The sequence below is a fragment of the Nicotiana sylvestris genome, chromosome 2 (genome assembly GCF_000393655.2).
Source record: "Nicotiana sylvestris chromosome 2, ASM39365v2, whole genome shotgun sequence".
NCBI classification, from domain to species: domain Eukaryota; kingdom Viridiplantae; phylum Streptophyta; class Magnoliopsida; order Solanales; family Solanaceae; genus Nicotiana; species Nicotiana sylvestris.
Genome location: NC_091058.1, coordinates 72,508,225 through 72,580,313, shown reverse-complemented (window position 1 = coordinate 72,580,313; position 72,089 = coordinate 72,508,225). Strand labels below are relative to the sequence as shown.

At 38.3% G+C, this 72,089-nt stretch overlaps 6 protein-coding genes across 8 annotated transcripts; 3 read left to right on the top strand and 3 right to left on the bottom strand.

Annotated features, from left to right (window-relative positions):
• Positions 1–19,719: 19,719 nt before the first annotated feature.
• Positions 19,720–20,565, top strand: LOC104231981 (uncharacterized). The gene has a single exon (XM_009785072.1). It carries the CDS (start codon positions 19,720–19,722, stop codon positions 20,563–20,565), a length of 846 nt encoding a protein of 281 aa, XP_009783374.1.
• A 4,357-nt stretch (positions 20,566–24,922) lies between these two features.
• LOC104231982 (uncharacterized) lies at positions 24,923–26,098 on the top strand. The gene is made up of 2 exons (XM_009785073.1): positions 24,923–24,935; positions 25,236–26,098. The coding sequence occupies exons 1-2, from the start codon at positions 24,923–24,925 to the stop codon at positions 26,096–26,098; spliced, it is 876 nt and encodes a 291-aa protein (XP_009783375.1).
• A 16,933-nt stretch (positions 26,099–43,031) lies between these two features.
• LOC138868183 (uncharacterized) lies at positions 43,032–43,663 on the bottom strand. Its single transcript, XM_070165963.1, has 2 exons — positions 43,288–43,663; positions 43,032–43,216 (listed from the first exon to the last, which is right to left on the bottom strand). Exons 1-2 carry the CDS (start codon positions 43,661–43,663, stop codon positions 43,032–43,034), a joined length of 561 nt encoding a protein of 186 aa, XP_070022064.1.
• Positions 43,664–43,836: 173 nt separating this feature from the next.
• On the bottom strand, positions 43,837–44,298 carry LOC104225281 (uncharacterized). Its single transcript, XM_070165961.1, has 2 exons — positions 44,210–44,298; positions 43,837–44,116 (listed from the first exon to the last, which is right to left on the bottom strand). The coding sequence occupies exons 1-2, from the start codon at positions 44,296–44,298 to the stop codon at positions 43,837–43,839; spliced, it is 369 nt and encodes a 122-aa protein (XP_070022062.1).
• Positions 44,299–50,546: 6,248 nt separating this feature from the next.
• On the bottom strand, positions 50,547–51,401 carry LOC138885069 (uncharacterized). Its single transcript, XM_070165960.1, has one exon. The coding sequence runs from the start codon at positions 51,399–51,401 to the stop codon at positions 50,547–50,549; it is 855 nt and encodes a 284-aa protein (XP_070022061.1).
• A 6,193-nt stretch (positions 51,402–57,594) lies between these two features.
• Positions 57,595–63,343, top strand: LOC104225280 (uncharacterized). Of its 3 annotated transcripts, none has more exons than XM_070167422.1 (6): positions 57,595–57,671; positions 57,994–58,096; positions 60,792–61,181; positions 61,281–61,397; positions 61,499–61,911; positions 63,257–63,343. In XM_070167422.1, the coding sequence occupies exons 5-6, from the start codon at positions 61,549–61,551 to the stop codon at positions 63,272–63,274; spliced, it is 381 nt and encodes a 126-aa protein (XP_070023523.1). In that variant the 5' UTR covers positions 57,595–57,671; positions 57,994–58,096; positions 60,792–61,181; positions 61,281–61,397; positions 61,499–61,548; the 3' UTR covers positions 63,275–63,343. The 3 variants fall into 3 exon arrangements, with proteins under 3 accessions (XP_070023523.1, XP_070023525.1, XP_070023524.1); XM_070167424.1 differs by having other exon boundaries at positions 63,260–63,318; XM_070167423.1 differs by lacking the exon at positions 60,792–61,181.
• The last annotated feature ends 8,746 nt before the right edge of the window (positions 63,344–72,089 follow it).

Below are 72,089 nucleotides of genomic sequence, written 5' to 3'. Positions count from 1 at the left end.
TGCTAGCATTGGATCTTTCCAAATCTTCCTGGCCTTCCGCAACCTGATTCCTTAACCCTGCTATCAACCTTTTATCAGCCCGGCTTCTCAGCTGGTTATCGGCATCCCTTTTCATCTTCCGGATCTGAGCTTTGAGGATCTCGCTTTCTCTGGCTAATCTGTTCTTTTCTCCCTTGTTGGCAGCAAACTGCACTTTGCTTTCAAACTTCATATCCTGAATCTGTTGTTTCAGTTTGCCTACTTCGGCAAGATATTCCCGCTCTTTGGCCAACCAGTCCCAATGCTCTTGTGAGGATCTGGCAAATTCTTGAAGGTGAGGTCTTTTAGCCGGCCTTCCAGATGACATTTCCCCTTTGTACCAAGCCTGATATCCGGGCGAAACTTCCCCTTTTGCCCGGTTCAATACACAAGTATTTGCCTCTAAGTATTGACATTGGCTCCAAATCTGGCGGACCCTTGCTTCAGGAAACTGGCCATCGGAACTGATCTCAATCACCTGGGTGCTTAGATCCTCGTCTTTTGGCACTATCTGACACCTCCCAAGTTTCCTTAAAACCCGATGCGGCGCATAAGGTTGAATGCTCTTAAGTCCCATCAAGAGAAAATGGGGCCTGGCTGCTGGCATGTATATGACTTCGTCGATCGGTAACCACCCCAGCGTCCATTGTATTTGACTGGCGTTGAGGGTCCGGAAATATGAGGTCCATGCCGAGACTCCTTCAGGTAGGTAGGCCTCATTAATTCTGGTATAGAACTCCTCTATGCATGTCTTTTCAGAAGATCCATGGCTCAGAAACTGGGCTCGGCGACATAGGTGTTCAGTCATCCACATTTGCAACAACAAGTTGCAACCTTCGAAAAAGTTTCCTCCGGTTTTGCAGGCCGTGAGAGCTCGGAACATATCAGATACAATCATGGGCGCCAGCGTGCTATCTTTCTGCGTGAGCAAAGTACTGATGACCCCCACTATCTTTATGTCGATATTCCCGTCTTTTCTTGAGAATACTAAGAGCCCTAAGAAAGTTATCATGAAAGCAACCCGTCTATGTTCATCCCACTTTCGACGGTTACTTTTGCTGCACAACTTGTTTTCTAGCTTGTCGAATCCTCCTATGTGACCATATCTTTGGTATATGAAACTCATAATGCAAAAACCTTTTGCCAAGTCAGGGTTATGAATTGTTCTGACTATCTTTAATGAGTCCAAAAACCGGTGGACCGCCACGGCTCTTGGAGCAACCAGGTATTTATGCCTCAATGGAGCCTCCGCACTGCCGATGTACCCTGCTATTTCCTCTAAAGTTGGGGAAAGTTCAAAGTCCGAGAAGTGGAAGACATTGTGCGCTGGGTCCCAGTGAGGGACCAGTACCCTTATAATATCTCCCCGGGCCTGATATCCAACAAACTCGTGAGACCTTTCAGATGTTTCTTGATTTCGTCATGCCCTTCTTTACCTAAATCATTCCACCAGAGCCGCAATTGGAGGGGAATTTTATTCATGATTGAAAAGGGTTCATTTTGAGTCGTGCTCATTCTGCACATTTATTAATAAGATTTTAACAAACGAAATTTATTTGACAAAACAAAAAAAAACATATGATCATTTTTCTTAAAAAGGATTTCTGAACATGACCTCTCAGCACTTCAGGGATGAAGATTTTAAGGTTGTGCGATTTAACCAAAAATAAATACTAAGAAGTGGCCGTTTATACAAAGGCAGCCTTCCGGAGTTCCTTTTGGGAACATTTGGCTATTTTTTATATAAACGGCATCACCCGACTCTATGACAGAAAAAATACAACTTTTGACATTTTTATTACTTATTAATTTTTTACAAAATGGGAGGTTGGACCTGACGAGGGTTGCCTACGTATCTCACACCCTATGAGAATCAAACCGGCGTAGTTCGCCCAACACAAACTAAACTTGTAAACAAGGTTTTTTTTTCTTTTTTTTTTCAAACTAAAAAAAAAACATTTTCATTTTTTCCAAAATTTCGGTAGGGTTTTGATACTACTCGGACATTGGTTTTATTTTTCTAAAAGTAGTTATCTCCCTACACTGCTATTTTTCTCCTCTTTATTTTTCAGAAATTCTTGATTTCAGAAACCGGTCAGCATGCAGATCTGAAGCAAATAAATGCGTACAACACATAGGATGCAGCAGGATAGTCTTTTTCCATTTCAGGTTGCTAGTCCTAGACGAACCCAACCCCTGTGTTGAGTCCCCTAAGTCAAATGCAACATGATGCAAATAAGTGTTCCTACTAGGGATCCGGCATGAAGTCACGTTATTCTATGTTCAAAACCTGGGTCTTTGTTCTCGACAGTGTACCCGAGCGGACAACTCGAGCTGAGGAAGGAGCTCCTTTTCGGGAACCAAAAGGCCAGCCGGCTTAGAAACTTTCCGAGCCTCTTTTATTCAGGGTATAAAACTAACAGAATAGGGAGTCTTAACCAGTAAGCACATCCCCGGGGGTGAGAAGAGAAGGTTTCAGCACAGTTTATATGTACAGTTCAAATAATATCAAAGCAGTAAAAAGCATTATTTTGCACATTTAGGCCAAAACATGTAATAGGATCAGATAACAAACAAAGCCAAATATAACAATTCATCTAAGCTCGAATTTCTAACCCTGAACCAGCGGTTCTGGGTTTGGTTGTCCCCAACAGAGTCGCCAGAGCTGTCACACCTCCTTTTTCCGCCACCGCGAGGGGCGTAGGAGTTTTTTCCAATTAAAGGACAATCGAAACAGGATTTATTTATTTATTTCAGAGTCGCCACTTGGAAGATTTAGGGTGTCCCAAGTCACCAATTTAATCCCGAATCGAGGAAAGGAATGACTCCATATTACAGTCTGCGCACCAGAAATCCGGATAAGGAATTCTGTTAACCCGGGAGAAGGTGTTAGGCATTCCCGAGTTCCGTGGTTCTAGCACGGTCGCTCAACTGTCATATTTGGCTTGATTATTTGATTTAATACATGTTGAACCTATGTGCAAAATTTAACTTTTAACCGCTTTTATCATTTACTATTATTTTATCAAGAATTGCAACATTGTGAAAATGTATCTCAAACCGTGTCACAATCAATGTACCCGCGGTTAGAGCTACATTTCAACTCTGTTGAGATTGGGATTTGGGTCACATAAATGTGCACCTGAGTTTAAGAAGATAACATTATTAAATACGCGCCTAAAGTGACTAGCGTATCATTTACTTTGGGTAGGGACGTGGAATTTTGCTAAACGGTCCATCCCGAAGTCTAAGCAATTTTTAAGCCAATATTTACTGAGGGCCCCGCAATTTTGTATTTTTGTTCGGCGAGGCTCATCTCATTCTTATTTTATTATTTTTTTTAAAGGAATTTGCAACGTCATGGACACGCATCTCGAACCACGTCACAATCAATGTACCCGTGATTAGAGACACATTTCAACTCCGCTGAGATTTGGATTTGGGTCACATAAATGTGCACCCGAGTTTAGGAAAAGTAATTTAATTAAATCGCGTCTAGAGAGGCTAACGCATTATTATCTTTGAGGAAGGCAGTGAAATTCACTAAACAGTCCATCCCAAATTCTAAGTATTTATTATGACCCATTATTGAGGGCCCCACAATTTGTATTTTTTATTGGGCGAGACTCGTCTCATTATTATTATTTTTTAAGGATAATCTAAAGCAGCTATATGTATATTTTTTCGTCCGTCTCTAAATGGAAGAAGAAAAGGTCCTACTTTATTTACATGCTTGACAAGACCATCATTTATTTCTCGGATTCAAGCAAACGCAGCTAGAAAATTGCAATCAAACTTTGCGCGAAAGGAAGTTGTTTCATGCCTCATTCTATAAGCCGATACTACTGAAGCTGAAATTATAACCAAATACGGAATTGACAGGCAATACGCATTCGAAAGGGACAACGTATCTTATAACTAATTTTTGAATCCACATTGTTAGACGAAATGAACCGTTGGGACTAATTGTTTTCAATTACTTGAAGCTAAGCCAACCTTAATTACTAATGGTTACGAAAGTTACTTAACTTGCTTGTTAACTTGAACAAACTATTGGGTTAAGGTTCTTAGCCTTTCTACATTTCTTGAATCGCGCCACAAGTATGTCAAGCCTACGAATTCTACAAATTTAAGGGCGTGAATTCATACAAGGTTCCTATCTGATTATATGACACTCGAAACCAACTGTTAATGACTTTGTCAACTAACTATTGCACCACTAAAGCTATGGAGACATGCTTTCAACTTGAAACTGAAATCAACATGAGATCTTCATTATTTCGGATTTTTGCCTTTTAGACTAAATGCTGAGTCAAACGAATTCTAATTATATTGAAAGCTAGGGCCAGACAATTACCCATTGAAACAAAATCCAAACAAGCCTAGACATGATTCTAATGGAATACATGAACTATTATACACAGCTTAACATTCAATATACAACTAAAGCAAATTCGAAAGAGGCACTTCAACTCTTCATTTCTTTACTCAGGTTTCAATTTTCAACCTACATTGACAGTGTATCAGTTGTGTACCTGAGATTGGAAATAAGAACAAAAAGAGGAAGAAGTTCAGCAACAGCAGCTGGGCAGCAGTAAGGCAGTAATAACAACAGCAACAAGCAAACAGACAACAGTATCACAGCAGTAACAGAACAATAACAGCAGTTCCACAATAACAGTAGCTCAACGAACAACCAATAACAACTTTAATAGCAATAAAAACCAGAAGCAGTCCAGCAGCCACATAAACCCAGAATACAGTAGCAACCCAACAGGGAAACCAGAATACCCCACTGAAATAGTAACAACCCAACTAAACAACAGACTTGACAGAAAATAACTTGACAATCAAACAATCGGACTTAGCAAAACAGCTTGAACAAAAACCAACTGTACCAAACCAAACAGCTGATCAGCCCCCCCTTTTTTTGCCTTTTAGGATTATCAGATTTTTCTCTCAATTGACAACCCCATATTAGTAAAAAATGAGCTCATTTATAGGCCCAAAGGACCTTCACATGACTGCCTCGTATACAGACTTCCTCCCCATACCCTTCAACTTCCCACGCCTAAGTATCTTCTTGATGCAAGTCATTTGGTTCCCCACTATAGCATGCTTGTCATATTGATTCATTCAAGAGTCATGGGCTTTTATTAGATTATTTTGACCCATGTTCCTGTGTTGTGCACCCCACTAATACTAGATTAATTGTATTTTTCATTAACCAATTGACAGCCCATTAATCCTAAGCATTTGTCAGTCTTTGACACCCCAAATTATCCCTCAAGCCACTGATTGTTACTGCCTTACCCCACCCCCTTCACATCGCTGAGTCTGTCAACTATAACCATTTTAATCCTAATTCGAACCTCACTAACTAACAAACTACAACCTATAATTAGTTTACCACTGGATTTAGACAGCCATTTAATCAGAATCAGACAGTATGAATCAAGTCGTTGCCTTCCAAGACTGTAAAACACAAACGACAATATGTATCGAATCGACTTTGCGAGTTACAATGTATACTAATCAGTCGACAACAAAAGCAGGCTAAAACAGAGCACACAGGTGATTCATGTGTTTTTGGACGAAACATGGAACTTATGAAACTTAATTATTCGACGACGTTACTCAAATCGACTATACAAACTATTACATGTAACAAACAATCGACAAACAACATAGACTAAACAGGCCACCAAATTATTTCAATATTCGTGACATTTAGCAGGGAGTTTACGAAACTCAACTATTCGACGACATTAGTCGAAGAGAATAGATATCTCATAACATACACTTAACACTGAATAGAAGAGAAATCGACCACATAAAAGGGTCTTTGAAGATGGAGAGGATTGACAGAAAAATAATCAAAAATCAAAAGCAAATCTACTGACATACGAATAACACATAAACAGAAGGAAAGAAAAGAAAATTACCTTGGAAGCTTACATCAAAAACGAACTAGGCCTGAACCGGACTCGACTTCTTTGAGGTCGAATGGACTTTAATCGAAGTGTTCCCGGTTGAGAACACCTCGATTAAGGTCTATTAGACCCCAATCTGTTGTTGATTTGGACGGACCCTTATGGATTCGATTCTTAGGGTTCTTGAGCTCAGATTTGGGGTTCGAAGAGTTCTACCTAGATTCGAACGAAACCAACGTTGATTAGGGTATAAGGGATGTTAGGGGAGTGGCTGGTATGAATTTGGGACTCATTAGGTGATTTAGGGTTTTGGCTCGAATCTTTGATCGAAGATTCGAGAACCCTGGACATGATTCAAAGTTAAGTGACCAGGGATTCGTGTTCAGGGTGGTTTGTAGGTTCAGTGGTGTAGCTATGGTGACCGGTGGCGTTGTTGCTGCCGGGTTTACATTGAAGGGGAGCTATGGCGGCTGCTAGGGTTTGGGGGTGTTTGGGATCGTCTCTGAGAGACAATGAAACCAGGGGGTGTTTGGATAGGGCGCGGGGTAACAGGGTTGGGCTTATATATGACTTAGGGGTTTAGATCCTGGCCGTTGGATCAGGTGAGATCGATGGCCAGGATCTATTCACTAAAGGGGGACGACGTTGTTTGGGCGTAGTGGTGGGTGAGACCGGATATGGGAATGGGTCGGGTCAGGCTTTTGGATATGGGTATTGATTGCATCCGTTGGATGAGGGCTAGATGGACGGCTGGGATCAACTGTCATCGAAGCGACGTAGTTCTGGTATCAAACTACGTCATTTGATGGCGTGGGAGACGGGTCTTCTGGGTTGACTGACTTGGGCCGATTTTTGGTGCTATTTGGGCCTGATTTTCAGCTTTTGGCTCAAATCCGGGTATTCTTTACTATTTTCAACTCTTTTCTTTTTTCTACTTTAATTAACAATCAACAAAATTCTAAAATAATTTTGTAAAACCAAAATTAGCCTACAACAATGTTACACCTTAATAACAATTAACACACAAGGTCAAACATTTAATTAAAAAAAAAATTACACCACAGCACACATAAATGACAAAAACACAACAAAAATGCATATTTTGTGATTTTCTTTCTTTTAAAATAAAACATGGTTTAATCGACTCCACAATGCGCAATTAAATCTTGAATGTGCATGCAACATGTATTTATACACGTATATATATATATATATATATATATATATATATCAATCACAACAACGGCAAGCATTTACGGACCAAATAATTACCAAAATGTCACGTAAATTCTAAAAATCGTACACAGATGGATTTTTTTTTTGATTTCTTTTGGAGTAATTTCCGTGAAGCAAAAATCACGTGCTCACACACGGGTTACTGATAATCAAAAGAATGTATATAAAGAAGTAATTTAGGTAGCAAGAGAGTAATCAAGAGAAAAACAAGTAAACCAAAGTTTATTCCAATAGTGTTTTGTGTCCTTACAATTGATTAGATATCTCCCTTTTATAGATATCTTAGAGATATACGTTTTGCCCAAATCATAATGAGGCTATTATGAGTAATTAAAGACATTGAATGCTACGTTACATAATCATTACATTCAATACAAATTCTCTAACATATTCCACATTTAATGTCTATTAAATGCCGTATCTGCACACTTTTCTATTGTCAGATTCATTCCTTTTGATTCTCGGACATAAATGACTTAGATAGGTATGGGCGCTGAGTTATTTAAATAACTGTTTGTGCCTCTTCCTCTGCCATTTGTTCGTATATGTTGCAACTCGTGCCTCTTGGCTAGTTGTAATTCTTTGACCATTTGACCAGTCTACGTGTCTCGACACGTCACCTTTATATTTAAATACAATTTTTTCCAATACAGATAGTTCCCCCACTTTCCATTTATTCATCAGTTGAATATTTGGAAAGTGGATTTCATTAAAAGAGAATTTTTGTCACCATTAATGCTATGACAAAATTGACGCTTCAATTGTCGCTTCCATTTAATGCTCCGTACACATGTCATTTTTCCATTGGTTTTGCAGTTCATATGCTCCCTTTCCTGCAATATCATGAACTCTATAGGGTCCTTCCCATGTTGGACTTAATTTACCCGTATTAGCCGCCTTTGTAGATTGAAAAACATTTTTAAGCACGAAGTCCCCCACTTTGAAGAATCTGAGGCGTGCTTTTCAGTTGTAATATCGTTCTATGACTTGCTTTTGTGCTGTCATTCTTATTAATGCAACTTCTCTCCTCCCCTCGAGTAAATCTAGATTGACCCGCATCTCCTCGTCATTTGATTCTTGTGTCGCCTATGTGAACCATGTACTTGGTTCCCCTATCTCAACTGGAATTAAAGCCTCAACTCCATAAACCAATGAAAACGTTGTTTCTCCTGTACTTGTTTTTGCAGTTGTGCGATATGCCCGTAAAACTCCAGGTAAGGTCTTGACTACTTTGATACATACTCTCCAGTTACAAGAATTACGTCCATACGGATATTAGTAGCATTAGTTGCAGTGTATGATCTTGAAATTCATCAAATGGACGTTAAGATGGCCTTCTGGAATGGAGATTTGGAGGAAGAAATCTACATGGAACAACCTGAAGGGTTTGTTGTTCCAGGTAAAGAAAAGAAGGTCTGTAGACTTGTTAAGTCCTTTTACGGACTAAAACAAGCGCCCAAATAATGGCATGCGAGATTTGACCAAACAATGTTGTCAAATGGTTTTAAGATAAATGAATGTGATAAATGTGTGTACATTAAAAATGTTCCAAATCACATAGTCATTGTTTGATTATATGTGGACGATATGCTGATAATGAGTAATGACATTGCCAACATAAATGCTACTAAGCGCATGCTAACTAGCAAGTTTGATATGAATGACTTGAGAGTTGCTGATTTAATTCTGGGGATTAAGATCCATAAGACTCCTCAAGGTCTGGTATTGTCACAATCTCATTATATTAAGGCAGTACTTGAAAAATTCAAGCACTTAGGGTTTAAAGTTGCAAAGACTCCAATTGATGTGAATCTTGCATTAGCAAAGAATAAAGACCAAAGCATATCACAATTGGATTATGCTTGTGTGTTGGGATGCCTAATGTATATCATGAATTGTACACGATCAGATATAGCTTGTGCTATAAGTAAATTGAGTCGATACACGAACAATCCAGGTCAATCTCATTGGATGGCAATGAAACGAGTTTTGGGATATTTAGAACATACCCGTTGGCACCAATATGCATACATTATGATAGTCAACAACAATTAGAAGGGCTGGAAGTATTATGTATAATGGTAAATCTCGTCAAATACGGCGATGAAATAAAACAGTTAGGAAATTACTCTCTAGATGAATTATCACGATTGACTATGTAAAGTCAAGTGATAATGTGTCAAATCCACTTACAAAAGGTCTAACTAGAGAGGTAGTTGATAAATCATCAAGGGGAATGGGACTAAGGTCGAGAACAAGTCATAGTGGCGGTAACTCTACCTAGAAGACTGGAGATCCCAAGATCTAGGTTCAAGGAGATAAAAAAAAGTCATTAATGACGGTTCAACATTGTCAACTAAAATTTTGGTCCTTTCTCGTGATGAGACAATGTTCAGTACCAAGGATAAAGCATTAAGGCATTTTAATGATTTCTAAATTTGATACGGGGTATATCAAATAGTGTATCTAAGGGATGACATGTTTAGGAATCACTTATGTAAGTGTGAAGTGTTAGCCGCTTCAAGGAGAATTTTGCAAGGTCAGTTCTCTATGCACTTATGAAACCAAGCGGTGTTAATTGCTAAAACGAACACAACAATGAGAACCAAAGACGGTTAAGGGTTGGTTGTGTGACTTATGGTTGTCTATGTATACACCAAAGTTCGACGGTTCACAAATATCAAATCTACCGATTGACCGAGTATATCCAACATAGTTCACTACGAAAAGTTCAAAGGGAAATTTACTTATCCAGATGCAATTAATCCTTGCTTGCGAATCACACAGTTCTTCATGTATATTTTCGTGATATAGTCATTCCCCATTCATGTAGGGGATTCTTGGGTTTTTAAGTATATTAATGCTTAAAAGAGGGTGAATGGGAAATGGAGGGAAAATGAAATATTTGAGTTTTATTTGAGATTCCCTCCTTGATGAAGGGACATTGTCCCATATTGGAAGAAGAAGAGGAAGGGGAAGATGTTTTTAATGGGTATATAATAAATTGCTCTTCTTCTAGCTCTTAAAGAGTTGAGAAGAAGGCAAGCCTCGCATCGTCGTCGCCCGCTCGCTCCCTCGGCTTCGGCTTCGGCTTCGGATTTGGATTTGGATTTGGATTTGGTCAAATGATTGATTGATTAATTTTTTGGACCAAATTTGTTTGTTAATAGTAAATATTAACAGAAATATTATTAAATATGCGTTTTAATAACAAAATATTAATATTAAATCCAAGAATATTAATATTAAAATCTGACCGTTTCCAATTTTCTGTTTTCTGTTCTTGTAAAAGAAAATTAACTACCCTCTTCAGTTTTCCTTCTTTATTGTTGAGGAAATAACCATTTATGTTATGGTTTGCTATGGCCGTTTTGCATAAACAATCATTCTGAAAAGTTGCACCTCTTCAGATTTCAGCCCAACATTGGCTATAAATACAAGTTCATTCTCTTAGAATTTCCATACGATTTTCTGAGTTTCTCCTCCTTCTTCTGCATTGTTTTAATTTCAAAGAAAGCAACAGTAAGTAAGTGTAATTTGCTACCGAACTTTGTGTTCGCTGAAACACTGGGGTTTGAAGTACTACTACACCAGTGTGTAATTCGTTCTATCCTGGGAGGAAATAATCCATAACCTTGGGTATTAGGGGATTAAATTTCTTAAAAAAACATTGTAAATTCAGTGGGCTCAACTTCTGTTTCGTTTATATTTCTGTTTATGTTGTTTTACCTTTTCCAGAATTAGTTTACAAATACAGTTTACAAACACAATCAAACAAAAATATGAATATCAACTTAGATATACTTTGGTTAAATCCACTGGAATTAAGAATCGATCCAAACAGATGAAAACCCCTAATTAAGTGGCTTTGGTCTCATATATTTTGAAAGAATACTGAGGGAAAATGTTAGAAACAAGATAGAACCTAAAATTATCCTTTTGCGTGAAAATTTGTCCCAATTCGATAGGATTCGGATATTGGATTACATAAAACGAAAGACAAACTTTTGCATTAGGATTTGCAAACTAAAAGGATTAAGAAATTAGCTGGATTAAGCAATAATTTAATCACCTTCAACGAGGATTCTCTTGGTAGAAAACATGGAGGAAACATCAAGGCAACAAGCCACTCGTGCACACCTAGCAATCATATTCGTTTCTATCTTCTAATTACCACCGTATATTTTTATTTTTTTTAGTGAAATGAAATCTCGAGATTCTTGATGTTATTAGATTTCGAATCCTTGACAGCTAGCTGCTTAGCCAAGAATCCATGAGAAAATGGGATCTAAATGAAGTGTAAATTTGGAACTAAATCTTTTATTATAGTTCACAAAACTGCTCTAATATACCTTTAAACAATAGCTAGACCTAGTTAAAAACAACATCTTACTGCCTTTAACTTGTTGATTTACCACGATGAGACAAAGTTCATAAAGACTAAAGAGGGTTCTATTCTCCAGATTAGATCCCTAAATTCTATGGATTGATGAGGTAATTATCACAGTCACACAAATTAAATTAGCCCATCCATTCGTGCACTATTAAAAAATTAGCTTCATTATCATATGATTTATTATATTATCGTATTGGTGCTGTCTCCTGATTCTGAGAAATTCTAGTCCTCTACTGCTAAGACAACCTTAGAAAACCGTATAATTGCAGACAAATATATTAGAAAAGGATATAAAGAAGGCACCTAATATAATGGAGGAAAGTGGTTGTATTGGCGCAATGCCCGGAAGGAGGAATCCTAGAATTTACCCGTGAATATGAAATAATTTTTCGTCCATCATCAGCTTGAGTGTCCTTGTCTCGTCAAGAAGGAAAATATTACTAGTAAGATGCAAATTAAACAAAGGTAAAATGCATAAGTACTCACGAATCTATATTCGGATTTCCAACTACACATTTTTTCTTTGCGGGAATTCTATTATTCCCTAAACTTATTTTAAATGGAATTATTTGCACCCTTAACGCTGATGTGACAGAGTGTGTGTTGCGAAAGCCAAATGTATATAGTGTGAATAAGTCACAACTACTATACCAAAAATTATGACAGCCACCAAATAATAAATAAAACAATAAAGCAACAATAAAGGGAACGCCAGAATTTACGAGGTTCGGCTAATTTTGCCTACTCCTCGGACACAACCAATATTTTATTTCACTCCAAAAATACAAGTGAAATAATACTAAAGAGAGAAGATACAAATGCCTTAAACAGATGAGAAGGCAAATGAGAGGTGTGTTTAAATCCTAAACATTAGGCCTTCTTTTATAGGGAAAATTTCCCAACCAAATGGCTAACCCACCGATGTGGGACTTTGCCAAATTCAACAAATCTCCACCTTGGCAAAATTCCACATCTTCAATCTTCTCTCAATAACAAATTTTGGTTGTGTCTTCATCTTCAATCTTCAGTGTTCAACAATGTTGATCAAATCCAAACAATGTTGAAACTTGACCGCAGTCACCACTTTTGTCAGCATATCAGCAGGATTCTCTGTAGTATGAATTTTCTTCATCGTGACTCCACCTTCTTCTATGATTTCTCGTACAAAATGATACCGAACATCAATGTGCTTCGTCCTTGCATGATAAACTTGGTTCTTCGCTAATTGAATAGCACTTTGACTATCACAAAAAATTGTGATACCTTTTTGTTCAACACCAAGCTCCTTTAGCAATCCTTGAAGCCAAATTGCCTCCTTCACAGCCTCTGTAATAGCCATATACTCTGCCTCTGTTGTAGACAAAGCAACTGTTGACTGCAAAGTAGACTTCCAACTAACTGGTGCCTTTGCAAAAGTAAACACATAACCAGTAGTTGATCTTCGTTTGTCCAGATCACCCGCAAAATCTGAGTCACAATATCCAATTACAGACTGATTATCTTCCTGCTCAAAAACTAACCCGACATCTACAGTATTATGAATATACCGTAGAATCCACTTCACAGCTTGCCAATGCTCCTTCCCTGGATTGTGCATATATCTGCTAATAACTCCAACAGCTTGTGAAATGTCAGGCCTTGTGCAAACCATTGCATACATCAAGCTACCAACAACATTTGCGTATGGTACCTTTGACATATACTCTCGTTCAGCTTCATCCATTGGCGACATAATAGTACTTAGCTTAAAATGGGAAGCAAGTGGAGTACTAACTGGCTTAGTCTTGTCATCTATGCCAAAACGTTGAAGTACTCTCTTCAAATATTCCTTTTGAGATAAACAGAGTTTCTTTGAACGTCTATCTCTAATTATCTCCATGCCAAGAATTTTCTTTGCCTCACCCAAATCCTTCATCTCGAACTCCTTCTTCAGTTGAATCTTCAACTTATCAATTTCTTCCGAATTCTTGGAAGCTATCAACATATCATCAACATATAGGAGAAGATATACAAAGGAACCATCTTTAAGCTTGTGCAAATACACACAATGATCGTATTTGCTTCTCTTGTACCCTTGCCGCAACATAAACTCGTCAAATCGCTTGTACCATTGTCTAGAAGATTGTTTCAATCCGTACAACGATTTTTCAAGTTTGCACACCATATTTTCTTTTCCAGCAACTTTGAATCCTTCTGGCTGAGTCATGTAGATTTCCTCCTCCAAGTTTCCATGTAAAAACGCAGTTTTTACATCCATCTGAACTAGTTCCAAATCCAATTGTGCTACCAAAGCCAACATAATTCTAATGGAGGAATGTTTTACAACTGGAGAAAACACTTCATTGTAATCAATTCCCTCCTTTTGAGCATATCCTTTGGCCACCAATCTTGCTTTGTAGCGAACATCTAATTGGTTAGGAAATCCTTCTTTCTTTGCAAATACCCATTTGCACCCAATTGCTTTCTTTCCCTTCGGGAGATTGGCCAATCTCCATGTATGATTCTGATGAAGGGACTGTATTTCATCATTCATGGCAATCCTCCACTTATCTTCTTCTGAACTTTGGACAGCGTCTTTATAAGTAGTAGGAACATCATCAGCTACAATTGAGGTTGCACAAGCAACCGTCTCTATGAGACGAACATGTTTCGTTATTGTTCTTTTTGGCCTGCTGGTTGCTATTGATTCAAGTTGTTGTTGAGGTTCCTGAGTTGGAATCTCCTCTACTGGCTCTCCTTCCAGAGGGTAATCTTCATTTGTTTCCTCCTCTGCTTCTTGTGTAGGAAAAATAAATTTTCCCTCAAACTCCACCTGCTTAGAAGCACCTTTATTTTGTTTGGTATCTTCTGTTACCTTATTTACCATAGCAGATTCATCAAAGGTAACATCCCTGCTGAATATTACTTTCTTTGTCATAGGACACCATAAGCGATATCCTTTGACTCCAGAAGTAATTCCCATAAAAATAGCCTTCTTTGCCCTTGGATCCAATTTTGACTCTGTCACATGATAATATGCAGTTGAGCCAAACACGTGCAAAGAGTCATAATCTACAGCAGGCTTTCCATACCATTTTTCAAATGGTGTCTTGCCATCAATAGCAGCAGATGGTAGACGATTAATGAGGTGGCATGCATATGTAATTGCCTCAGCCCAAAATTCTTTGCCCAAGCCAGCATTGGACAACATACACCGTACCTTCTCCAGCAAGGTCCGGTTCATACGTTCTGCCACTCCATTCTGTTGTGGTGTATGTCTAACAGTGAAGTGTCGGACGATGCCATCATTTTCACAGACCTTATTGAAATGATCATTTTTGTATTCACCTCCATTGTCTGTGCGAATACACTTGATCCTCTTGCCTGTTTGATTCTCCACCATCGTCTTCCATTTGAGAAAAATTCCCAACACTTCATCTTTGCTCTTCATTGTATACACCCATACTCTTCGGGAAAAATCATCAACAAAGGTTACAAAATAGTGCTTCCCACCCAATGAAGGTGTTTTGGAAGGACCCCAAACATCAGAGTGTACATAATCCAAAATGCCTTTAGTATTATGGATCGCTGTACCAAATTTAACCCTTGTCTGTTTCCCTTTGACACAATGCTCACAAAACTCCAAGTTGCAAGCCTTTACTCCTTTTAACAATCCTTGATCTGATAGAGTTTTCAAGGATTTTCCTCCAGCATGTCCCAAGCGCATGTGTCATAGCTTGGTTGCTTCTGCCTCTTTGTCGTCACTGGATGTCACTATCGCTGTCCCAATAACTGTACTGCCACGATAGCGGTACATATTATTATTCTTTCGATTAGCCTTCATTACCACTAGTGCACCGGAGCATACTCTCATCACTCCATTTTCTGCAATGATTTTGAACCCTTTTGATTCTAGGGCTCCTACAGAGATGAGATTCTTCTTCAAATCCGGTACAAATCGAACATCTATTAATGTTCTGATCATTCCATCATGGTTCCTTAATCGTATTGAACCAATGCCATATGAGGTAAGAGGGCTGTTATCCGCTGTATGAATGATTCCATATTCTCCTTTTTGAAAATCCACGAACCAGTCCCTGTTGGGACACATATGATAGCTACAAGCCGAGTCCATCAACCATATGTCTGATGATGTTGATGACTCTGTTGTAACTAATGAGAAGTCTGAATCATCACAATCAGCTACATTTGAATCCATAATGGCCTTTCCATTGTTATGTTTGGCCTTATTCTTCAACTTCGGACAGTCTTTCTTCCAGTGCCCCTTTTCTCGACAAAAGGCACATTCATCTTTGCTGGGTTTAGATCTTGACTTGGATCTTCCCTTCTTTGTCCTCGTTTGATTTTGAGGACGACCCCTCACAAATAGTGCTTCTCCTTCTCCGCCCTTCTGTTTTTCTCGCTTTCTTTGTTCATAGCTGTACAAAGCCGAACAAACTTCTCTAAGAGAAACTTCGTCATTTCCATGGAGTAGAGTAGTTTCAAGGTGCTCGTACTCATCAGGAAGTGACGCCAACAACATCAAGGCCAAGTCACCATCATCATAAGTTGTATCCATATTTTGCAAATCTGTGACCAACTTATTGAAACTGGTGATATGTTCATTCATCGTGGTACCAGGAACATAGGTGAAGTGAAACAGTCTCTTCTTCATGTACAATTTATTTTGACTGTTTTTCTTCAAAAATTTATCCTCCAGTGCTTTCCATAATTTACTTGCAGAAGTTTCCTTTGTGTATGGATATTTCTGCTCTCTAGCAAGGTAGGATCGAATGGTACCGCAAGCAACACGGTTGATAATTCTCCAATCTTCTTCTCCAATAACATCTGGTTTCTTTTCTTCAATGGCCAGATCTAGCCCTTGTTGAAAAAGGACATCTAGAACCTCGCCTTGCCACATCCCAAAATGTCCGGACCCGTCAAATATTTCTACCGCAAATTTCGCATTTGACACAATTCTTGTCATAAGCGAAGATGCCAATGATGACGTATTGTTGACACTTGATGTAGATTCTTCTTGTTTATTGTCTCCCATATTTGACACAAATATTATTTAATAGCTGACGACACAAATCAAGATTATTTCCTTTCTGATGTAGAAGATCAGACTAAGCTGCAACCACAGAGCATACTCAGACAGAACCTTGACTCAGTTACCAAGATAAATCTTTTCTGATGTGGAAGATCAGACTATGCTGCAACCACAGAGCATACTTAGACAGTACCTTGGCTCTGATACCAATTGTTGCGGAAGCCAAATGTATATAGTGTGAATAAGTCACAACTACTATACCAAAAATTATGACAGCCACAAAATAATAAATAAGACAATAAAGCAACAATAAAGGGAACACCAGAATTTACGAGGTTCGGCTAATTTTGCCTACTCCTCGGACACAACCAATATTTTATTTTACTCCAAAAATACAAGTGAAATAATACTAAAGAGAGAAGATACAAATGCCTTAAATAGATGAGAAGGCAAATGAGAGGTGTTTCTAAATCCTAAACATTAAGCCTTCTTTTATAGGGAAAATTTCCCAACCAAATGGCTAACCCACCGATGTGGGACTTTGCCAAATTCAACAGTGTGTGTATTTCATTCTCCCAAAGAAGAGTGAGAAGCAAGAAAAAAATGATTTTCAGATTAATTTTTATTCCTTTTTACCATTTTTTCTTACTTTTTTTTTCCTTTTCCTTTTCCTTTTACTTTTTTTTCGTTTTTTCTCTAATTCCGGCAGATATTCATTCACCGACGACTTTATCTAACCGTTTTTCTTCCATTTTTTATTTTCACACACAAATTAAACTCTCAAAAAGTTCTATTCATAAGCAAAGCAAAATATACTCAGATTTGGGGGAAAAATTCATCATCAAAAAACCTTCCCACGCCGGAAAAAAATGATGTATTTAAATTTTAACTGGAAAAAGTTTTCTTAGTTTATATTCATTTTTATTTCTTTTTCTCTTCCTCCCACCCATAAATTACACTTTCAAGATTTTTTTTTATATATAAAACAAAACACACTTAGATCGAGATAAAAATCTATCGCCGGAAAAAATGGTGTTTGTGAAATTTCGACGACCACCATTTTGTACCATCGGTGACCAAAACAAAAAGAAAGACAATGAAATAACCAAAAAAATGAGAATAATAAGAAATAAGAAAAAAGATAAGAAAAAGAAGAAATAATAAAAAAAGTACTAAAAATACATGTGGGGCACGTGTAGCTCACCACTTGCCAAAAGTTTGGTTGTCTAGTTTTAGGGTCCAAATAATTCTATTTAAAATAAGTTTAGAGGGATAATAAGATTTCCGTAAAAAAAAGAGTGTATAGTTAGAAATTCGGGTATAGGTCAGGGGTAGTTATGTATTTTCCCAACAAACAAACCATGGATACCTTTTCCAAAAAAAGCCAACCGATCGAAAAGTAACTAAAATAATGGACTTTTATAGTCCTTTTAATTCTTTGAATCTCAACGAGTTTTATTTGATTTCTTAAAAGTTAACAGCATTGACAATCTTATCATAATTCCGATCCCCCCCCCCCCCTCAAATTTTAAATAACGAGGAAGGAAATGCATGACAGTCATATTTTAACGAAGATGATATTTATATCATGACAGTTGTAATTTTCAATTGAAATGGATTAGAATCCATTTAGCACTTCCTAATTTCCAGCACAAGTTTCGATTTTGATATTATTTCTTCTTTTAAAAAAAAAATATATGCCTAATCAAATACTACTGCATAAATGAAACAACGCGTTTAAGTTTTATGTACTAAGGGGTCTCTGGTATGGTGTACAAGGGTAGTACCGAATAAGGTGTATTCGTAATATTGAGATTAGTTATACTAAAATTATTTTTTATTTATTGTATGATTTGGTGTATTAAAAATAATATGTATTGTATAGCGATATATACATGCTTATCTATGCATTAAAAATTATGATATTACTAATTCCATGATTTGTAATGTATTAATTATACATAAATAATACCAATAGGTGAATAACTAATACATGTATTAATTATATATAGGGTGAAAAATATTACCACACTAGAGATTAATAATACCAAGCTAATACTACATTATATTATTTTCTGCTAATACATCCTACCAAAGGACCTCTAGCTAATAGTATAATATAACAAGAGGCTACACAATCAAATCATTTAAAGATAATAAACTAAATGATAATTAACCTGTAAAATTAATTTTTATAACTTAAATCTTTAAAATTAATGTAAGAGAGGAAGATAGCCAACAAGTCCTACGTGTACAAATTTAAATATCACCTTGCCTCAGTTGCACTCGTGTTTATCTTTCCGTTCAATTTATGAATTTCTTTTTGAAAAAGAGGTATCAAAATCTCCACTGAAAGATCTCATCTCAATTTAATAATGGCGCTTTGCTGTAACAATTGACAAACTATGGCTCCCCAACCAACACAATAGTAACAAGCCACGTATTTGCTGAGACATCTTTCATCACTTAGGGGTCCGTTGGTCGGGTGTATACGAATAATGTGGAAAAATGTGTATTAGTAATGCATGTATTAGTAATATAAGCATTAATTATGTAAATATTATTTTTTATCTATTGTTTGGTGTGGTGTATTAAAATTATAATGCATTGCATAATTATAAAAAAAATTAATTGCTTACACAAATGTCTTCCATATTCTCTAGCTTTAAGGGAATTTAAGGACAATTTTATCTTTAACTATGTTAATGCATGCATTAAAGTCTTGGTATTACTAATGCCATAGTTTTTTATACATTACTTATGCATAAGATAATGCCAAGTATGATATATAACTAATACTTAATTATACACAAATTAAAAAAAGATACCAAATAAGATATTAATAATGCATTGAACTAAAACATTAAAAAATCAATAATATTGATTGAAGTTTTGTTTCTTGAAGCTCAACAATCTCACCGAACTCTTAGGAAATGCCCACTCTCTCGTCACATGGCAATCTCAACGCTATCTTAGCATATTTTTCTGCATCTTGTCGCTTTCTGTAGAATTTTGGTATAAATAAGATGCGTTTTGAAGCTTTTTGATCATCCCAAACTTCGAATATATACCCAGTAAAAGGAAAAAAAAAACAGAGGGAAAAAATGGCAAGTTATTCTGCAAATAACAGATCCATCAGTTTGCCAAGCAGATCACATCCAGCAACTGAGAAAATTGAAGAGGAGTTCAGCAAGTTCAAGACTTGGGAAAATTCAGCCTCACCAACTGCAGAAGCTGTTTACAATGGTTTACTTAGTTTGGGAGAGGTGCATAGGTACATGAGTGATCTTCTCAACTTGCCCCTGACTCTTCAAGCCCTTTCCAAATGCCAAGATAAAAAATGGGTCGACGAAATCTTGGATAAATTTATGAGATTTCTTGATATATGTGAGACAACAAGGGAGCTGGTGTTACAGTTTAAAGAAAATGTCAAGGATATTCAGTCCTTACTGAGAAGGAGAAAGGGAGATTTGAGCATCACCAACTACACTTCGTTTAGAAAGAAGATGAAGAAAGACGCCAAAAACTTAGTTACAATTTTAAAGAAAATGGATCATGAGGAGGTGGTTGCTGTAATGGAAGCTGATCAACTTGTCTCAGCTGTTATAAGAGTGCTAAGAGAAGTTAGTACAATGGGAATTTCAGTATTCCAAATGGTGTTGGTTTTCTTGTCAGCTCCAGTTTCTAAGCCAATAAGCAAATGGTCATTGGTTTCAAGATTGGTGAACAAGGGAGATCAAGACAATGTAAATGAGATAGAAAGTGCTGATGTTGCATTAAACAGCGTTTTCAAAAATGGTACTAATGAAGCGGAGAAGATACAGTTTGTGCAGAGCAAATTGGAAAATCTGGAAGCTCATTTTGAATGCATTGAGGATGGCATGGACAACATCTTTAGGTGCTTGATCAGATCAAGGAGCACACTCCTGAATGTTGTCTCTTGCCAATGAGTATATATTGTCTTGTATTATTGCATAAGCATCCGAATATTGTAGGATATGCTTATGAAATCCAGTAAAGGAACAATTTTTGTAATTACACATATACAGAAATTTATAGATACCTATACTCACAAACTCTGCCTCTCTTTCGCTCGTCTATCTTTCTAATTTCAATCAAACACGAGATAAACATATAATTGATGGTCAGAGCCACTGTAATATGTATGGTGCTTTTTGTAAAATAAGGAAAAGTTGGACATCTTGTGTAAGTCCATTTCAACAATATAATTGATGGTCAATGCCGCAGAAAGCGTTTACAGAATATACCAAGTAACATTAAGCTGTCATTAGTATTATAGAAAGGAAAATCAACAACTTAAAGGCCACTCATTTTTCTTTGAGATAGTTACTTACCTAATTTACACATCATGACCATTGTCCATTGGTAGAAGTGAATGGCGCTAAGAGTAGCTTTATTCTCATAAATAAATATTGAAAAAATATTAAGGAGAAATGATAAAAGAATACTCCCCGCGTCAATTTAAAAAAAAAATTTCCTTCCTTATTAATCCGTTAAAAAAAAGATATATTTTTATATTTGGAAACAATTTAACTTTAAACTTATAATTTTACCCATTTTTTTTCTTAATGAGAAACTTTTATAGCCACACATCATGATCTCACAAAGCTTTAAGCTTTTAGGATCCCATATTTTTAATTTTTTTTTCTTAAATTTTGTGTTATGTCAAAACTATATCACATCTAAACGGAGAGAGCACTTTTTTTTTTTTTTGATAAAACCAAAAGATGCACGTGGGAATCTTTCCCGATTCCGATTCAGAAGTAGGATCTAGATAAAGTGAAGGCTTACTTTTGCAATAGGATTTGAAACTAAAAAAATTAAGATATTAGCTGTATTATAAGCAATAATTTCGAGGTTCTCCTGGTAGAAAACATGGAGGAAACATCAAGCCACTCGTGCACACCTAACTAAAAGTATATTCGTAGCTATCCTTTTTTTCCTTTTTCTTTTTATGGATTTGACAATAATCGTCACTATCTTCTTAACCACTGAATCTCTTCATTGATTATAGAAATCTCGGGATTCTTGGTCTATTTAGATCTCAAATCCCTGAAATGCTTACTGCTTCTTCTCCGTTTTTGTTTTTGTTGGGGGAGGGGGGGGGAGGGTAATTTTTCCTCCTTTTTTTTTTTTTTTGCATGATTCAAATAAATCATAATTATCACCATCAGATTATTAACGTTTTTAACTAAGCGTCCATTATAAAATGGGATGTAAATAAAGCGTAAATTTGGAATTAAATCATCTATAGTTCACAAGCTGCTCTAATAAACCTTTAAACAATAAGTAGACATAGTTAAAAACATCATACTCTTTTATTAAGTTGTTAATTTACCACGATGAGACAAAGTCCATAAAGAGGGATCTGTTCGTCTATGATTTCCTGAGTTAATTATATCATAATCACACAAGTCCAACCATCCATTCGTGCAGAATTAAAAAAATTGCTTCATTCATTAATCTCAATTATAACCACTGATTTGATTTATTAATTATCGTATAGGTGCTGTCTCCTTCTGGTATTGAAAAATTCCACTTCGCCAGCTAAGACAACTTCAGATAGACATGTACTTGCAGACAGAAATGTAGAAAAGGATATAAGAAGATATATAATAAAGAGGATGGTGGTTGTATTTACCCGTGGCATGATACTAAACTATGTCATACCCATCTCATGACTAAAAGGATTAATAAATAACAAATGATAGGAACACTGTTGGACAAATTATGTGTGACAGGTTAACTAGGTTGATGAGAGTGCCCCACGCTTCGATCACATACCATTGATCACAGCTGCAACCTGCAAGAAAATGACTAGTGATAAATGAAATTAGACGAAACCATGGAATACCCAATACGGAAAAGGGCCACTCATTATACTTTGAGTTAAAATATACCCCGTCGTTATACTATTGGTTCAAATATACTTATTTTTTATTAAATTTGGCCAAATTGGACATCCAATCATATATGACACTGACATTTGATGATGTAGATGCCACATGACTTGCCACCTCAATCTCATTAGATTGATCATCATGTTTCTGCTGTGATTAATTAGAGCATTAAAGGAAATTAGTGCTGCAGACATCACTGTTTTCCAAATAGCGTTGAGTTTCTTATCAGTGCCAATTTCCAGGCCAAAGACAAGCAAATGGTCTTTGGTCACAAGATTGGTCTTTAATTTGATGAGATCAAGAAGCTCTCTTCTTAATGTCATGTCATGCCAAGGACTTCTCGCAGCTGATCTTTCATCTTTGAATCCTCCATTAATGACAGAATATAAGGATCCATCGTACTCTATAGAGAATCAGGTTCTTTATCAGTTCCACTAGAATACACGCACATAACAGTAAGTAAATGACAAGAGAAATTTTACGTGGAAAATTTCCAGCTCAATAGGATCAAAAACCACGACCTACCCTTTTAAGATTTCAACTTCACTACTGAGCAACTTTTAGATTACAACCTATGCAACCTAGGAATTAACCTCTTAATCCTTTACTAACTTGTAATACTCTAAGCCACTTTGTAATAACTCTATTACATAGACTTTACAACTCGACTAACTCTAGTCAAGACTCAAACACGAAGGTTTAAGGTTTACAAAGAGTTTCCTACAGAGTACTTCTAAACAAGCTAAATAGGAATTACAATTGAAGGACATACAATGACTTGCTATGGGGAACTGGTCCGTAGTAGTGTTGTTCTTTGTTCTTGATGCACTTGAGAATTACTTGATGGATTATTACGTGAGAGAGCTTGAGTGAATTCTCTAAAAGTTCAAGTGACTTTGTTTTACCTTCATTTTCATTAATAAAACATGTGTGACATCACTTACAATGATGTAAGCAAGGTAGGTAAAAAACCTTCCACAGAAAGTTGACTGCTGCACTATTCCTGTACAGTAGCGTGTGTCGGCAGCAACTTTACAGCTGGAGAGTTGACTTCGTACAGTTGCCTAGGGAGCTGGTAGAGATCTATTCCCTCAGCTGTTCCTTCAACTCTGGAGATTTGAACCATATCCCAAGCTGGAGCCTTGTGATCTTAAGTGTCTTAAGAATGTGTAACAGGTTCCTTATCCGGTTCTTGGTAGTAATTTTGTTAGATCATTAAAATATAAAACAAGGTACTTGTAAATAGGATACTTGTAACCTATCAATTTAAATCCCAAAAAGAGCTACACAGAACTAGACAACAAACTAGAAAGACCTTAAGTTCCTCCTGAATCTCTGCATTCCCCCTTAATCAATGCACATCACAATTATGCAACTATTCCTCTCACGGTGCACATCACAATTATGCAATTATTCATTTCCCTCTTTTTGATGATGACAAACTCATAATTGAAAATCGAGAAAGAGCTACACAAAACCAGACAGCAAACCAGAAAGACCTTAAGTTCCCCTGATTAAGTTCCCACTGAATCTCTGTATTCCCCTTAATCCGTGCACATCACAATTATGCAATTATCCCTCTCAGTGCACATCACAATGCACCCCCTCAGTGCACATCACAATTATGCAATTATTAACATGGAACCAAGAATTATAGGATTTGCATATGAATTTCAACTGTACATAAGTACACGTAATACAAAAAGAAAACATATCTAGATAAATGTGATAGTTTATACTCAATGTTTATTGGATTTGAATCGGTGGAAGATGTATGTTCAATGTTGTATCTGCTGGATTTAGCCTCAATGACTTAATACCCTTGCAGTCCTGTTAATATAGTTGTCATTTACCAATTGCAACTGTACTTTTTACCATTTTTTACCGCTTTAGGGAAGAAGATATTTATAGCAAGGTAATGACTAATTATTGTCATCTTATTGAAATAGAACACCAGGAGAAATTTTTAATTCAATTCATAAGATCAATTGGGGTAAAAACAAGCCAAGAGGGAAGGAAATAGAAGCTGCCCAGTACCGACCTGTAGCATTGTATATACTCCACCAGAAACCTCAGACTTACCTATTTCTAATTGATAATTAAAAACAAATGATTGGTGCAAGTAAGATTAAAGTACGTTTGGCAAAAATAAAAACGTGTTATGTAAGAGTCCACTTCATGTTACCTGTGGGTGGCAGGGAACATAAGAAGAACAAGACACTCGTGCACAGCTATTAAAAAATCATACCACCTTCTTCCATTATATGTCTTAAGCACCACAGCTATTTAAACTTGACATTTAATGTTGAACACGAATTTTTTGAGCCGACGCGCCATTCGTGTGCCAATTTAAATATTGGCTAACTCTCCCAACGATACCGCGTCAATGGATGCACATGGTAAGCATCTTAATTGCTATATATCCGGTAGCAATGGCACAATGCTTGGGCAGCCAGGAGGGAGCTGACCTGTAACTGAAGCCACATATGAAGGCAAAGTCACATTATTTTTTCGATTCCACGACATTGAAGACTAAAGAAATGACAACTGATTATAGCCTTTGTTTGCCAAATGAATATCAGATCACCAAATTCAAAGGCATACCCACATGGCCACATTATAATCACATGCTCAGCGTCCCACTTTTGTGCCTGACTACCTATATAAATAACCTTGATTTGATGTTCATTGCTCATTAGGAAATTTAGTCTCTTCTTACAAAGAAAGAAGTGAAACAGAAATTGCCATGGCTACTTTTCCTTTTTCAAAAATCAAGCCCTTTCGATCAATCAGTTTGCCTGTCAGATCACACCCTACCACTCAAAGAGTTGAAGAGGTGCTCAATAAGCTCAATGGGTTGGAGACATCAGTTGCACCAACAGCAGAAACAATCTGTAACAGTTTACTCGGTTTGGAGGAGTTACAAAAGTGTATGGATGATCTTCTTAACTCGCCTCAAACTCTTCAAATACTTTCCCAACACCAACAGGGGAAATGGTTTGAGGAGTTACTGCAAAAATCAGTTAGAATTCTTGATATTTGTGGCGCTACAAGGGAAATTGTCTCTCAATATAAGGAAAATGTTAGAGCTCTTCAATCCTCACACAGAAGACGAAAAGGAGATTCCAGTACAGAAGCTGGAATCACAAGATTCACCACTTTCAGCAAGAAAATGAAGAAGGACGCCAAAAGATTAGTCTTGGCTCTGAAGCAAGTAGATTGTGAGACTTTCACCTCAGCATTCCTGGAAGCAGATCAGGAGACAATAGCTGTGATTAGAGCACTAAGGGAAGCCAATGGAGTTTCTATTTTGGTTGTCCAAAATATCTTGTCCTTCTTGTCTGTGCCACTTTTGAAGCCAAAGCAACCAAAATGGCCATTGGTTGCAAAATTGACAAACAACGGAAGAAGAGAACAAGAAGGCCTAGAAAACAGCACGAACTTGGAAACAAGATTGGAGACTTTTGAGGCTCAACTTGACAGCATCGAAAAGGGATTGGAGGGAACATTTAGGGGCCTGATTAGATCAAGAAGCTTGCTCCTGAATGTTTTCTCCTGCTAATCTGGATGTTTTTACTCCATTAACTGTATAGTTCACCATATTCTGTACATGAACAATTTTTAAATGTTATACTCCAAACTTCTTGTATCTTTTGCTCTGTCTGGCTTATCTGACTCCCTTCTTCCCCTAGCTAAGAAACATCAATCGGATGTGATATGCATCTCACGGGTTACAACTCAGAAGACAGCTTAAAGTTTCCTGAACAGAACTTATAAAACTTACTTGAGTTTTGGATTTTCCAACAAGATGTCTATAGTAGATGCATTTTTCTAATAACAGACTTTCATTGTATCCTGTGAATTGATTCAATAAATTAATTTAGCAACTATGTGTTACCCCATTACTGGCACAATGAAGTACTCCCTCCGCTCCACAATAAATGACTATTTTATCTTTTTATTTTGGTCCAAAATAAGTGTCCATTTACATAATCAAGAAGGAAATAATTTATTTTTCCAAAATTTGCCCTTATTTACATATTCCAATGTGTCAAGGTGACAATTAATTAAGGTTAATTTAATGAATAAATCTTTTTTCTCTAGGAATTCGTATTTCCTTAATGGGTGTGACAAAGGTAAAATAGTCACTTGTTTTATGGGGACACGAGGGAGTAATTGTTTAAAATTATTCTTAAACATTTAGAGATAGACCAGGGAAAATGAAAGAAATTATTGGTTTATAAATGTCACGACCCCATTTTCCCTCCGTAGGATGTCGTGACGGCACCTAGTCTCTAAGACTAGGTAAGCCTAACAATTACCAAATAACTGAATATTAAGCTGAAACTCAAATCTCAATATCTGAAATAAATAAAACTACAATTCAAAATGATTACAATTCCCAAAATCCGGTAAAAATAAGTCACAAGCTTCTAAGAGAAATACTAAATGTCTCTGTACATCAGAGTGAATATAAGGGAATACAACATCAAAAAGATAGAGGTGGACTTCGAGGTTTGCAGATGCTGGCAGATATACCTTGAAGTTTACACGTAATCACTGCTCACTGATAGCAAGGTTGGTAGGAGGTACCTGAATCTGCACAAAAAGATGTGCAAAAGAGTAGCATGAGTACACCACAACGGTACCCAATAAGTATCAAGCCTAACCTCAGTAGAGTAGTGACGAGGTCAGGTCATAACCTTACTGGAATAAAAGAAACAAGGCAAATGAGCTAATATATTATGATGAAATAACTGAGAATTAAAAATGAAAAATACAGACTGAATACAAATCAAGGAAACAAGTAATTCAATTAAGCATGTTGCACAAATTGCAAGTAAGAGTTTAAACAAGTAGGCATGTGACATTAGGCTAAACATGATGACTACACAGGCTAGGGCATCTCACTTAAGGAATTAAAAGAGAACTACTCGGCAAGAACCGGATTTTTCAACATATAACCCGTGTACGCACTCGTCACCTGATAAGTAGGGATTTTGATCGCTTAATTGCTCTCTTTTACTTGCGTTTTAGCTCAAAAATGCTTAAAGGTATTCCCAAAAACTAACGAAATGTGCTTACTTGCAGGAATATTGGGAAACAAGCCAAAGAAGGCAAAATCAACTCATAAAAGAGTCAAAAGTGAACAAGAGCCAAAACTGGGCAAAGAGGATAGCAATGCAGACTGCACAATTCTAGTGCGGCCGCAGAATGAGATTCAGAGATGAGGTTTTAGCCATCTCTGACAGTGCGGACCACACCAAAAATGTGCGGCCGTAGGAGATCAAGTGCAGCCGCAATCATTATTACGTGGTCCGCAAGATTGAAGATTCAGGGAGTTGTCCCAAGACCAAAAGCAGAAGAGTGCAGACCGCAACACTTTTGTGCGGCCGCATAATCAGAAGTGCGGCCACACCTACTTTTATGCGGACCGTAGAAGCCTGAAAGTCCAAGCCCAAAATTCCCAAGACTGCGGACCGCACTAGAATTGTGCGGCCGCAGAAATCCATTTTGCGGCCTGCATTAGAATTATGCGGTCGCACAACCTCCGTAGGGGCATTTTTATCAGATATTTTCAGCTTAGTATAAATACAATTTTTGTCATTTTTAGGTAAAATTTAGTTTGCAAAGGTGCACCTTAGCAGTTTTCTTTACTCCTTGAGTAAATTTGTATTAGATTAACCTCTTAATAGTAGATTATCTTTGTTTAATTAATGATTATGCATTCTACCTTAATTTCTTCTTGTATTTCTTCATTTTTTATGAGTAGCTAAATCTTTAGCTAGGGTTGTAGCTCAACCCTAGTGTGGATACTTAATGGGTATTGAATTTTAGGACTTGTTTGTAATTGGGTTAGTGATATCAAGCTTTGTTTATGCTTAAATTCTAGAATTAATAGTTGCAAACATTGATTCATGCCTTTTTGACCTAGTTTTTGCTTGAGAAAGAGAGACTAGGTTTAGGAAAAATTGGCTAGCAAGGAACTGAGGTGAATTCAAGAAATTGATAGACCCAATTAAAGAGTCAAATCTAGAGATAGTAAGACCCGACTTGAGTATATATGTCACGACCCAAAATCCCAACCCGATCGTGATGGCGCCTCTCGTGAGGACAAGACCAGCCAATCAACAAAACAGTACATCTCTTTATAATTACTTAGCAGGAATAAGTCTAAATCATGGGCAATATAATCTTAAATGCGAAATAAACATGATAGAACAAGAAAAACTATCCCAACTCAGCCCGAAATCGGGGTGTCATGAGTCATGAGCTACTACAAAGTTTACTAATATTTTACAAAGTCTGGAATTATCATAAATAACAAAGATAAGGGAGAAAACGGGGATGCGGACGTCAACAGCTACCCCGTTACTCCTAGTCACCGCCTGGTCTGGAAAGAATCAGCGCTCAGGAGCGAACTCAGCTCTGCCTGTATCTGCACACATGGTGCAGGGAGTAATGTGAGTACTCCGACCCAGTGAGTAATAAAAATAAATAACGACTGAAAACATGAAATCTCATAACGGCACAATATAGCGCTATCCCAAGCAGTAAAATCAGTTATACAGTAAAATAGTGAGTATCAGATAATTCTTCTTTTAAAACAGTAAAGACAAATAATTTCCACAGTAAGGATAAATCAAAAGCTTGCCCCTCGGGCTCAATATGTAAATCTCAGTATAGTATCAGCCCCTCGGGCTCACTCCCAACTCACCAGCACACAACATCAGCCCCTCGGGCTCACTCCCAACTCACCACACACAAGCAACGGCCTCTCGGGCCCACTCCCAACTCACCTGGGTACCCTGCGCTCACTGGGGGTGTGTACAGACTCCGGAGGGGCTCCTACAGCCCAAGCGCAATATCAATAGGCCTGAAAGCCTTCACACATCACACACGAGGCCTGAAAGCCTCCTCATATAACACTCGAGGCCTGAAAGCCTCCTCACATCACTCAACATATCCTCACGTATGGCCCTCGGCCTCAATCAGTCCAGAAAATAATCATAAGCCTCTTGGGCATCAGTAAAACAATAGTGCTCAGCTCAACAGCATTATAAATATCATTAAATCTCGAGTTGAGTATAAATGTAGCTGAGTTCACAAAATAATATAATTCAATTGGACTGAGTTCAAATAATATTTCAATTCGTGAGGAAAATAGTGATGTAAATTCACAAAAGATTTCAGATAATTGGCACGAAGCCCAAATATGGCAATAAGCCCCAATCATAGTGAAAAACAATAAATCTTTATCAATTACGCGGTAAAAATATCAACTGGGATGGACCAAGTCACAATCCCCAATAGTAAATGACCCCGCGCTCGTCATACAACGCGTGTCTTCATCTCAACATAGCAGTATGTTGTGCAATCCGGGGTTTCAAACCCTCAGTGCATCATTTAAAATCATTACTCACCTCTAGCTCGCTATGCCCTTGCCTCTCTAATTGGCCTCCTCGTGTGACGAATCTGCCAAAAATCACACAAACCTCGATGAAGTTCGATTTCTAAAAGACGGGTTTTTAACCATACATATCTGAAATTCGCCCCTTAATGATACTATAATGATCCCATACAGTTATGTAACTTCAATCTACAATACAACACTCAATATGGCCAATATTAGTACTAGATCCCATAAATTATGCCATTTAGGCATATTATCAAACATCTTGTAGGCATAAATATTTACACCTCTTAACTATAGCATTGGTTCCTCCAACTATCACCATTAACCAACAATTCATCACACTATTATTCTTTAACAATTTATACTCCTAACATCACATGTGTGATCAACCATTCACACCCAAACCAACAAAAATTCCATCAAATAAACACCTCTAAATCCCTACCATGTTCATGTATTTAAATAGGGAATTTATGGCTTCCAACCACCATACAATAAGTTGTAATACTTGACTCATACTCATATTTCCATAATATATCCATATATGTGAGTCTAAGGTGTAGGATTTACCTTTTGGAAGAAATCTTGCAAAACCCTTCTTTGAGTTCTTGAAGGAATTTCTTGAAAATCTAAGGATTTTTAAGATCAATCCATGTTAATATAAGTGTTTGGGAGTAGTAATCAACTCAAAATACTCCAAAAATCTTACCTTAGGAGTGCAATTGGGTGCCTTGGTCGAATTGGGATGTAGAGGAAGCCCTAAGCATGAGAAATGACTCAATTCCTCTCATTTCCGGTCTTTAGAGTACTTAAAAACCCTCCAGTCGCGCGAGTTCGCGCGCTGTTCGCGCGTTTTTGCTGAGCATTCTGCCTCAGATGCGCGAAACGCGCGACAACGCTTTGACACCTGACCAGTGAAATGGTCATAACTTCCTATATACACTTCCAAATGACAAACGGTTTGTTGCGTTGGAAACTAGACTCAAAGGGATTTAATTTGATAGGTTCTAGCCCACACAAATCCTTATATAACGAGAGATATTATCGTTCAAAGTGAGGCCTTGTGCGCACTCATTTACAACTTTCGTCTATTATGAAATTTCCAACTTCAAAAGTTCCCGTTAGCCATCCGAAATCATCCCGAGGTCCTCGGGACCTCAACCAAAAATACCAATACATCTTATAATATTATTCAAACTTGTTCCAATTATCAAAACACCTCGACTAACACCAAAATTATCGAATTACATCGAATTCAAGTCTAAGTTCCTTTAAAACTTCCAAAACGAGCATTCGATCAAAAACTCGACCAAAATATGTCCGAATGACTTGAAATTTTGCACACATATCCAAAATGGCATAACGAAGCTACAGAAATTCTCGGAAATTCCATTCCGACCGTCGGATCAAAATTTCACCTATCAACCGGAAATCACCAAAATACTAACTTCGCCAAAATGAGCTAATTTCTTCACCGGACCTCCAAAATTAATTCCGATTGCGCTCCTAGGCCTTAAATCATCCCCCGAAACTAACTGAATCATCGGAATTCAATTCCGAGCCTTCTAACTCACAATTCAACGTCCGGTTGACTTTTCCAAACTAATTCTTCCTTAAAGAGACTAATTGTCCCATTTCATACCAAACTCGATCCGAATTGACTCAAATTCACCAAGTACACATATTGAAACATGAATAAGCATTTAATGGGGAATACGAGACAAAAATACAGGAAACAACGGTTCGGGTCGTTACATTCTCCCCAACTAAAACAAACGCTTGTCCTCGAGCGAGTTAAGAAACATACATGAAGTTTCAAATAGGTGCGGGTACCTGCTCCGCATCTCCTACTCGGTCTCCCAAGTAGCCTCCTCCACGGGCCGACCTCTCCACTTTACTTTCACTGATGCTATATCTTTTGATCTTAATTTTTGAATCTGTCAACTCAAAATAGCCACTGGCTCCACATTATAAGTTAAATTTTCATCTAACTGTACTGTACTGAAATCTAAAATATGAGACGGGTCCCCAATGTACTTTCAGAGTATGGACACATGGAATACCGGATGGATACTCGACAATCTAGGCGGCAAAGCAAGCTCGTAAGCCACCTCTCCAATCCTCCTAAGTATCTCAAATGGTCCAATAAACCGCGGACTCAACTTCCCTTTCTTTCCGAACCTCATAACACCCTTCATTGGCGAAACCTTCAGCAAAACTTTCTCGCCCTCCATAAATGACACATCTCGGACCTTCCGGTCCGCATAACTCTTCTGACGTGACTGAGCTGTGCGAAGTCTTTTGTGAATTACCTTCACCTTTTCTAAGGCATCCTGGACCAAATCTGTCCCCAACAACCTAGCCTCACCGGGCTCAAACCAACCCACTGGAGTTCTACACTGCCTCCCATATAAGGCCTCGTACGGTGCCATCTGAATACTGGACTAATAGCTGTTGTTGTAGGCAAACTCTGCAAGTGGTAAAAATTCAACCCAAGAACCTCCAAAATCAATCACGCAGGCACACAACAAATCCTCCAATATCTGAATAGTACGCTCGGACTGTCCGTCCGTCTGAGGATGAAATGCTGAACTCAACTCCACCTGAGTGCCCGACTCGTGCTGAAAAGTCCTCCAAAACTGAGAAGTGAACTGAGTACCTCTATCCAAAATAATAGTAACTGGAACACCATGCAACCGCACAATCTCCTGAATAAAGATCCTAGCCAGCCGCTCCGCAGAATATGTGGTACACACCAGAATGAAATGCGTTGACTTGGTCAGCCTATCCACAATGACCCAAATCGAATCAAAATTCTTCAAAGTCTGAGGAAGGCCACTCACGAAATCCATAGTAACTCTCTCCCATTTCCACTCAGGAATAATCATCTGCTGAAGCAAACCGCCTGGTCTCTGATGCTCATATTTCACCTGCTGACAGTTGAAACACCGAGACACATATCCCACAATGTCTTTCCTCATTCTCCTCCACCAGTAATGCTGTCTCAAGTCCTGATACATCTTCGCAGCACCCGGATGGATGGAATACCGCGAATTGTGGGCCTCCTCAAGAATCAAATCTCTAAGCCCATCAACATCGGGCACATAAATACGGCCCTGCATCCTCAATACGCCATCATCACCTATAGTCACATCTTTGGCATTATCATGCTGAACTCTGTCCTTAAGGACAAGCAAATGCGGATCATCATACTGGTGCTCTCTGATGCGATCATATAAGGAAGATCGAGAAACCACACTAGCCAATACCCGGCTAGGCTCAGAAATATCTAACCGCACCAACTGATTGGCCAAGGTCTGAACATCAACTGCAAGAGGCCTCTCCCCAACTGGGATGTAAGCCAAACTCCCCATACTGACTGCCTTTCGGCTCAACGCATCAGCCACTACATTGGCCTTTCCCGGATGATATAGAATGGTAATATCATAGTCTTTAAGTAACTCAAGCCATCTCCGCTGCCTCAAATTAAGATCTTTTTGTTTAAATAAATGCTGAAGACTGCGATGATCAGTGAATACCTCACAAGATACGCCATATAAATAGTGCCTCCAAATTTTTAAGGCATGAACTATAGCAGCCAACTCCAAATCATGAACAGGGTAGTTCTTCTCATGGGGCTTCAACTGACGAGAAGCATAAGCAATAACTCTACCCTCCTGCATTAGCACACAACCAATCCCAACTCTGGAAGCATCACAATATACCGTGTATGAACCTGTAGCTGATGGTAACACCAACACTGGAGCTGTGGTCAGAAGTGCCTTGAGCTTCTGAAACTCTCCTCACACTCGCCGGACCATACAAATGGGGCACCTTTCTGAATCAACTTGGTCAAAGGTGATGCAATATAATAAAACCCCTGAACAAATCGGCGATAATAGCCTGCTAGCCCAAGAAAACTCCGAATCTCTGTGACTGAGGACGGTCTAGACCAACTCTGCACTGCTTCTATCTTCCTTGGATCAACCTGTATACCCTCGCTGGACACTATGTGTCCCAAAAATGTCACAGAACTTAGCCAAAATTCACATTTGGAGAATTTTGCATAAAGCTTCTCCTCTCTCAATCTCTGCAACACTACACGCAAATGCTGGGCATGCTCCTCTTGGCTACACGAGTATACCAGGATATCATCAATCAATACAATAACAAATGCATCCAGATAAGGCTGAAATACACTGTTCATCAAATGCATGAACGCTGCTGGGGCATTAGTAAGCCTGAAAGACATAACAAAAAATTCATAGTGACCATATCTAGTCCTGAAAGCAGTCTTGGGAATATCCGACTCCCTGATTTTCAACTGGTGATAGCCCGAACGGAGATCAATCTTAGAAAATACCCTCGCTCCCTGAAGCTGATCAAATAAGTCATCAATGCGAGGCAAATGATACTTGTTCTTCACTGTTACCTTATTCAACTGCCTATAATCAATGCACATTCTCATTGTGCCATTTTTCTTCTTCACAAATAAAACAGGTGCACCCCACGGGGACACGCTAGGCCGAATGAACCCCTTATCTAGGAGTTCCTGAAGCTTCTCCTTCAATTCTTTCAGCTCTGCTGGTGCCATACGATATGGCGGAATAGAAATGGGCTGAGTGCCCGACACTAAGTCAATGCCAAAATCAATATCCCTGTCCGACGGCATGCCCGACAGGTCTGCAGGAAATACATCAGGAAAGTCCCTCACAACTGGGACAGAATCAATACTAGGAGTCTCAGCTCCAACATCCCGCACAAAAGCCAGATATGATAGATAACCCTTCCCAACCATACGTTGGACTTTCAAGAAAGAAATTACTCTGCTAGAGACATAATCAGTCATGCCACGCCACTCGATCCTCGGAACACCCGGAATAGCCAAAGTAACTGTCTTAGCATGACAGTCTAGAATAGCATGATATGGAGATAACCAATTCATGCCCAGAATAATATCAAAATCTACCATGCTCAACAGCAGTAGATCAACTCGGGTCTCCAGACCCCCAATAATCACAGCACATGATCGATACATATGGTCCATAACAATAGTATCGCCCACCGGGGTAGACACATGAACAGGTAAAGTAAGAGACTCTCGGGGCATACTCAAATGATGGGCAAAATATGAAGACACATAAGAATAGGTGGATCCCGGATCAAATAAGACAGAGGCATCTGTGTGGCAGACTGAGATAATACCATAGTGAGATTAAACTCACTCCTTCATAAGCTTGTGGAAACACAATTCATCTAAAATTTTAACTCTTCCGCATTTTCTTGCATTCACTCACATAATAGTTAAGCCTACTCTCTAGGGGACCAAATTTTTACTAAGTCCCAAATTATTCAAAAATTTCGGCAGAGTCTCCTTTGTAATTGGGCCTATCCACCTGCCAGAGAATCACCAAAACCATCCTAACAACACATCCACAACTTGACAAAGCATCACAACGTATATCAATTACATTAATATCAATATTACATGTATTATACTATCAAAATTGATACATGGACATGTGTTGCACCTATTTGAATCATAACACATAGAAAATACCTTTCAATCCTCCATTATTGGGCTATTCAACCGAGTAAGAACATATTCTTTGTTTAATGTTTTAGACCTTCAAGGTGGTCTCCTTGACTTAACGATTTCGTCATAATACATTTTTAGAAGCGATCTCAGCTCCCAGACTTATCTAACTAGTATGACAAATAGCTTCCCCTCATAAGCCAATTACCCACTAGCTTTACCTTTAGTTAATATTTTTGTATACCTTCCACTGCCATACACATTACACCATCACTTAATCTTCCTGAGTCTAAACTCATACCGTAACATGAAATTTACTTCACTTCAAATAGGAGACATAAAAAGATCCTTCACGCACCCATAACTTGGGACTACACATCCTATCACAATGGAAATCATACACTCAATAGTTCATCTCTCATCCAGTAGACCTTCCTCGTCACTTCCAAGTCATATAGATACATATCGCAGTACTATCATACTCCTCACATAGCTATCCAGCCATGATTCCCACTAATAGAGGCAATACCGAACATATAAGTTCAAAATACTTGCTCACACAATAAGCACCTCGGTGCTAAAGCCATTGGCAAAGATCCGGCCTCAAGTCCTCCAGACTGGCCTAACATCAAACTCAAAACGACCACGTGTCGCCCTTCGATCGGGGAATTACAAGCCATCAAGGCACATCTAATACTAAGCATTCGTTCGCGTATACGAATACGTGGAAGGAATTGTAAAAGTTACTTTTTCAAGCTGAATCAAGGACGCACGATAAGAATTCAAGTTTTTCCTAAAGGTTCTGCAGCCTCTCGAGGATAAATACAGACGTCTCCGTACCGATCCGCGAGACTCTACTAAACTAGCTCATGACTCGCGAGATCTAGTAACCTAGGCTATGATACCAACTTGTCATGACCCAAAATCCCAACCCGGTCGTGATGGCGCCTCTCGTGAGGACAAGGCCAGCCAATTAAAACAGTACATCTCTTTATAATTACTTAGCAGGAATAAGTCTAAATCATGGGTAATATAATCTTAAATGAGAAATAAACGTGATAGAACAAGGAAAACCATCCCAACTCAGCCCAAAATCGGGGTGTCACGAGTCATGAGCTACTACAGAGTTTACTAATATTCTACAAAGTCTGGAATTATCATAAATAATAAAGATAAGGGAGAAAACGGGGCTGCGGACGTCAACAGCTACCTCGTTACTCCTAGTCACCGCCTGGCCTGGAAAGAATCAGCGCTCAGGAGTGAACTTAGCTCTACCTGTATCTGCACACATGGTGCAGGGAGTAATGTGAGTACTCCGACCCAGTGAGTAATAAAAATAAATAACGACTGAAAACATAAAATCTCATAACGGCACAATATAGCGCTATCCCAAGCAGTAAAATTAGTTATACCGTAAAATAGTGTGTATTAGATAATTCTTCTTTTAAAACAGTAAAGACATATAATTTCCACAGTAAGGATAAATCAAAAGCTTGCCCTTCGGGCTCAATATGTAAATCTTAGTATAGTATCAACCCCTCGGGCTCCCTCCCAACTTACCAGCACACAACATCAGCCCTTCGGGCTCACTCCCAACTCACCAGCACATAACATCAGCCCCTTGGGCTCACTCCCAACTCACCACACACAAGCAACGGCCTCTCGGGCCCACTCCCAACTCACCTAGGTACCCTGCGCTCACTAGGGCTGTGTACACACTCCCAACTCACCTGGGTACCCTGCGCTCACTGGGGGTGTGTACAGACTCCGGAGGGGCTCCTACAGCCCAAGCGCAATATCAATAGGCCTGAAAGCCTTCACACATCACACACGAGGCCTGAAAGCCTCCTCATATAACACTCGAGGCCTGAAAGCCTCCTCACATCACTCAACATATCCTCACGTATGGCCCTCGGCCTCAATCAGTCCAGAAAATAATCATAAGCCTCTTGGGCATCAGTAAAACAATAGTGCTCAGCTCAACAGCATTATAAATATCATTAAATCTCGAGTTGAGTATAAATGTAGCTGAGTTCACAAAATAATATAATTCAATTGGACTGAGTTCAAATAATATTTCAATTCGTGAGGAAAATAGTGATGTAAATTCACAAAAGATTTCAGATAATTGGCACGAAGCCCAAATATGGCAATAAGCCCCAATCATAGTGAAAAATAATAAATCTTTATCAATTACGCGGTAAAAATATCAACTGGGATGGACCAAGTCACAATCCCAAATAGTAAATGACCCCGCGCTCGTCATACAACGCATGTCTCATCTCAACATAGCAGTATGTTGTGCAATCCGGGGTTTCAAACCCTCATTGCTTTATTTAAAATCATTACTCACCTCTAGCTCGCTATGCCCTTGCCTCTCTAATTGGCCACCTCGTGTGACGAATCTTCCAAAAATCACACAAACCTCGATGAAGTTCAATTTCTAAAAGACGGGGTTTTAACCATACATATCTGAAATTCGCCCCTTAATGATACTATAATGATCCCATACAGTTATGTAACTTCAATCTACAATACAACACTCAATAGGGCCAATATTAGTACTAGATCCCATAAATTATGCCATTTAGGCATATTATCAAACATCTTGTAGGCATAAATATTTACACCTCTTAACTATAGCATTGGTTCCTCCAACTATCACCATTAACCAACAATTCATCACACTATTATTCTTTAACAATTTATACTCCTAACATCACATGTGTGATCAACCATTCACACCCAAACCAACAAAAATTCCATCAAATAAACACCTTTAAATCCCTACCATGTTCATGTATTTAAATTGGGAATTTATGGCTTCCAACCACCATACAATAAGTTGTAATACTTGATTCATACTCATATTTCCATAATATATCCATATATGTGAGTCTAAGGTGTAGGATTTACCTTTTGGAAGAAATCTTGCAAAACCCTTCTTTGAGTTCTTGAAGGAATTTCTTGAAAATCTAAGGATTTTTAAGATCAATCCATGTTAATATAAGTGTTTGGGAGTAGTAATCAACTCAAAATACTCCAAAAATCTTACCTTAGGAGTGCAATTGGGTGCCTTGGTCGAATTGGGATGTAGAGGAAGCCCTAAGCTTGAGAAATGACTCAATTCCTCTCATTTTCGGTCTTTAGAGTACTTAAAAAACCTCCAGTCGCGCGAGTTCGCGCGCTGTTCTCTCGTTGTTCGCGCGTTTTTGCTGAGCATTCTGCCTCAGACGCGCGAAACGCGCGACTTCGCGCGATACTTCGCGCGCTCTAACACCTGACCAGTGAAATGGTCATAACTTCCTGTATACACTTCCAAATGACGAACGGTTTGTTGCGTTGGAAACTAGACTCAAATGGATTTACTTTGATAGGTTCTAGCTCACACAACTCCTTATATAACGAGAGATATTATCGTTCAAAGTGAGGCCTTGTGCGCACTCATTTACAACTTTCGTCTTCAAAAGTTCCCGTTAGCCATCCGAAATCATCCCGAGGTCCTCGGGACCTCAACCAAAAATACCAATACATCTTATAATATTATTCAAATTTGTTCCAATTATCAAAACACCTCGACTAACACCAAAATTATGGAATTACATCGAATTCAAGTCTAAGTTCCTTTAAAACTTCCAAAACGAGCATTCGATCAAAAACTCGACCAAAATATGTCCGAATGACTTGAAATTTTGCACAGATATCCAAAATGGCATAACGAAGCTACAACAATTCTCGTAATTCCATTCGGACCGTCGGATCAAAATTTCACCTATCAACCGGAAATCGCCAAAAAACTAACTTCGCCAAAATGAGCTAATTTCTTCACCGGACCTCCAAAATTAATTCCGATTGCCCTCCTAGGCCTTAAATCATCCCCCAAAACTAACCGAACCCTCTAACTCACAAGTCAACGTCCGGTTGACTTTTCCAAACTAATTCTTCCTTAAAGAGACTAATTGTCCCATTTCATATCAAACTCGATCTGAATTGACTCAAATTCACCAAGTACACATATTGAAACATGAATAAGCATTTAACGGGGAATACGAGACGAAAATACAGGAAACAACGGTTCGGGTCGTTACAATATATCACTTGATTTGTGCAAATACCCATTTGGGTTCGAGAAAGCCAAATCAGACAAAATCACTCAAACTACCGAGAGGTATAAAGTGAGCAATTGCGTGTGTTTGCTATACCACGTACCCGATAAATCAAACTTGCCCTATAATTTACAACCCGTTAGGTAGCCACTTAAGTGGAAGTCACGACCCTAGATTCCTTTATCATTTGAAAAACACTCAAAACCAAAAACACTGTCTTCTAGTTATTATTTGCAATCATTAGCTAAAAGTAGAAATAGAAAACAACCAATGAATATGTGAAAGTCCAATCTGAGGCACATCATACATTTGCTCTAGTTATATAGCTAATCCAAATTCTAACTCCCTGTGGATTCGATCCCGACTCGTGTTGGGTTTATTATTGCTTCGACCACCTAGATTAAAAAGTTTTGAAATACGAATTTTATAACAACTAACACAAGATAACTTTGTAACAGCTCAACAATTAAAGCACACGACAAATCTCACTTCAACTTTCAAACAAACTAAGAAAAATCCAGAGCCAGGATGCTTTCAAAAAAACTAAGAAAATGAAGATGAAGCAACTAAAAACTTACACGAAAAATCAAGATGAAGCTGAAGAATGCGGCTGAGAAATGCGACTGAAGATGCGACTGAAGAATCTGATGGATCTAAGAAATGAAGTGAAGATGCAACTGAAAAGTGAAAGAAAGAAGCTGAGAAACGCGACTGACGCTGGCCTGAGTCTTGACAAGCTGACTAGTGAGGGCGTGATGTGACTGACGCCGGCCGGAGTCTTAATGGGCTGACTAGTGAGGGCGTGCTGTGACTGACACCAGCCTATGTCTTGACGGGCTGACTGGTGAAGACGTAAGGCGGAGAAACTAAGAAAGAATAGGGAAATCAAAGAGTGAACTATGAATTATGAAACCCCAGTATGTATATACTTAAGGGTAAACTAGTAAATTAGTTAATTCTTATTGTGTTATCGGTTTTACCCAATAAGAGAATTGCCAAACTGATAACCCAATAATTTTTTTTAACCCGTTACCAAACTGTTAACCCAATAACCCAATAAATAATTTACGGTTTGGGTTATCAATTTTACCCGATATATGCCAACCCTATATCCAGGAGGGTCCTGACAACTCGAAACTGCATCCCATTATCCAGAAGGGTCATGATAGCTTGAAATTGTATCCCATTATCCAGGAGGGTCCTGTCGACTTGAGTATTAAATCCCATTATCCAGGAGGGTCCTGACAATTTAAATTAAATCTCATTATCCAGGAGGGCCCGGGCAATTTAAATTAAATCCCATTATCCAGGAGGGCCCTGATAATTTTAAGTTAAATTTCATTATCCAGGAGGGTCCTGAAAGCTTAAATTAGATACCATTATCCAGAAGGGTCCTGAAACTTTAAACTAAATCCCATTATCCAGGAGGGTCCTGAAACTTCAAACTAAATCCCATTATCCCTGAGGGTCCTGAAACTTCAAACTAAATCCCATTATCTAGGAGGGTCCTGAAACTTTAAACTAAATCCCATTATCTAGGAGGGTCCTGAACTTTAAACTACATCCCATTATCCAGGAGGGTCCTGAAACTTTAAACTAAATCTCATTATCCATGAGGGTCCTAAAACTTACGATTGAACCTATCTAGCATACCCTTTCCTTATGGAGGATTCCTATAGAACAAATGAAATCCTGCCCCTGTTTTAATCAAAGAAAATCTTATCAGCTTTAAAATGTAGTGGTTAGTTTGCGTCATTCCTATTGAAGGCGGCAGCCTTTCCACTGCCATGCCTTTGTTCTGATTAGCTGCTTCGGGCTAGCAAAGAATTGTTTGACTTTTTGATTTGAACCTCAACCACAGAACCCTGAATGGCCCAAGTAGCTTACACTCATCCAAATATTTTACATTTCTTTACCTCTAATTTTGAACCTTTATATTTCCTCAAAATTCACGAAATCACTTGATCGCTTGAACTCCCATTAACACCTTATTGCTCATTTTGAATCATGCTATTTCTAATGTGTTCTGGCCGGACTTTTGCTTTGCAATTGAAAGTTGGTAATAAGCTTTGAAATCCTTTCTTGCTTGCTTAACAAGGCTAACACCAGACCCAAAGAAAACGAAACGAAGGGACTTCGAGAGTTAGGAATAAAGAAGAAAATTCTGAACCAAGATGACTATTTGAGGAAAAATGGAAAAGAGACTTATCCGAGTGGAGCAGCTGGCACCAGTGGCCATGACATGCATTTTGGATTAATCAGCCCAGTCCATTCACCCAATCACATTTTAGTTCATGCCCCGCCTTCATGCTTTAAACCGGGATTTCCATAATCCAATCTCTCTGTAAAGTCACGAACCTCATTCGGCTTGTGGTGCCTTGAAGGATTTTCACCAGCAAAACTCTCTCATTTGTTCATCTCTTAACTTATTATCGTCTTACGGTGCCCGCGAGGGTTTTCATCAATAAGACTCTCTCATTTTTAATTTTTCTCTTAGTTTTCCATCGCCTTACGGCGCCCGTGAGGATTTTCACCAATAAGACTCTCTTATTTATTCATTTTTCCTTGTGCTCCTAAACAAAAGTGTTACCCATGATGTGAATCATACCTCTAGCTCGCTTGACTTGACATATTTTAAAGATTGATCGGAAGGTCTTTCTTTGGACCGTAGTGTAGGCTTTTAGACGGGGTTAGAAAGAAAAGGCGGCATGCAAGCTCAAAAATATTTTTAAATAACAGGGTTCAAAATTACAACTTTTGGAATCAAATATTTTGCAACACCACAACTTCTGCCCCAGTTTCTTTGAGTCTAGGGAATTTTGAATTTTTATTTTGATGGGACCGAACCGTGAGGCTGCTTACGTATCCTTAAAAGGAATCAGGTCAAACGTAGTTCAAGACATATCAGTTGCTTTGTTTTTGTTACTTTACTTTTTTTCTTTTTCTTTTTTCTTTTCTTTCTTTTGCTTTATTTTTTTTTCATTTTTCCATTTTCTCTTTGTCTTTTTCTTTTTTTATTTATATTTCTAAACTCTAACTTCTGATTCCGAAAGAGGGGTATGAAAAAAAATAGGGCTCAAAAGGGGTAACAAAGGATAAAAGTGTTTAGATAACTGAATAAAATGCCTTCGTCATTCCAATCTTCGAATCATGCCAAATACAAACAACACAATTTGAAGACAAACCAAAGAAATCATACATAATATCTCTTGACTGCATCAGAATTGACAGCCATATCTACACATTTGCCTTCTATATCTATTAAATACAAAGCACAATTGGACAACACTCTCGTTACAATGAACGGCCCCTGCCAGTTTGGGGAAAACTTGCCTTTAGCTTCAGCCTGATATGGAAGGATGCGTTTCAATACTTGTTGACCCACTTCAAATTTTCGGGGACACACCTTCTTATTGTATGCTCTTGCCATTCTCTTCTAATACAATTGACCATGACATACTACCGCCAGTCTTTTCTCAATCAGACTTAACTGCTCCAATCGAGTTCTAACCCACTCATCATCGTCAATTTCAGCTTCAGCAATAATTTGAAGGGACGAAATCTCGACTTTTACGGGTGTAACTACTTCGGTCCCATATACCAACAAATAAGGAGTTGTACCTATTGAAGTGCAAACAGAGTGTGTTAACCCAGCAAAGCAAAAGACAACTTTTCATGCCATTGCCTAGAACCTTGCACTATCTTTTGAAGTATCTTCTTTATATTCTTGGTGGTCGTCTCAATAGCTCTATTTGCCTTGGGGCGATAGGGAGTGGAATTTCGATGCATAATCTTGAACTGTTGGCATAACGCTTTTATCCGATGACTGTTGATATTAACCATATTGTCCATGATGATTACCTTGGGGATTTCGAACCGGCAAATGAGATTTGAATGGACAAAATCCACCACTGCCTTCTTGGTCACAGATTTGAAAGTCACAGCTTCGACCCACTTGGTGATGTAATTGATGGCCACCAGAATAAACCTGTGTCCGTTCGATGTTGTTGGCTCAATTGGTCCAATTACATCCATACCCCAAGCAACAAAGGGCCAAGGTATGGACATTGTATGTAACTCAGATGGCAGAGAATGAATCAGATCACTGTGTACCTAGAATTGATGACTATGCGGCCCGCAAACTCTAGAATGAACTTCGGCCATGATGGTCGAAGCTTGTTTAGCATCTATGCAACTTAGCAATCCAAGATCTGGAGTTCTTTTGTACAAGTCTCCCCCGCTCAAGAAAAATCCACTAGCCAAGCGTCGAATCGTTCTCTTTTGATCACCCGTGGCTTGTACCAGATACACCCCATCTTGATGTATTCCTGGATATCATGGAACCAAGGTTCACTATCAAGTTCCTCCTCAATCACATTACAATAGGCATGTTGATCACGAACTTGAATATGTAGAGGGTCAACATAAGCCTTATCCAGATGGTGTAACATTGATGCCAGAGTAGCCAAGGCATCGACAACCGCATTATGGATCCTAGGAATATGCTCGAACTCTACTGATCTGAATCGTTGACAAAGATCATGCAAACATTGTCGATATGGTATGAGCTTCAAATCCCGAGTCTCCCATTCTCCCTAAATCTGGTGTACCAACAGATCTGAATCTCCCAAAACCAATACTTCCTGAACGCACATGTCTACAGCTAACCTCAAACCCAGAATGTATGCCTCGTACTCAGTCATGTTTTTGGTACAATAGAAACGAAGTTGGGCCGTAACATGGTAGTGATGCCCTGTTTCAGAAATGAGAACTGCCCTATTCCGACACCTTTCATGTTAGCGGCTCCATCAAAGAAAATTTTCCAACCTGACTTTTCATCCTGATCAACCTTGTCAATATGCATCACCTCTTCATCAGGAAAATAAGTCCTCAATGGCTCATACTCTTCACCCACCGGGTTCTCGGCCAATGCTTGGGCTTTCATCGCGGTTTGAGTCACATAGATAATGTCAAACTCTGTGTGCAAAATCTGCCACTTTGCAAGTCTTCCTGTGGGCATAGGCTTCTGAAAGATATACTTTAGAGGATCCATGCGAGAAATGAGGTAAGTAGTGTAGGACGACAGATAATGTTTCAACTTTTGTGCCACCTAAGTCAGGGCACAACATGTCCTTTCAAGGAGAGTATACTTAACCTCATAGGATGTGAACTTCTTGTTGTGATAATAGATGGCTTGATCCTTCTTGAAAGTGATGTCGTATTGACCCAACACACAACCGAATGAATTATCCAGGACTGTCAAATAGAGAACTAAAGGTCTCCCAAGCTCCGGCGGGACCAACACAAGTGGGTTTGACAGGAACCCATTGATCTTATCAAATACCTCCTGGAACTCATCAGTCTATTTGACCGCGACATCCTTTTTAGCAACTTAAAGATGGGCTCACAAGTTGTCATGAGTTGAGCAATAAACCCGCTGATGTAGTTTAAACACCCGAGCAAACTCATCACCTCAGTCTTATTCCTTGGCGGTGGTAATTCTTGGATGGATTTGATCTTTGATGGATCCAACTCAATGCCTCTCCGACTGACTATGAACCCCAACAGTTTCCTAGACGGAACACCAAATGCATATTTTGCAGGGTTGAGCTTGAGGTAGTACCTGCGGAGCCTCTAGAAAAACTTTCTCAAGTCCCCGACATGGTCGATCTGCTTTCTTGACTTTATGATCACATCATCCATATAGACCTCAATTTCCTTGTGTATCATGTCATGAAATACAGTAGTCATTGCCCTCATGTAGTTGCCCCAAAAATTTTCAAACCAAATGGCATTTCCCGGTAGTAATATGTTCCCCATGACGTGATGAACGCTGTCTTTTCTGCATCTTCCTCATCTATTAAGATCTGGTGATATCCTGCATAGCAATCCACAAAAGACCAGATCTCATGCTTGGCACAGTTATCAATCAAAATGTGGATATTCGGCAATGGAAAATTATCCTTTGGACTTGCTTTGTTGAGGTCACGGTAATCAATGCACACCCTGGTCTTACCATCCTTCTTTGGTACTGGAACAACATTAGCTAACCAAGTGGGGTATGAATAACCTGAATGACCTTTGCATCCAACTATTTTGTAATTTCTTCCTTGATCTTCACACTCAAGTCAGTCTTGAACTTTCTTAACTTCTGCTTGACAAGAGGGAATACCGGATCAATTGGCAATTTGTGAACTACCAAGTCAGTACTCAAACCCGGCATATCGTCATATGACCATGCAAAGATTTTCTTTATATTCCAACAGTGCTTTGATTACTTCTTCCTTGATTTGTGGTTCCAGGTGTACACTTATCTTGGTTTTTCTGATATTATCTAGATCCCCTAAATTGATTGCTTCAATTTTATTCAAATTAGGCTTGAGTTTCTCTTCAAAATAATTTAGTTCTTTACTAATTTCCTCAAATCCTCATCTTCATCATATTCTATTTCATCATCGCGCTCTACTTCTTGGATTATTATTTTAGAGTTAGATTGGCTTTAAAGACTTGGCCGAAAATTCCTCATCCATGTCATGTCATTGAAACCAGCATAAAAAGAATTGTAGAAAGAAAGACAAAAATGACTATATCAGGAGTAATGAAAAAAGGGAAATTGCATTTCATTGAAAATTAAGGATAGAAGGGTTTGTACATCAAAACAAGCGAAAAATAAAAATCTGGATTACAACCCTGGAATAATCCAGATAACAGAAAGGAAAACAAAGCAAACTACCAAAACTCCTTCCGAGTAGGGAGGGGAGTAGCCTTCCAATTGTTAAGCTTCACTTTTGGCCCAATAAACTGCACATATGCTTTGCTGGAACCTTCCCCAATTTCCACCACGTTCACATCATCAAATAGACTCTGGAACCTTTCAATCAGCTCTGCATCAAAGTCGACCACAGGCTTTAGGACTGCTAACACTGGGCGTTTCACAACCCCTGGCTTGATGAAGGACCTGGAGAGGCGGGGGATAGGCCTAGGGAGTGACCATGCCTTCTTTTCAACATTTTAGCCCTCTTCACCTCCTCCACTATGGGTTTGAATCCCAGACCAAATGTACCCTGATTTTCACGTAGAGACACTGGCTGTACGATACCTTATAAAGATGCGCCTAGACCTTTGCCCGGCACAAAACCATTCTTCAGCATTTTAGTTGCTACCATGACGGATGCGGAGGTTAACTTTGGACTTGGAATTCACTCCCCCTCCGGAATCTTCTCAACTAACACTGTTTCGAAAGCTTGGTAGACCCACAACCCTTTATCATCTTCGGCTTCAATAAACGAGATGGATGTATCATTATAGGCACATAAGTTCTCGTCACCATGCACAACGATTTCCTGTATGTCCCATTCGAACTTTACCATTTGGTGCAGAGAAGACGAGACTGCCTTGGCAACATGTATCCAGGGCCTGCCCAATAGTAAATTGTAGAAGACGGCCACATCTAGTACCTAGAACTCCATGGTAAATTCAACTGGTCCTATTGTCAGTTCGAGCACGATATCTCCAATAGAATCTTTTCCCCCTCCGTCAAAACCTCGGACACATATATTGTTCTTGTGGATCCTTTCGGTATTAATTTTCAACTTTTACAAAGTTGAGAGAGGGCAAATATTTGCGCTGGACCCATTATCAACTAGTACCCTCGAGACCATAGAATCTTCGCAGTTCACTGTGAGATAAAGAGCTCGATTATGTTTTGTACCTTCCAATGGCAGTCGTCATCCGAGAAAGTGATCCTGTTTGCCTCGAATATCTTGTTGGCAATCTTCTCCAGATGGTTCAATGTGATCTTATCAAGGATATGAGCCTCATTCAAAATCTTCATGATGGACCGGCAGTGCTCGTCTAAATATATCAACAATGACAGAAGAGAAATCTGAGCGAGTGTCTTCCTCAACTGTTCCACGATGGAGTAATCCTACACCTTCATTTTCCTCAAGAATTCTTCCGCCTCCTCTTCGGTGACTGGCTTCTTCACCGGGATTGGATTATCTTTGAGTGGCTTAGATTTCCTTAATTCCTCCGGGGCAAAGCATCTCCCCGAATGAGTCAACCCCCGGGTTTCATTAACTTCCTCTTCTACTTCTTTCCATTTATAAGTTATTATCACTCGTTTGTAATTCCATGAAACAACCTTGGTGTTATCTATCGGCAGCTGGGTCACATGTTTAATAATAACTGGGGCAATGCGAGCCCATTCCATGATTATGATAGGCTTACTTACTACCACCGGGACGACCACTTTCGGTTTTCTTTACTGTGTTTCAACATCATCTTGGAACCCCTTCACGACTACCACAAGCGGCTTATCATTAGGCGTGCTTAGCTTATCTGTCATCCCTTCAGCTATCGAAGATGTTGCCTTTGTAACAACTGGAGTTTTGACTGGATTACTTTTACTGGCACTGATCATCATAACAGACTTTGAAGGCTTCTTGGGCTCCCCATCCTTATGCACTATCTCAATCATGTGCGTTTTGGCATGGGATGTCAATGGATTTTGATTGATATTTGGCGCTTCCAGGCTCTGGATAACAATTTATTTGCATCAATAAGCTCCTGAATGGCGCTCTTTAAATGCCAACAATTTTCTGTGTCGTGCCCCGAAGCATTAGAACAATATTCACATCTAAGGGAATAATCCAAGTTTTTCGGAGGGGGATTTGGTAATTTTGACTCAATCGGCCTTAGAACATCCAATTGCCTCAACCTCCGAAATAGACTGGCGTAAGACTCTCCAAGCGGGGTGAAAGTTTGTTTCCGCTGTCGCCTTTCCCTTTTGTACTCCAGCCTGGGTTGAAAGCTGGGACCATTAGGGTTTCAGTATGTTTGTGGAGGTGGGTAAGGGTTTTGTGGAGCCGGGGCACTCCATAGCGGGTAAGGACGGGGTTGAGCATATGACTGTGCGTGGTGGACGTGGTATTGCGGTGGCCTGACTGAATATTAAGGGTCTTGGGGTGGGAAGTAGTGTTGGGGTTGATTATATGGAGCTTGGGTATAGGTTTGAAGTTGGGGTCGAGGCTGGGTGTAATGGTGAGGTGAACCCCTTGGGCCATGCCACAATCCTGAGACGACCATAGCAACATCTTCTTTCTTCTTTTTCCCTAACATGCCCCCGGTACCGTTCTGGATCGCTTGTGTAGTTGCTTTGATGGCAGAGTAACTCATGATCTTGCTTGATTTGAGTCCTTCCTCTACCATTTCTCCCATTTTTACCACTTCATTGAATGACTTACCTATGGCCGAGATCAGATGACCAAAGTAAGTAGGCTCCAAGGTCTGAAGAAAGTACTCCACCATTTCATCTTCCTACATTGGAGGGTTGACTCGTGCCGCCTAGTCTCTCCACAGAAAACCATACTCCCTGAAACTCTCACTGGGCTTTTTCTCTATCTTAGTCAAGGATAGGTGATCTGGGATAATTTCTATGTTGTACTAGAAATGCTGAGCGAAACCTTGAGCCAAGTCATCCCAATATACCACCTATTGTTGTCTTGGCGAGTGTACCATTCCAATGCTGCACCACTCAAACTTTGAATAAAATATGCCATTAGTAATTCATCTTTCCCACCAGCACCCCTCATTTGCTGCAAAATCCTCTTAAATGGGCCACGGGGTCTCCATGCCCCTCGTACAAGTCAAACTCGGACATTTTGAACCCGACAGGTAGTTAGACATCGGGAAACAAGCACAGATCCTTATAAGCCACTTGGCCTCCAACCCTTGCATAATCCTCAACGACTGCTCCAAACTCTTTACCTTCTTAAATATCTCTTCTTGCTCCGCATTTTTGTGTGGCTTCTCAGTTTTGACAGGAAGTTCAAAGTGAGGAGTGTAAGAGTAATGATCCAGGATTTTGAAGGTGGGATCTGGGGCATAGTATTGGTTATCTTAGGCTTGGAATGCCGATTCAGTAGAAGATAGATGGAGGGTAGCTCGCGGGGGGCTACGAAAATAGGGGTAGCTGGCGGAGCAGGGTATGTGGTTGCTTTGGCTAGGGGAGCCTGGACAGTTTGGTTTGAGGTGCGGGGATAGTGGTGGTAAGGGGTGAAGTATGGTGCATAATGAGGGGATAGATCAACAAAAGTAGGATCTTGGGATTGAGATAGTGGTGGGATGAATGTAGGGTTTTCTGTGTAGTTGGCAGGGTGTGACGGTGGAGGATGACCCCTAATCCATGCCTGGTACATTTCGTCCATTTTGTGCTTCAGCTTATGTACCTCTTCTTTCAAACCAGGCTCGAATTCCTCCATCTCTCTTGGTGGGTCAACAACACTTGCGTCTAATTCTTTGCTAGCCATGATCGCCTTGTGTTTAGACCTGGTGTTATATGGGTGACTTTCCAGAATGCCAAGCAAACTAACCACCTTCCTGTGCTCAATAACAACAGTAAACTTGTTAGTGTTTAAGAGTTTAATAGATAGACAACCGCACATTTGGGATGCAATGCACCTGAACAGTTAAATGCTTCTATTGTGTATTTGAATGGTTGCATGCTTCATCCTGGCCTTAACTAACTCTTTTCACTTTGCAATTTCTCTTCTCTCTTTTTCTTTTCTTTTCACTCCTGCCTTTTTTTAGTCACTATTGATTTTCCCACTTGGTTCTTGTCGCTCCCTTTTTATTTTTGCACTCGCTTTTGTTCTCTCGTTTTGCCATTCTTTCTTTCCACTTAGTATTTTTTTTCTTCTCTTTTCATTTTATGGTTATGATTGAATTCTATGTGGATTGTCTACGTATCATGACACCGTATGAATCAGATCATTACATAGTCCAGGAGATAAATACAAAATAAAAGAAAGAAACATTTTGGGTTTTCAAATTTTCATTAAATAAAAAATTTTGATTTTCATCTATTACAATGACTCCATCATACAGACTTAAGAACTTAAAAACCAAAACAGACTCTAAAAAAAAATGAAATACAGACTTGAAAATAAAATCAGGAATACATAAGTGCCTCCAATACTAGTCTAGGGGCCCGTGGGACATCAGTCGGTTTCGCCGTGGGCCTACGTTCCATATCTTCTTGGAGGCGATATAGGTCGTCCATTATCTGACGGACAAAAATCATCACAGCAGAGAAGAACATGGATTTGGTCATATCCTCGCACTCATGGCATTTCATGACGACGTAATCAGCAATCCCTCTAATCCTCTCCCTGATGACGCCCTTATCTTGGAGCAGACATCCAATTTGTTGAGATCTGGCCTCCAAAACTTGTGTGGCCATATGATTTTTCTCTTGCAATTGTTGCAGGTCCTCTTCTAGTTGCAACATAAATGCATAGCAATGCTCTATTTCTGCTTTGAAGTTCTTTGCTTGCTTGGCCATTTCACTCTCAAGGGTATTGATCTTTTTCTTCGGACCCGTGATTACTTTGTCGTACTTTTCCTTCAACTGCTGAATGAAACTTGCTCGTTCTTCTGCATTCTTGGTCAACTTTTCCTGGGCTTTTGCTAATTCTCCTTCGGTCTTTTCCAAATCAGCCCCATAATCACACACATTCCGTCTAAGGTTATGGATGAGCTTTTCATCTTTTTCGCTTCTGACCGGGTTCTCAGCTGCTATTTTTATCTTCTGGATTTGGGCTCGGAGGGCTTTATTTTCTCGGGCCAACCTCTTCTTTTCACCTTTATCCGCAGCGGCTTGCAATCCACAATCAAATTTAAGGTCTCTAATTTTCCCTTCTAACTTGCTTATTGTAGCCCTATATTCATTTTCTTTGGTCAACCAAGCCCATTTTTCTTGCGACGCTTCAACAAATTCTTGGATGTGAGGCCTTTTGATTGGCATTTCAGGTTCGACCCTTGCTGCGACTTTCTTTCTATACCAAGCAAGTAATCAGGCGAGACCTCACCCCTAGACAAGTCACGTACTCGGGTGTTTGCTGTCAAATATTGTCACTCGTTCCAAATATGGAGAACCAGTTCTTCATGAAATTGGCCATCAGAGCGGACTTCGACTTCATGAACACTAAGATCTTCATCTTGGGGAACTACCTGGCATCTTCCCAATTGTCTCAAAACCCGGTATAGGGCATAGGGTTGGATGCTTCGAAGACCTATTAGGAGGAAGTAGGGACCGGTGGCAGACATGTACATAATCTCTTCAACGGGAAGCCAACCCAGTGTCCACTCTATCTAACATGCAGCTATGGAACGAAGGCGGGTTACCCAATATCTAACCCCTTCTGGCATTTTGAACTTAGAGACCCTTGTACCAAACTCCTCGATGCAGCTTTTCCCTGTAGACCCGTAGTTCATGTGTCGAGGACGATAACAAAAGTGATCAATCATCCACATTTGTAGTAACAAATTGCAACCTTCAAAAAAATCTACTCCAGCTTTGCAAGTTGTGAGAGCTCAGAATATATCAGATAATATCATAAGTGCGAGGGTGCTCTTGGCATTGGTAGTCAAAACATTGACGACCCTAGCCACCCATAAATTAATATTCCCATCCTTCTTGGGAAACACTAGAAGACCTAAGAATGCTACCATGAAAGCGAAGCATCTATGCTCTTCCCACTTTGGTTGGTTCCCTTTACTACAAATTCCACTTTTCGGGTCTTCAAATCCTATTACATGCCTATACCGCTGGTATATGAAGTGTAGAGTGGAAACTCCCCCTGCCAAATCTGCATACTGGACCTACCTGTTTATTTTTAGTAAGTCGAGGAACTTGTGGGGAGTGACGGCTCTTGGAGCAACCAGGTGTTTATGTCTTAAACCCTCTGTACTCCCAGCATAACCCGCTATCTCCTCCAAGGTAGGTGTAAGTTCGAAGTCCGAGAAATGCAGAACGTTGTGAATTGGGTCCCAAAATGTCACCAATGCTTTTATTATGTCACCCCTAGGCTTAATCTTTAATAATCCGGTGAGTTCCCCTAGGTAATAGTTGACTGTGTCTCGTCCTTGTTCACCCAAATCTTCCCACCATATGTGAAGTGCCAACGAAATCTTAGTCATAACCTTTATCGGTAAATTTTGACTCGTGCTCATTCTGCACATTTAGATTAGGGTGATTGGTTTAAAACAAAGTGAGTTTTATTTAAAAGCTGATAAAAAGGTTCATTTTGCAAAAATTCAAATAAATCAAGGCTAATTTTGCAAATACGGCCCTTCAGCACTTCAAAAGGGAAGATTTTAGGGCTGTGTTTGCTAGGCTGCCAAAAATTGACAAAGAAGTCGTCGGTGGCTATAATTGCAAAAATGGCCTTCCGGTGTCCCGTTGGGACACTTGGCTATTTAGACAAAAAGGCATCACCCACTTTATTTACGACAAAAATGACGACGCTTCATATTTTTGGTTATTTTTGCAAAAGCGGGGCTGGACCCGATGAGGGTTGCCTAGGTATCCCACATCCGGTGAGAATCAAACTCGCGTAGTTCGGTCAGTTTTGACGCAACAAGAACATACGAACCATTTTGGAATGACCTTCTCCCCTTTTTTTCTCTTTTTTTTCTTCAAAATTTCGGCAGAGTTTCAAGATGTTTTAAACACCATTTTCGGGAAACAGATGAAGTTCTCTCTCCTACCTCAATCTTGGTTTTACTTTGATTTTCCTCCCTAATCTAAGAGCCGGTCAACATGTAAGCCGAAACAAATAAATGCACAAATAGCAAGTAAAAATGAATCATGATGGACTTTTAATTTCAGGTACACCTGTCCTAGACGGATCCAACCCCTGTGTTGAGTCCCCTAAGTCAAATGCACATGATGCAAACAAGCGTTCATACTGGGTGTATTGTTCTAGATCTGGCTTACCCGAGCGGACAACTCGAGCCAGGGGCAGCGTACCGGTAACCAAAAGATTATCCGTCTTTACAACTTGTCCGAACCTCGTTCTAAATTAGGATATGACACTAACAGAAAAGAAGTCATGCCAGCGTGAACTTCCAAGAAGATTAGAAGAGTAGGGTTTCGCAGCAGTTTATATACAGTTCAAATAACATCAAAGCGGTAAAAAGCGACATTTAGCACATTAGGCCTAAGCATGTAATAAAAATCAGATAATAAACAACAGCCAAATATAACAATTATTCTAAGTTCGAATTCTTAAACCTTGAACCAGAGATTCTGGGTTCGGTCCCCAGCAGAGTCGCCAGAGCTGTCACACCTCCCTTTTCTACCCGAGAGGGTATAAAGGAGTTTTTCCAATTAAAGTGACAATAACCGAAACGGGATTATTTATTCAAATTCAGAGTCACCACTTGGGATAATTTATGGTGTCCCAAGTCACCGGTTTAAAAATCCCGAATCGAGGAAGTTTGACTCTGTTTTACGGTCCGCGAAACACAAAAATCTGGGTAAAGAATTATGTTAACCTAGGATAAGGTGTTAGGCATTTCCGAGTTCCGTGGTTTCAGCGCGGTCACTCAACTATTATTAATTGGCCTAATTATCTGATTAATTATATATTTTATACCTATTATGCATTTTTTTAACCTTTAACCGCTTTTAATTATTTATGGAATTATTCAGGAACAAGTTACGATTGTCGTACACTTGTTTGCTTGGTACACATTGCGAATCGTGTCAAGGGAGCCGTACCCATGATCTGCAACGTATTTAATTTATTAGCATTATTAGAAGTTGTGGCCGGGTCACATGAAATGGGCACCCGAATTTGAAAATTATGTATCACAACTACGTCACAGAAACCGTACCCGTAGCTATGATGATTTTTCTTATAAACACGCCTAAACAAGCTACAAAGGCTCATGTTTAAACTAAGTCAGAATTCACTATAAAGCTATTAATTATAGATATGCATTGGGAGATTGTTAAGCCTTTAATTATTTCAGAAAAATTGGGCCAGCCGTAGGCCCATTTTGCTATCTAAGAAAAACTTAATGAAATAAAAACACTGAAGTTGATTGGGCTCGAAACTGAGCCCAAAAGTGGAAAGAAGCAGAAAACAGAGGCACACCAGGTCTGGTTTCGACCAAGCTACCTCATCTGGGCTAATACCATGCCCAACTGCTTCTAGTAGGAGGGCCTTCAACATTAAGGCCCAACTGAGACTTAATTTCCTCTAAATCACGTAAAACACAAAATATCATAAAAATTCTGAAAAATCAAATGCTGACCAACCATATTATAGGTTTTAATTTATTAACATGCCATTAATGGTACAATGTCCGCTTAAACTAACTTAAACTACTAGCTAGTCACATTAAAGCAGACATGTAATTACTTCAGCCATAACTGAGATTTTAAAATACCAATCTGAATATCACTGCAATTAAATCCTGAATTTCATTTAAACTAGTATGAACTTGAAACCTCTGTCTACAGGAGGCACCATGGCCAACATATTAACTAACACATTTTGAAATGAATGAATAGAATAGACTGCTGAAACTATCAATCATCTTGAACTTCAATCAACAGATGAAAAAGATGGACCAATTTAAACGTTCAACACATAAATATTACAACTAAATTGTGGACTAACACAACAAATCCAGAATACTTAAACAAGGATGAAAAGAAATTGCAAAGCTAAACAACTTGAAGGAATCGTAGGTAAAGAAAAACTGAAGTTTAACATTTAAACATCAATTTCATATTACATGTATCCTAAACACATGCTTAGAACTTTATTTTTGTCACTCAAAGGTTCCAGAAGTACCTGGACACAGCAAAAACAAAGTGAGAAATCTTTGAGAACAACAGAAAGTAGCAAGAACTTCAGTAAAAATCAGCAACACACAACAACAATATCACACAGCTCCAAGCTTAAACCATATTTCAGCCTTTGAAAACCAGCCAGAAATTCCAAGAAAAACTATTCTATCCTAGGTCAAAAAGCCAAAGAAAAATAGCTCAACTAATGAAACGGCAGAGCTGTATTGTTTAGAAGTGTTTTTAGAGTCTGAAAATCTCTCCCAATGAAAGAGAAAAGGTCCATTTTTTATAGGTACTAAATCTTTCATGTGCCTAAAAGAATAAAAGAATTATTCTCTTCAGCCAACCCCTAGATTTCAGGGAGAAAAGACATCTTTCATAACTGCCTATGGACAGCTGTCCATTTAAGATATTTCATATATTTTTCTACACTATTTTTGTAACACTCCTCAAATCTATAAAAGTTTTAAGACGCGCTAAATATAGAATTTAATTTAATTTTTTTAATTTTTTTAATTTTTAATTATACTTAAGGATTTAAGCCCTTGTGATTGATTTTTTGAGTTACTTTTATATTTATAAATAATTGGATATACAATTAGGAAAATATTATTAATTTTTTTAAAGTGAGTATCATTAGTTATTAGTTAAATTAAAAAAAAAGGAAGAAAGGAAAAAGGGCTAAAAGCCCATAGAAGGGTTGTGGAAAACAAAAAGGCCCCAAGCCTCAAAGAGAAACAGAACGTTCGTTCTGTCATTATCAAAAACGATGGAAGGCAAAAGCTTAGACGAAAAAGAACAGTTTGCTCACGAAACAGAGGTTTCTTATCACGCAGGCAACGAAAAATCTAGGGTTCTTTACAAATCACTAATTCTTGAACTCAGGTATATAAAATTCTCTATTGTCAATTACCCTATAGTAGTACTCGTTGTTGTAGAATTCATTGTTTGACTGATGTTAATTGGACTGGGGCCTAGGTATTGGCTCGAGAAGTTTTGAGGTGAGTTGATATAACCCTTTACTAAAGTGGTTTAACTCACAAAAGCATGCACACAAGGTGTTTGATGAATTGCATAAAAGAGTTAATATATACTTAATTGGAGTAGTAAGTACCTATTAGCTTAGAATTATTTTCTAGCTGAAGTTTAGATGATTATTTGGATGTATGTGCATAAATTTCAGATTTTTATGTTATTCTTATATGCCATTTTCATGTTGAAAATTCATGAAGGATCAAGAACCTTTATAAATACTTTTGAATGTTTATTTCATTCTTATGTCATGCCTTACATTTAAGGATACCAGTATGAGTATGTATAAAAGATTTAGACTTGAAAAGTCACAAGAAGAAGTTTTAGAAAGAAAAGATTTTCGGGAGTATCCTTTATTCTGAGAAGGGGTCATCATCCAGGCCTAGGGTCCTGACCAAGGCGTTGACTTACTGAAACTACTTGTGCCAAAGTAGGGAGCACACGAGCCGAGGGTCTCGTTGCTGAGAATTTACTTAGCCATGCTAAGGTATGAGACATGAGCACTGAGAACCATGAAGCGAGTGACACCTCGTGGATTGGGCCTATTCGATCAGGCTGGAATCTAACTCGTGCCGATCACACTGTGACTAAGATAGAATTAAGTCAGGATAGTTGGAACTCCCAAAGTATAAAGTGAAGTATTTTTTTTATAAGAAAGAAAAAGAAAATAATTTCTTTTGGAATATTCATAAACTGCTATTATGCAATTATTTAGAATTATTCTTATAAGCCTTATGTTTTACATGCATTTAGAACTTTTGCTCATAATGTATATGTTATTAAAGTTTCTCCTTCTGTTGTTGAGACTCACCGAGTACAATGGATGGTACTGACATTTTCTTTTGGGAACCTATGTTGGTCTGCAGTACAACGTAAGAACCAGATTTGCAGGCGAGCAGGCTACGAGTTAGGACTTCCTTCTCTTCCAGTGCTATTGGCACTACAAGAATTTGGATTTTTAGTGGAAACATATAGTGGCGACCCTATAGGTTGCTACAAAATTTATAGTATTAGCAGCGACATTTAAAGGTCGCTACAGAAGGTGAATATTTAGCACCGACTTTTCTGAGGTCGCCTCTGATGTGGCTGAAATTTTCGGTCCCGCTAAGAATAAAATTTTGGCTCCAAATTATTTGTGGCGACTTTTAACCTATCGCCGCTAAAGAGATTTTGCAGCGACTAGGTCGCTACTATACCCTAGAAATTTTAATTTAAAATAACAACAAAAAATTAAAAAAAAACTCCTTCTTTCTAATTAAAAGATACGAAGCCCTTCAGACACACAAACAAGCCTCTCTCTAGAAATCCTTCCCCCCTCTCTCTAAAATCACATCTCTGCTAAAATTTCATGACCCAACTCTAAATCTTTCTAATCAAAATGTGAATCTCATTTATCAGGTATGTGTTCAAATCCCTATTCTTTTCCTTTTTCTTTTAGAACGAAAAATCTGATATAGCTGTTGTTTAAATACATATCGATTTTGTGGTGGAAGAATTGAACAACCGATTTCTCTCATATAGCTGCTAGTGACCCTAATTCTTTCTTTTTTGTTTATACCCATACTAGTTTATGTATAAATTTATGTTTGGATTTTTTTATAAGGATTCTTTAAGGCAAAATTTTCAACATGCAGTTAGGGATTATTGTTATTTCAGTAATTTTATATTTGTATTCTTAGATTTCATCTCGAATTTCTCTGAACCATTTGATAATCTATAGGAATACAAAAAAAGAGAGCCGCACAGGAAGACTCATTTGAGGCGTATTTGGCGTTGTTGTTGTTGATTTTCAGTCTTGACAGAACTTGACTATCTTAGTTTGGGTAAGTTAAAAGCTTCTTGTTGAGAGACCTATTGTATGTTGGTATTCCATACTCGTAAGGGCTGGTTGAATCGCTGCCATAATTTTCCTTTAGCAGTTGTATCCAATGTGTTTCTACTGTGGTGTATTCATTTTTGTTATGTAGATTTCTGAAATTCATAGTGATCTCAGATTTGTATGAGAATAAAGACCATTTACAAACAGATAGAGTTAAATTATTTGATATTCTTTGTTTTTTACTGTCATTACTTATCAATTAAGGTTAATCACTAGATTCGAAGTATGCTTGTATTCTTAACATTGTTTCTTCCCATGGGCTATGTTGTTGTCGTCTCTCTAATATCTTTTGTGAGGATTTAGACTTCGCATTTTTTTTTTGAGTTATGCAATCTTCTGTAGACATTGTTTTTAGAGGTTTCTTCATCACCCACAAGTTCTGGTTGACAGTAATCATGAAAATTATTGCGTTTAATTAGTAGAATCTTGCACCCTCGTCGTAAACATAACTAGTCTATAACCATAAATAAAACATTGATAAGCTGTAATCATGTGCTTAAGTTTGGAAAAATAGTTACAATATTATCATTCTTTCATAATATACTCTATCATTAACCTCTTCTTATTGTCTATAACAAATTATGCAACAGAAACGACGCCATGTCTACTTCCATTATAGAGAAGAGAAAAAACTAATATGGGAAACAGGATATAACAAGAAGTCAATTCCAACTTTTGTCATTCAAGTTGGCAATTTAAAACATGTTTCCAAGTTCCTTGCAAGGATCAATGTTGTCTGATTTAAGATCATTACTCCAAAAACTTCTCTATTTTCGCGTATTCTGGAAAAGGATTGCGGAAAAGAGCATAGGTCTCTTTGGTGCATAATGGGGATTATAATCTCTGTAATCTTCTACATTGTAATTATTTTTCTGTAATTATTTTTTTGTACCATCACCATGTAACCACTTTCTACATTGTAAAAAAGATTCTGTGTTTTTTCAGCTTTTATAGTATATTCGATAGATCATGTCCTTCCCTTGCACCTTGTTATATTCTATGAAATGTTTGCTTCTTTAGAGCAATTTCTAGCATTTTGTGAGCTCAACAATGACATGAATGAGGTTTACTACTGGCTTCTGTCCATATTGTCAATGTTGGAAAAAGTAAACTAGATTTATCCAGTTTACCTAGTTCATGTATTAGGAAATTAGCTAAGATGCACGTTTGAAAGACATGTTTTCCTGTATGTATCAGATTGCTCTAAAAAAGAGTTTAGAGCTTATCAATTTAATACTCTTTGAGTCTAGTTGGGTAAGAGATATTAAATCTATTTATCAATAAGGTGTTTATAGATTGGGCAATGTATATATATTTTTTTATGAAACTGGTTTATTTCCTTGTAACCAAAACGTGAGTAAGAGTAGAAACTTGCTGCAATATTTCTCATTTTATTTAGAGGTGATTAGATTTGTTCATTTCTCATGTATGTTAGTTATTATATATGTTTTGATTATTATCAATGCTGCACTTTTATTTAATTAACTTTCTTTTTTTTTAAATAGAAAGGATGGATAAAAGTTGGTTCAATATTAGGAATAGAGTCGACCAAAGGTATAGAGATGGAGTAGACAACTTTCTTAATTGGGCATTCAGTCAACCAACGGTGAGCACTATGATTCGGTGTCCTTGAGTACTTGCATTTGTAGAAGAAATACCTGTGCCATACGCATAAACAGTTAACTGCACTGTCCAAACCAATGCACTGCTTTTGCACATGTTTTTGTGTAGCCTCTTGTTGAATCATGTTGATATCCTTGCATGAAATCTTCCTGTTGAATCATGTTGATATCAGCTGGTCAGCAAGGCACAAAATCTGGACCATTGTGATCCTTTCCACCCTTTGTAATGTAACAACATCAATAAGACTGCAAAAACAGTCAAGTTTCTTGTTGTATCACCTTCCTGATAGTTTTTGCACAAGTTTCTTGTAGTGTAACAGCATCACTAGGGCTTTTGCACAAGTTTCTTGTTGTATCACCTTGCAAAAATAGTCACTAGGGTGTGGATTTTCAAATCTGATAGTTTCCTTGTGCACGTGAGTGTCAACTGTGTCGATGATTTATTGGTAACGATGATGTTTTCACTAGTTCTTTGTGCAAAGTAGTTGGAGTATATATTTTAACTTTGGTTGCTCATTACTTCTTTAAAATCAAAATAATATGAAAAGCTTTTGTTTATGCAATCACTTAGGGAGTGTTGATCACGTTTCCTTTTGTTTAGCTGGAAATCAACACATGATTTGTTGATTAAATGGACTTGAATACTTCCATTCTTTTCCTTCACATAGAGAAAAGCTTAGTTGAATCTTGTGGCCTCGTGAGAAATGGCAACACCAATACTAGATTCTCTCTTTATTTCAATTTATGTGTCTTGCTTTTTAAGCCTCTTTTACAAAAAGAATGGTATATTTTTATCCTAACACTTTCTGTTAAATTATCACTTACTTTACATGCCTTTTGCCCCCTTATTTATCTGATGGATCATTTTGTTGTTCTTGGTTGCGATCATAATCCTCAAATTTGAGATGACTTAGCTAAGTTCTTGAATTTTGTTCTCCATTTTATCCTTCTAAATCTCTGTAAATGTGTGAGTATCTTGATTCAATTATTTATTCTGATGTGTTATTATGGTTCCAGGATCAAGGTGTGGTGGAGGTATTACTGAGATAGTTGCTTCTGAAGCCAAAACTTCCTTTCTTATCCTCTGTATCTTTTAAGAAAAGAGCTCTTCGATGTGGATTTTAAGTTGCAAGCAAGGAATCTGTTTCAGTAGATTTTCCTTTTGTTGGTCCACTGTTGGCTTGTTGTTTTGTAGTTTATTTTTTGCTTGATATTCCCACAAGATTGGTATGGTATTTGTTGTCAATCTCTGGTTGAACAGTGTGATGTGAGGTTCTTGGAAACTTTACATGTACTACCTCATGAAATTTTCATCCTGTCGAGGAAAATGTTTGCTTAATCAGAGAAAAGCAAATAACTAAGCATACTTGTTGTACAAAGTCTTTTGCAAAAGTAGAGGAATCTACGGTAAAAATATATTTAATCCCCTAATATCACATATGCTTCTTTGTTATTTAAATATTTATATATTTGCTTAGCCATTTTTTCTCTGAAATTATATTGCAGAGAAATCCTATTACTGGAGAAATATACACACCAGATAAAGTTTGGGAGATCCAACATACATGCAAGGATGATAGAGGAGAACTGGTGTGAGTGGATTCACAATCCCAACAAATTCATGTAATTATCTAAAATCATAGACTTGTTATCTTTCTGTTTCTGTAAGTTACATTCAGTGTGTTTTATTATGTTTCGATGTAAATGATTATGCATAAATGCAGGGTCAACTCCATGATGTTGTCACTCAACAACAATCTGAAGAGAGCATTCCATGACTAGAGATGAGATTTTATCCACCGTTCTTGGTGAGAGAACAAGCTATGTTCGCGGAAAAGGATACGGAGAGAAGCCTCCTAAAAAGAGTAACACGCAGCATGCAAACATAGAGTCCATCGTGTCTTCAGCTATGGAAATTGTGCGTCAAGAGATGAAAGCCGAGATGGATAGGAAGTTGCAAGAAGAACGTGAACAAATGGCTGTTGAGTTGAAAAGAAATATGGAGCTTGAGTTGCAAAAGAAGTTGGCAGAGGAGCGTGAACACGCAAATGCAGAAGTAGGTAAGAGGATCAATCTAGAAGTGGACAAGAGGATGCATGAACAATTTGCTAGTTTCATGATCAGAATGCAGCAACAGGTACTTGCTCTGCTGCTTCTTAACAATTCGTCTTCCTTCTCGGCATTTCTTCTTCCTTAATTCTGGATAATTCTTCCGTCACTTGCTCCCTATCTTCTTTTCAACTTCTCCTTCTTTAAATTTCATCCTCTTGATAATAGACTATTGGTCTATTTTTTGTTTATGTGAAATCTGGATTTTTACAAACCAATTTAATTCTCTTAATCTCGTAATTAGTTACGTTTATGGCAGTTAATATGAAGAAAACACCGTAAATATATGTTGCTGATGAAATGAAACAACTATATTGAATTTCTATGTGAAGTGACGATATGCTGGTTATGATATGAACTTGTAATTTGATCAAGTAGCATCTGGATAAGAATTTTCAGATCTGCTAACTAAAGCTTTAAATGTTTGGTGGTCTAACTTCTGAATGAGCATTATTCTAAAGAAGATAATGGTCTTTTGGCTCTTTTTTTCTTTCTTTTTCTTTTAGCTCAATGTTAGTATGATTATAACAGAGATGAGTGTCCTTCAACTTTTTGGCATTTCTATGTTGCTTTTGCCATACTACATGTTTCTGCTGAGATAGTTAAAGAGTAGAAACCTTTTGTCAAGACAGTACACGCTTCTACGGTTCTGCTTGTAGATATGCTTTACATGATAATAGTGAAAATTTTCGGGACCATTTATAGGTCCTGTTTGAAGGATGAAAATAAGTTAAGCTAGAATTCATGTTCAAATTTGATTACAGCCGCTTTGTAGCTCCTGCTGTTATCTGACTAGTGCAATGCTTAGAAGAATTTGACTAGTGTAAAATCATTTTGACTTGCGATTCCTGCTTGTGTGTTTATTGTTTCCTGCTTATGTGTTTATTTCAATAGTAAAATCATTTTGACTTGCGATTGCTATAATGTTAGATGCTTAATACTCTGTGATCGGGCTATTAAATGTAGTATTTGTCATGTACATTAGCTTTTTTTCCCTGCTTGGGCAATGCTAAATGTTTTACTATAGATACAGAGTTTTCTAGATCAAAGGTGAAAATGGGATAAAGAATGACAATGCATCCAAACCAATATGTTATCTTTCCTGCTGGGGCAATGCATCCTTGTTATCTTTTTTTCCTGCTTGGGCAATGCATCCTTGTTATATTTCCTCTTAATAGACTAATTTTTAAAATAATGACAATGCATCCCAACCAATTCAGTAACGAGTAGTCAACTCCAAAACCTAACTTCTGAATGAGCATTATTCTAAAGGAAGTCATTGGTATTCTATTAAGTTTTTCTATGTATGTTTTTTGATATAAAAAATCTCATTATGTTCCTTATATATATATATATATATATTATTTTTTTAGCAGGGACAAGGCACTTAAACAATGGTATCGTTTAGGGATGGTGTCGACCAAGGAGCAATTACAAGGCACTTAATATTTTGTCTTTTTTTGGGATATGTATATGCGTACAATTACAAATGCACAATGAAGTGTCGTGTAGTATTATGTAATTGACTTTTTTGTAATTAAAATATTTATAATATTTAGTTTGAGAAATTCTTTTGTTTTTTAAATATTATTGGTTGCTTTTAATATTGGAAGTCAATAGATGTGAATATCCAGTTATTAAATTTAGAGAATTAGGTTCCTACCGGATATATATATAATTTTGGTCATTATAACTTTTGAGAAGATAAGTTTTAGTGGCAACATTATTTTGTCACAAAATATTAGTAATTGTTGCGATGTTAAAATTGCCACTGTTAGTTTATTTATTTTGCAGCGACTTTAGTCGCAACAGAAAGTTATTGTGCCTTTCTTGGTTAATTATTTTGTAGCGACATGAGTTGCTACTAAAAGTTATTTATAGTGGCGATATGAACTTGCCACTGAAAATATGTTTTGCCAGCGATAGCAGTCGCCGCTAAAAGGGAATAGCAGTGGCGACCCAGCTAAAATTTTATTCTTGTGGAACCATTTTTGTAGCGGGTTTTGCCACCTTTTGTGGCAACTGTGTCGCCGCAAAATATGAGCTTTTAGCGGCGACCTTTTGGCGTTGCCACAAATACTTTTCAGTTACGGTTTTCCTTGTAGCAACACAAATGTCGCCACTAATAACATGTAGCAGCGACTTTCATGGATTTTGTAGCGACTTTAGTCGCCGCAATAAGTCTAATTTCTTGTAGTGTGGTGAGCTCCGCTTTTGTTCGTAGAGTATTTCTTAGAGTCATCTTTCTTTAGTTATTTCTTTGTTACTTATAGAACTGGCTAGGAAATCTCATGTCCTGAGCAGTGCGTCAGTTTATCAGTAGAGGCTTCATAGACATAGTCGTTGGGTTAAGATTCAGATATTTTTGATAATAACTTAGTAGTATTTCATTGGTTACTATGAATAAAGTTTTGGAGTTGATTTATTTAAATGTTTAAATTAAACAAAAGTATTTGGTTAGAGTATTGCCTTGTTGCATATAAAGTTTGGAGTTATAGTAGATTTGATAAGCAGAGATGGTTCACTCGGTCATATTTAGTGATCGAGTGCCGGTCCCGACTTGTTCAAAAAATGGATCGTGACAATTTTGGACAGCTAGTACACTTTCTAGAACCTTCCTCTTGGGTTTTGGCCAAGTGTCATGGTCAAATGGCCCAAGACAGGCCCAAATCCAGCACCAACCCTAGGCCTTGACTGATCAAGCCTTCGCTGGCCAAACCAGGCCCAAACATCAAAGTAAAAAAATGGTACAAATTACCCAACAAATCATTTGAACTTTTGAAGTTAATTAGTACCTAATCAACTAACAACTAAATCTATTTAAATAGCAATAAATCTAAGAGGTCTGCAATTTATGCCTAACTACTTAAACTTATGTTAAATTATCCGCAAACAGATTGTAATTAGCCATTAACCTAAACATGCGAACAAATGATTCAAATAACTAAATACTGATTAAAATTAAACTAAGATCTACTTGTTAATTATTCTAACCTATCATACAAATAAAGCTAATGAAGAAAACACAATCAATAAACAAATGGGAAAGGCCAATGGGTATACCGATTCCAGCAATGAAGGAGGACCAAGAAAATAGTGACAAAACTCGGTCCGATTCTGGTTGTGCTTTGAAAGGGATTTAAACTGACCCAAATGACTACTCTTGATAAGAGTAGTCTACTTGGGCAAGCTTCAAGCCAAACAAACAAACAATCCGCAGAAATCCCCCCAAAAAAATGCAAAATTAGGTTTTTTCGAATTTCAGATCTGGAATTCGGGGAGTTTGTGGGGTTGTTTGGGGAAATCAATAAGGGATTTGGGTTTAAGGGGTTGTGAAGGTTATAGGGTGTAAATCTGGGTGGGTTTGGAGATCGGCCTCCGCCATGAGACGATTTTCGGTAGGCGGTGTCACACCTCCTTTTTACCCGCGCCACCGCAAAGGGGCATGGAGGGAGTTTTTTCCAATTAAAGGACAATCGAAACGGGATTTATTATTAAAGGATCGGAGTCGCCACTTAGGAGATTTATGGTGTCCCAAGTCACCGGTTGAATCCCGAATCGAGAGAAATATTGACTCTATTTAACAGTCCGCGCACCAGAAATCCGAGTAAGGAATTCTGTTAACCCGGGAGAAGGTGTTAGGCATTCCCGAGTTCCGTGGTTCTAGCACGGTCGCTCAACTATCATATTCGGTTTATTTATCTAATTTTAATATATGTTGAACCTATGTGCAAATTTAAACTCTTTACCGTTTTTATTATTATTATTTTTAATAAGAATTGCGACGTCGCAAAAATACATCTCGAACCACGTCACATCAATGCACCCGTGGTTATCGACACATTTCGACTTCGTCGAGATTTGGATTTGGGTCACATAAATGTGCACCCGAGTTTCAGAAAGTAAATTATTAAAAGCGCGTCTAAAGTAACTAGCGCGTTATTATTTTGGGAAAGCCATGAAATTCGCTAAACGGCCCGTCCCGAAATCTAAGCAATCAATATATACATTTAACGAGGGCCCCGTGATTTATTTATTTTGTTCGGCGAGGCTCGTCTCATTTTTATTTTAAGAGGGCAAACCTAAAGCAATCTATAATTTTCTACTTTATTTGTCTCTAAAAAAAAGGAAAAGTCCTAATTAATTAATATTACAAAATCGGGCCTCAAGTTCAAGTCCGGATCCAAATGAAAGGACGAACCTTTTAATTTGAATCCACTACCTAACTTAAAAGCCCAGTCCATCCTTAAGTGCTAACGTGCCAATTGCCATATCAGTCTTGGGCCCAAAGAGCCCAAGCCATAAAATTTGTGCAGGCCAACCGTGAATTTTCAGTGGCCCGAAGTGGGCCTAGGACTAGCCTAGTTCAAATGAACAGGATCAGGCCGAGAATTTGCACACCACAATTACTCCAACTCTCCAGAGTGTGTTTACCAAATAGTAATAAAATACTACGACGTACGCTCGTTCAAATTAACTACTTATTCATATCCAATTATCATGACCAATTTGTTTAGTCAGTGCTAATGGTGCCTGCTTATTTTAAACAAGTTACTGATGATGCCTACTGATATTACTAGCCTAATCTGTTGATGCCTACCGATATTAAGTTTAACTCGAAATCAAACTTGATGACCCATCATACATTTGCAACCCCAATCATGTTTCTGAATTTGATTTTTTAACAGAATATTGCTATACTAAAGTGAGCACTATCTATACTAAAGCGGTTGCTAGATAACCATGAATTCAAGTAGTCCCAAAACGAACCAGTGCACATTCGAACATTCTGATGCTTCTGTTTCCAATTAAATTATTGTCCCTAACTAGTTGCCCACTTTGACATGAATCACTTATAGCAAAACAAATCAAGAGTTCAAATAACTTCATCTAGTACTAATTGTTATGGTAAAGTAAACTGACAACCTAGCAGCTCAAATTTGTAAACTAACAGCATGTCAACATGAGCATAGCAGTTTAGTAGCTCTTAATTACAATCCGTGTGTATCCACTATTCACATAATACAAAACACATAATCAATATCGATAGGTATAATTAGCTAACAATTCATCCAATTGTAAACAACAGGCAGCCTACAAATGAACTCAAATTTGTGAATATTTCCATTTTCAACTTCAAGGAGCTACATCAAGACGATTCGAAAAGTGTACCTGGAGTTGGAACAGAAATAAAGTAGAAGAGAGATCAGCAATAGCAGTAATACAAGCAGCAATACAACAGCAGTTCAACAACAGCAGTTGGGAGTTCCAAATAGTTACCGACACAGCCCAGAAAGTTTGTAAAAGACCAAACAGCAGCAACCAATATCACCACAAACAAACTCAACCAAGCGTATATTAAACCCGAAACTGAACCAGTAGACCACTGAACCACTTAAGCAATCAAAGGGAATCGGATTCACTGTCCAGAATTCGAGTTACTCCTACAGATGCAATGAAACATTATCTTTCTTTTTTGTTCTCTTTTTAAACTCTCCAACCCCCCCCCCCCTTAAGATTTTCAGCCCCCCATATTTATAGCCAAACTTCAACCCCTTTCCAACTCTAAGGAGCACTTGGCTAATAAAGAAAATATTTTCTGCCCATCATCTTCTCTAGGACTCCACTAAGGTCTGTTTTTGTCCCCCATTAACCCTCGTCTTTCCTTTATTTTATTCAATGGTCATGGGTAGTGCATACTTTAATTAAATCCCCATTAGGTTTCCCCATGCTATTATGTTTTGTTCCCCACCAATACTAAACAATTCATTAGTTTAATGGCACTTTAGTACCCTACTGTCAGACCATTCAACTTAAACCCATTTCAAACCTTTCAATTCCCAAATTACCCTCCTAAAGTCCCTGAAACTTCTGTCCTACCCAATCCCCTGTACCTCATCAGCTATAATCAATCTCCTTAAATAGATAACTAAGCTGATTCCTAATTAATCACCAAACTACAGCAGCTATAACCAATCCAGCCTATCAAATTCCAATAGTGATTCAATCAGAATTGAAGCAGCATGAGTCAAATTATCATCAGGTTATTCTAACATTCGAACATGTAAAACTAATCGACGACACTTATCCAGTCGACTACACGAATTACAACACATACAATCAATAGCAAATAATCAGAATCGAACAGACATACAGGTGATTCAAGTCATATTGTCAGAAACAGGGATTCATAATAAAACTTGACTAATCGACGATACTCATTCAAATCGATTATATAGTTTATCATAACGTTGACCATGACCAAAAAAAGTTCGACCAAATAAAAGGTCATTGAAGAAGGAGAACCAATCGACAAAATAATTGAAAAATCAATAAACTAAACAAAACAAATAAACATATATAAACACATACAAAATGGACCCAACAGGACAGGAAAAATACCTCAAGAACTTGGACACTAGACGATCCTGACTTGGACTCTGACTCAGACCTTTTTTGAGGTCGAACGGACCTTAATCGAGTGTTCTAAACTAAGAACACTTCGACTAAGGTCCACTAGACACCCAAATTCCTTTTTTCGGACAATCTTCAACCTTTGGTTTTCTAGGGTTCTTGGGTGTTCGATTTGGGGTTCGAGCGGTTCTGGTCTGATTCGAACCAAACCAACGGTGGTTTGGTCATGAGGGAGGTCAAGGGGCGCCAGGGTGTGAGTTCAGGGCGTATTAGGTTAGGTCCAGGTTTTGCTCGAATCTTCAAATAAATATTTGAGAAGTTTAAGGATGATTCGAAGCAAACGGGTACTGGATTTGGATTTGGGGTGGTTAGATGTTCTAGGGGTGTTAATTTGGGGGTTATTGGACGAACTAGGGTTCTAGACTGATTCTTCGATCTGATATTCGAAGCAGACAGTGATGATTCGAGGACAATGGAGGGTAGATTTGGAAAGAGGAGGACGTGGTGGTTCAGGGGTGTGAAGATGGGGGTCATTAGACCACCGGAATCGCCGTGAGGCAATTTCCGGTGGGAGGAGCACGGTGGGGGAAGGTTGTTAAAGACGAGGGAGGGTGGGGTTTGGTTTGGGGGGGCTGGGTAGGATTTAGGAATATATACGATGTGAAGGATTTAATCCCGGCCGTTAGATCAATTAAGATCAACGGCTAGGATCAAGGAGCTAATCAAATACGGTGTCGTTTGGTTTTAGTAGGGGATGGGGCGGGTATAGGAACAGGTAAGGGAAATGGTTTTGGACCGTTGATCAATTTAAATCAACGGCCCTGATCAGGGCTTCCCCAAAACGATGCCGTTTGGGGTGTCTTTGAGATGGACTAGACCGGGGTCATTTGGGCCTGTTTGAACGGGCAAAACGGGGTGGCTCTAGGCCCAATCCGACTTTTTTTTTCTTTTTTCTTGTTTTATTTGTTTCTTTTTCTTCTCAAACTAATTTTCCAAATTGAAAACCAAAATCCTACATTGATTTATAAATCAAATTAACTTATAAAAATGCTAATTAATTATCACACATAATTGACTAACAAATGGGAAAACAAAATCGCACAATCGGACATCAAATGCTAAAAATGCACAGTACATCATTTTTGTGATTTTCGTTCTCGCAAAGCCAAAATTATTTTAATTAATTCCTAATTGTAACATTAAATCCTAAATGCACAAGCAACACATATTTTTGTATTTTTCTTAACTAAAGTAGAAATAAATATGCACAGACAAAAAATACAAATAAATCACAAACAACACAAAACCATTTTATTTTAAATTTTTGGGAGTAGTTCTCATAGAGCAAAAATCACGTGCTCACAGCTGCCCCTCTTTGTCCGAAAACACAAAGAGTTTTCGTGCAAAGATAAAGTGAGCGGATACGAGCGATTTTTGCCCGTTGGAATACTCCGTGTGAAGCATTTTTGAAAAGATTTAATCGAACCTTTGCTTCAAAGGTTTCCTACATATCCCTGGCTAGAAGGGAATCAGGTTAATGTAGTTCGGGAAGTTTTGGTAGCTGGGACTACCATGGGACTGCATTTTTGCTGTTACTACTGCTGCACGTTGTTGCTACTGCTTTTCGATCTCCTTATTACACCATTGCTAGAAAGAAAATAAAAAGCTAGACTAGACTAATGATTACAGAATCTTATCTATCTTCGACTTGCTCTTGTAGTCTTCTTTCAGATTTCTGGAATGGGATTCATGTTGGAGGTATTTTTGTTGTAACCCTCCGCATTACTGACTTCTGGCTTGATCTTGAAATGTATTCCTCTGTTCTGCAGGCGGGCTCCTGACTTCAAACTCAAAATTTATTCCTCTGTTCTACATGCGGGCTCCTGCTCCAACTTGACTTTATAAGATAATACGGCCTCCATTCTCCAGGAGGGCTCCTGACTTCTTCAACTTTAAATATGACAATCTCCGCTCTAACAGGCGGGCTCCTGACTTCTTCAACTTAAAATATAACAACCTTCATTCTACAGGCGGGCTCCTTACTTCGACTTGAAATTGTAACAACCTCCGTTCTAACAGGCGGGCTCCTGACTTCAACCACAACTTGAAAGTATAACAACCTCCGTTCTACAGGCGGGCTCCTGACTTCAACAACTTCTTAAAATGTAACACATCCATTCTTCAGGCGGGCTCCTGACTTTAATGACTTTAAAAGATAATACGACCTCCATTCTCCAGGTGGGCTCCTGACTTCAATAACAACTTTTAAAATAAAAACCTCCGTTCTACAGGCGGGATCCTGACTCCTTTAACTTTAAAATATGACAACCTCCATTCTACATGCGGGCTCCTGACTTCTTCGACTTAAAATTAACAACCTCCATTCTACAGGCAGGCTCCTGACCTCAACTACGACTCAAAACGTAATACCTCCATTCTCCAGGCGGGCTCCTGACCTCAACTACTTCTTAAAAATATAGCACCTCCATTCTCCAGGCGGGTTCCTGACTTCGACAAATAATTTAAAGAGAATACCTCCATTCTCCAGGCGGGCTCCTGACTTCAACTACGACTTAAAATATAATACCTGACTTCAATTACCATTTGAAAATATAACACCTCCATTCTCCAGGCGGGCTCCTGACTTCAACAAATTCTTAAAATGTAACACCTCCGTTCTTCAGGCGGGCTCATGACTTTGACCACAACTCAAAAAATATAACACCTCCATTCTCCATGCGGGCTCCTGACTTCAACGAACCTTAAAATTTTAACACCTCCGTTCTTCAGGCGGGCTCTTGACTCCAACAACAACTTTGAAAGTAAATCAGCCTCCATTCTCCAGGCGGGATCCTGACTTTCTCAGCAACTTTGAAAATAAATCAGCCTCCATTCTCCAGGCGGGTTCCTGACTCCAACAGCAATTTTGAAAGTAAATCAGCCTCCATTCTCCAGGCGGGCTCCTGACTTCAACAACTTCTTAAAAATGTAACTCCTCTATTTTTCAGGCGGGCTCCTAATTTCAACAATTTCTTAAAGACATAACACCTCCATTTTTCAGGCGGGCTCCTGACTTCAATTTATGACTTAAAATGTAACACCTCCGTTCTCCAGGCGGGCTCCTGACTTCGGCTTGAAATTGTAACAACCTTTGTTCTACAAGCGGGCTCATGACTTCAACTACAACTCAAAAATGTAATACCTCCATTCTCCAGGCGGGTTCCTGACTTCAATAAACTTTAATTTATAGCACCTCTATTCTCCAGGTGGGCTCCTGACTTCTTCAACTTAAAACATAACAACCTCCGTTCTACAGAAGGGCTCCTGACTCCTTCAACTTGAAATTATCTTCTTTCAGAACTGTTTCCCTCAAAGCTGGTGTTTCATTCCTCTGAAAACTACTGGGGATAACACCGGTGTTTTATTCAAAAATATGTTATTTTCCTTCTTCAAAGACTATTTCCTTTAAAACTGGCGCTTTCCTTCCACTGGAACTACTTCCCTCAAACTGGTGTTTTCATTTCTCTGAAATCTGTCGGGGATAACACTACTGGGGAATTATCTTCCTTCTTTAAGACTAGTTACTTTCCTTCTTTTAACAATGGTGGGGATGACACTAATTCAAAAACCACTACCCTTAAAACTCGGGTTATCTTGCTTCTTCCAAGATTGCCTTCTTTAAAACTTGTATTGTCTTCTCCCGTATACTGCTGGGGATTCCACTTCCTTCAAAACTTGTGTTATCTTCCATCTTCCACAAGTGGGTATCTGATTTCAAGAAAATATTTGCAA

What these genes read in the sequence shown, in the direction of transcription:
- LOC104231981 (XM_009785072.1), top strand. Translation starts at nt 19,720, where the DNA reads ATGGCAAGTTATTCTGCAAATAACAGATCCATCAGTTTGCCAAGCAGA.
- LOC138868183 (XM_070165963.1), bottom strand. Translation starts at nt 43,663, where the DNA reads ATGTCCATACCTTGGCCCTTTGTTGCTTGGGGTATGGATGTAATTGGA. An exon ending in ACTTCAAAAGATAGTGCAAG is followed by an intron (nt 43,217 to 43,287) that starts GTTCTAGGCAAT and finishes GCACTTCAATAG; the next exon opens with GTACAACTCCTTATTTGTTG.
- LOC104225281 (XM_070165961.1), bottom strand. Translation starts at nt 44,298, where the DNA reads ATGACTGAGTACGAGGCATACATTCTGGGTTTGAGGTTAGCTGTAGAC. An exon ending in GTTTTGGGAGATTCAGATCT is followed by an intron (nt 44,117 to 44,209) that starts GTTGGTACACCA and finishes TCAACGATTCAG; the next exon opens with ATCAGTAGAGTTCGAGCATA.
- LOC138885069 (XM_070165960.1), bottom strand. Translation starts at nt 51,401, where the DNA reads ATGCCAATCAAAAGGCCTCACATCCAAGAATTTGTTGAAGCGTCGCAA.
- LOC104225280 (XM_070167423.1), top strand. Translation starts at nt 61,549, where the DNA reads ATGACTAGAGATGAGATTTTATCCACCGTTCTTGGTGAGAGAACAAGC.